A 72,089-nucleotide genomic window follows, 5' to 3' on the forward strand; every position below is an offset into this window, starting at 1 on the left:
ACCTCCATCTAAATTGGGTGTGATGAGAGAGAAATCATATCCTTAAAGAGAACAGAATTCTCAGAGGTAACCAGATCAAACCATAAGACATCTAGGGATTTTTTTCCTAAGTAAAGGGAATAGTCCTTGTACTTTGTTCAAACTCCACAGTTCCTTATCTGGATACAGATGGTACTATCCTTTGCAGACAGCCAAAAATTGCTCCCAATTGTTGTGCTGATGGAATGAGCAAGTCCTTCAAGGTTGAGCATCACTCCCTTGTTGCTGTTAGGGTGTACAGTGTTTTTCTGGTTCTGCTCATCTCACTCAGCATTAGTTCATGCAAATCCCTCCAGGTTTCACTGAAATCCCATCCCTCCTGGTTTCTAATAGAACAATAGTGTTCCATGACATACATATACCACAGTTTGCTAAACCATTCCCCAATTGAAGGACATTTACTGGATTTCCAATTCTTTGCCACCACAAACAGGGCTGCTATAAATATTTTTGTACAAGTAATGTTTTTACCCTTTTTCCTCATCTCTTCAGGGTATAGACCCAGTAGTGGTATTGCTGGGACAAAGGGTATGCACATTTTTGTTGCACTTTGGGCATAGTTCCAAATAGCTTTCCAGAAGGGTTGGATGAGTTCACAACTCCACCAACAGTGTAATAGTGTCCCAGATTTCCCATATCCCTTCCAACAATGATCATTATCCTTCCTGGTCATACTGGCCAATCTGAGAGGTGTGAGGTGGTACCTCAGTGAAGCTTTAATTTGCATTTCTCTAATAATTAATGATTTAGAGCATTTTTTCATATGGCTATGGATTGCTTTTATCTCCTCATCTGTAAATTGCCTTTGCATATCCTTTGACCATTTGTAAATTGGGGAATGGCTTTTTGTTTTAAAAATATGACTTAATTCTCTGTATATTTTACTAATGAGTCCTTTGTCAGAATCATTAGTTGTAAAGATTGTTTCCCAATTTACTACTTTTCTTTTGATCTTGATTACATTGGTTTTATCTGTGCAAAAACTTTTTAATTTAATGTAATAGAAATCATCTAATTGGTATTTAGTGATGTTCTCCAACTATTCCTTAGTCATAAACTGTTCCCCTTTCCATAGATCTGACAGGTAGACTAGTCCTTGATCTTCTAATTTGCTTATAGTATTGTTTTTTTATGTCTATGTCCTGTAACCATTTGGATCTTATCTTGGTAAAGGGTGTGAGGTGTTGGTCTAATCTAAGTTTCTTCCATACTAACTTCCAATTATACCAGCAGTTTTTATCAAAGAGGGAGTTTTTATCCCTGTGGCCTGACTCTTTGGGTTTATCAAACAGCAAATTACTATAATCCTCTCCTGCTTTTACACCTAGTCTATTCCACTGGTCCACCACTCTATTTCTTAGCCAATACCAAACAGTTTTGATGACTGATGTTTTATAATATAATTTTAGATCCAGTAGTGCTAAGCAATCTTCGTTTGCATTTTTTTTAATTAAGCTTCTGGCAATTCTTGACTTTTTTATTTCTCCATATGAATTTACTTACAATTTTTTCTAGCTCATTAAAGCAATTTTTTCGAATTTTGATTGGTAGGGCACTAAACAGGTAGTTTAGTTTTGGTAGAATTGTCATTTTTATTATATTAGCTCTACCTATTCACGAGCAGTTGATATTTGCCCAGTTATTTAAATCTGATTTAATTTGTGTGAGAGGTATTTTATAATTGTTTTCAGAAAGACTCTGAGGCTGTCTTGGCAAATAGACTCCCAGGTATTTTATACTGTCTGAGGTTACTTTGAATGGAATTTCTCTTTCTAGCACTTCCTGCTGTTTCTTGCTAGTCATATATAGGAAAGTTGAGGATTTATGGGGGTTTATTTTATAACCTGCAACTTTGCTAAAATTGCTAATTGTTCCCAGTAGTTTTTTAGATGATTTCTTAGGATTCTCTAGGTAGACCATCATGTCATCTGTGAATAGTGAGAGTTTTGTCTCTTCCTTCCCAATTCTAATTCCTTTAATTTCTTTTTCTTCTCTAATTGCTGATGCTAACATTTCTAATACAATATTGAATAGTAGTGATGATAATGGGAACCCTTGTTTAACCCCTGATCTTATTGGGAATGCCTCTAGCCTCTCCCCATTGAGTATAATGCTTGTTGATGGTTTCAGATAGATACTGCTAATTATTTTAAGGAACAGTCCATTTAATCCTACACTCTCTAGTGTTTTTAATAGGAATGGATGCTGTATTTTGTCAAAAGCTTTTTCAGCATCTATTGATATGATCATATGGTTTCTGATAGGTTTGTTATTGATATAATTGAGTATACTAACAGTTTTCCTAATATTGAACCAACCCTGCATTCCTGGAATAAATCCTACTTGATCATAATATATTATCCTAGTGATGACTTGTTGTAGTCATTTTTCTAAGATTTTATTTAGGATTTTTGCATCTATATTCATCAAGGAAATAGGTCTATAATTTTCTTTCTCTGTTTTAACTCTTCCTGCTTTAGGTAACAGTACCATATTGGTTTCATAGAAAGAGTTAGGCAGAGTTCCATCTTTCCCTATTTTTCCAAAGAGTTTATATAGGATTGGAAGCAATTGTTCCTTAAATGTTTGGTAGAATTCACTTGTGAATGCATCAGGCCCTGGACATTTTTTTTAGGGAGTTCACTAATGGCTTCTTGAATTTCTTTTTCTGAGATAGGGTTGTTCAGGTATTTAATCTCTTCTTCATTTAACCTGGGCAACTTATATTTTTGTAAATATTCATCCATTTCACTTAGATTATCAAATTTATTGGCATACATTTGGGCAAAATAATTTTGAATTATTACTTTAATTTCCTCCTCATTGGTGGTGAGTTCACCTTTTTCATTTATAATACTAACAATTTGGTTTTCTTCTTTCTTTTTTTTAGTCAAATTGACCAGAGGTTTATCAATTTTATTGGTTTTTTTCATAATACCAACTTTTGGTTTTATTTATTAATTCAATAGTTTTTTGCTTTCAATTTTATTAATTTCTCCTTTGATTTTTAAAATTTCTAATTTGGTATTTGATTGGGGATTTTTGATTTGTTCTTTCTCTAATTTTTTTAGTTGCATGTTTAGTTCATTGATTTCCTCTTTCTCCAGTTTATTCATATAAGCATTTAGAGCTATAATATATCCCCTGAGAGTTGCTTTGAATGAATCCCATAGGTTTTGGTATGTTGTTTCATTATTATCATTATCTAGGATAAAATGGTTAATTCTTTCTATAATTTGTTTTTTGGTCCACTCACTTTTTAAGATGAGGTTATTCATTTTCCAATTTGCTCTGGGTCTATATCTCCTTGGCCCAGTATTGCATATGACTTTTATTGCATTGTGATCTGAGAAAGATGTATTCACTATTTCTGCCTTTCTGCAGTTGATCATTGGGTTTTTACATCCTAGTACAAGGTCAATTTTTGTATAAGTTCCATGAACTGCAGAGAAAAAAGTATATTCCTTTCTATCCCCATTCAGTTTCCTCCATAAGTCTACCATATCTAATTTTTCTAACAATCTATTTACCTCCCTAATTTCTTTCTTGTTTGTTTTATGATTTGATTTATCTAGATCTGATAGCAGGAGGTTGAGGCCTCCTACTAGTAGAGTTTTGCTGTCTATGTCTTCCTGTAATTCTTTCAGCTTCTCCTCTAAGAATTTGGGTGCTGTCCCACTGGGTGCATATATATTCAATATTGAAATGACTTTATTGTCTATGGTACCTTTTAGGAGGATAAAGTTTCCTTCCTTATCTCTTTTAACACTATCTATTTTTGCTGCTGCTTTGTCTGAGATAAGGATTGCTACCCCTGCTTTTTTTACTTCAGCTGAAGCAAAATATATTTTGCTCCAAACTTTTAGCTTTACTGTATATGCATCTCTCTGCTTCAAATGAGTTTCTTGTAAGCAGCATATTGTAGGATTCTTGTTTTTAATCCACTCTGCTATTTGCTTATGTTTTAAGGGAGAGTTCATCCCATTCACATTCAAGGTTATGATTACTAATTCTTTATTGCCCTCTGTGCTATCTTCCCTCTGTTTGTATTTTCCCCCTTCCCCCCTTTTATCCATATTCCCCAGTATTTTGTTTTTGAATACCACCCCCTTCAGTGTGTTTTCCCTCCTATATCACACCCTCCCCTTTTTTTCCCCTTTCCCTGTTCCCTTCCCTTCCTTTTGTTATTTCCCCTTATTTCCTCCACTCCCCTTCCCTTTCTCTGTCCCCCCTCCCCTTTTCCCCTTTTGCTTCTTGAAAGTTTAGATGTTTTATAAGTTAACTGAGTATGTGTAGGTTGACTTTAAGCCAAGTCTGAAGAGAAGAAGATTCAGGTGTTTCTCCTCTACTCCCTTCTTCCCCTCTATTACCATAGGTTTTTTGTACCTCTTAGTGTAATGATATTTGTCCCATTCAATCCCCTCCCTCCTCCCGTCTCTTTCCTGTCCCCCTTTTTTAGGGAGGTAGTGTATTTTTTTTGATCATTCTGTCTAAGTCATAGAAAATTCTAAGTGTCTGTCCCTTCTAGTTCAGTATATTCTGTTGAATAGAGTCCAAATTCCTGAGAGTTTTTAGAGTCTTTCTCCCCAGTGGAGTTAAAGCCAGTTACATCCCATTCGATATCAGTCTCATGGATAGGTCATGGATGTCCATCATTTCTGGCTAGGCATATTCTCTCTGTTAGAGTTACATTTCTCAGGATTTATGAGAGTCTCTACCCCCCCCATTCTGGGATATAGCCAGTTTCAACTTGCTGGATTGCATTTTTTTCCTTTTACTGCTCCCCTTTTTTTTTTACCTTTTCATGTGTCTCTTGAACCTCCTGTTTGATATCCAAATTTTCTATTTAGCTCTGTTCTTTTCATCAGAAATTTTTGGAATTCTTCCATTTCGTTAAATGTCCATCTTTTTCCCTGGAAGAGAAGGATCAGCTTTGCAGGAAAGTAGATTCTTGGCTGCATTCCAAGCTCCCATGCTCTTTGAAATATCTCGTTCCAGGCCCTTCGATCCCTTAAAGTTGATGCAGCCAGGTCCTATGTGATCCTTTCTGTGGCTCCTTGATATTTAAATTGTTTCTTTCTGGCTGCTTGCAGGATTTTCTCTTTTATCTGATAGTTCTGGAGTTTGTCCACAACATTCCTTGGTGTTTTCCTTTTAGGATCTTTTTCTGGTGGGGATCGATGCACTCTTTCACTAACTACTTTCCCCTCCGATTCCATGATGTCAGGGCAGTTTTCCATCACTACATCCTGTAATATTAAGTCCAGGCTTTTTTTCTCTTCAATGTTTTCAGGAAGTCCTATAATTTTCAGGTTCCCCCTCCTCGATCTATTCTCGAGGTCAGTGGTTTTGTTGATGAGGTATTTCACATTTGCTTCTATTTTTCTATTTTTTGATTTTGTTTAAGTGACTCTTGCTGTCTTGTGGAGTCATTAGTTTCTGTAGACTCCATTATTTTCAGGGGTGAGGAGTTTTATTCATTAACCTTTTCCAATTGGTCGATTCTACTTTTGAAAGAGCTTTCCATTTGACCAATTGAGGTGTTGAGAGAATTAATTTCTTTTTGCATTTGCTCATTTGAGGATCTGAGAGAATTATTCTCATTTTGTAATCGTCCAATTGATGATCTGAGAGATTTATTCTCCTTTTGTGTTTGTCCAATTGTACTTTCTAAGGTTTTTGTGTTCTTGTTGCAAGGTATTAATTGTCTCCCCCAAATTTTCCAGTTGATTTTTAAACTCCTTCCTTATTTCTTCAAGGAAATCCTTCTGTGCAGGAGACCAGAGTATATTCTCCTCAGATGTTCCAGGTCTCTCTGAGTTGGGGTCTTGCCCTTCCAGGAATTTTTCTATGGATCCACCTTTCCGCTGACCCTTCTTCATTATGCTAAGACCTTGAGTTGGGTGGGGCTGGTTCACCTGGGCTTGGGATCTCTAAAGGCTTTACTGAGTGCAGTTTCTCTGGCTGGCCAGTAGGAGGTGCTGGTTGCCCTCTCTGGGGTGTCTGTGACCTTGGTTGCTAGGCCTTCTCCCTTTGCTTGAGGGAGGGAATTGGAGCTATTGAATTCTTTTGCCTTCAATCAATGGTGGGCTTTACCCTGGCCTGAGGTGATTCCTCAGCTGGGCTGGTTCTTTTGCTCACACACCTGGGCCTGAGGCAGAAATAATTTGCATTTGTTTGGGAGGAGGCCTCAGTGCAATGGAGGCGTGGGCTCGGAGTTTCTCAGACCTGAGGAGCCCCAGGATGGTGTCCCCAGCTGTCCTGCACCAGACCTCTCCCCGCAGCCCCTTCCCCAAGCTCCAGGGGGACAGCACCAACACCAGCACCTCTGCTTCCCCACAGACCCAAGCCCCCTTCATCCAGCCCCACCGCTGATCCAGCAGCTCCGGCTCTCCGGCCCTCAGACTCCTGGTTCCAATTCAGCTGTTGATCTGGCTCATCTTCCCTGGGAGCTCAGACTTACCTGCCGGTACTCAGCCAAGGCTGCTGTGGGAGACAAATACTGAGGTAGATTTTCCTCTCCTGGCTTTTCTTTCTGGGTTTCCTGGTTTGGATTTCTTTTAAGAGGTTTGTTTCATGTGATAGATGGGGAAGAGATCAGGAGACTTTAGAACTGTGACTGTCTTCTCTCCGCCATCTTGGCCGGACCAGTGCATGTGATTTTGATTGCATTATGATCTGAGAAAGATGTATTCACTATTTCTGCCTCTCTGCATTTGATTATTAGCTTTTATGCCTTAGTACATGATCAATTTTTGTGTAAGTGCCATACAGTGAAGAAAAACGAGTATATTCCTTTCTATCCCTATTCAGTTTTCTCAAAAGGTCTATCATGCCTAGGTTTTCTAATAATATACTTACCTCCTTAACTTTATTCTTGTTTATTTTGTGGTTAGATTTATCTAAATCTGAGAGTAGGAGGTTGAGGTCTCCCACCAATAGAGTTTTGCTGCCTACATTTTCCTGTAACTCCTTCAACTTCTCCTCTAAGAATCAGGATGCTATATCACTTGGTGCATACATATTTAATATTGAAATTGCTTCATTGCCTATGGAACCTTTTAGGAGGATATAGTTTCCTTCCTTATGTCTTTTAATGAGATCTATTTTGTAGCTACTTTGTCTGAGATAAGGATTGCTATGCTTGCTTTTTTCACTTCAGGAGAAACAAAATATATTTTGCTCTAACTTTAAACCTTTACTCCATATAAATGAGTTTCTTGTCAGCAGAATATTGTAGGATTCTGGTTTTTAATCCACTCTGCTATTCACTTACATTTTATGGGAGATCTCATCCCATTCACATTCAAAGTTATAATTACTAACTCTTTATTGCCCTTCATGCTATCTTCCCTCTGTGTGTATGTTTCCCCTTTTTCCCTTTATCCATATTCCCCAGTATTTTGCTTCTGGATACCACAACCTTCAGTGTGTTTGCCCTCCTATATCAATGCCCCTCCCCTTTCTTTCCCTTTTTTTCTTACCTTTTTTCTGGCAGTTCCTCTTTTCTTCCCCCTCCCCCTTTCCCCTTTTAGTACTTGAAAGGTAAGATAAGTTTCTTAACTTAACTGAGTATGTGTATGTTAACTTTAAGCCAAATCTGATGAGAGTAATATTCAGGTGGTTCTCACCTCTTCCCTTCTTCCCTGCTATTGCAGTAGGTCTTTTGTACCTCTTTATGTAATGTGATTTACCCTATTCAATCTCCTCCATCCTTCCATCTCTCCTTTTTAAGGAGATATTGTTTTTAAATCATTCAATCAGAGTCATGGTCAGGTCATAGGTGTCCATTATTTCTGGCTAAGTATATTCTCTCTAATAGAGTTACAATTCTCAAGAGTTCTGACAGTCTTTCTCCCAGGAGGGGATACAACCAGTTTCAGCTTATTGGATAGCAGTTTTTTTTTCTTTACCCTTTTTTTTAATGCTTTTCATGTGTTTCTTGAGTCTCCTGTTTGAAGTCCAAATTTTCTATTTAGCTCTGGTCTTTTCATCAGGAAAAGTTGGAAGTCTCTTATTTTGTTAATGTCCATCTTTTACCCTGGATGAGAAGGCTGTTTTGCTTGATAGTGAATTCTTGACTGTGTCCCAAGATTCCCTTGCTCTTCAGAATATCACATTCCAGGTCCTTTGATCCCTTAATGTTGAAACATCTAGGTGCTGTGTAATTCTTACTGTGTTTCCTTGGTATCTAAATTGTTTCTTTCTGGTTGCTTGCAGGATATTCTATTTTTTCTGATAGTTCTGGAATTTGGCCACAATATTACTTGGTGTTTACATTTTGGGATCCTTTTCTGGAGGGTATTAATGTATTCTTTCAATAACTATTTTGCATTCTGGTTCCATAATGTCAGGGCAACTTGCCATCACTAAATCCTGTAATATTATGTCCAGACTTTTTTTTCTCTTCAATATTTTCAGGGAGCCCAATGATTCTTAAGTTGATTCTTCTAGATCTATTCTTGAGGTCAATGGTTTTACTGCTGAGGCATTTTACACTTTCTTCTATTTTTTTTTATTTTTTGGTTTTGTTTAACAGATGCTTGTTGTCTCCTGAAGTCATTAGTTTCTACAGACTCCAATCTTTTTTTTAGAGAGCAGTTTTCTTCATTTACTTTTTTCAACTTGTTTTTAAATTGATCCATTCTGTTTTTGAAAGAGTATTCCATTTGCCGAATTGAAGTTTTGATATAATTATTTTCTTTTTGCATTTGTCCAATTGTATTTTCCAAGGACTTGTTTTCTTGTTACACAGTATTAATTTTCACTTGGGTGTCTTTTCCCACATTTTCCAAATGATTTTTTAAGTACTTCCTATTTTTTTCAATTAAGTCTTTCTTGGCTGGAGACCAAACCTTATTCTTCTCAAACCTTCTAGAACTCCCTGAGTTAGGATCTTTACTTTCCAGGTAGTTTTCTATGGACCTCCCTTTCTGATGGCCTTTCTTCAAATTCATAAGATTTTGTGTTGAGGAGAGGGTGGTTCACTGAGATTTGGTATTGAGATCCTTGCTTTGCTCACTTGACTTAGTAACTCCAAGTGGGCCAGCCATTAGGGAATGCTGCTTACTTTCTCTGGAGTGCCTGTGACCTTGATTTGAAGCCCTCTCCCTAGGCTTGGAAGGAGGTGCTACTGATACTTTTTTCCTTGAACAATGTGGGGTATGCCCTGAGGTGAGAATATAAATCTCCCTATTTAGCTGAGTGAGCTCTATTGCCCATGCCTGAGCTTGGGGGGTAGGGGGAGGAGCTGTTACCGTGTTTGTTATGGGAAGACAAGTCAGCTGAAATGAAAGTATGGAGTCCACAGTCCTCCTGACCAGATGAGCTGAGCATATAGATGTCCAGCTGCTCTCTGTATCTCTCTGTCCCAGAACTTGCCCTCCAGCCCTGCTGGAGCACCTCAGACTGATGCTCCCACAAAGCCTCTGCAGCTAATCTTGATTAGTCTGCCTCTCACCCCATCCCTACTGGTCACTCTTCTCAGCCCCTGGCTCACCCACGATCCCAGAAACAGACCTTGCTGACAGATGCTCTTCTCCTAGCAGTTTTTTCTGAGTTATTTTGATAGAATTTCTGTTAAGAGGTTTGTTTCTTATCATATATGAGGGACGACCTTATTATATATAAAGGAGACCTTAGCACAGTGCCTGACCATCCTGGCCAGAAGCTGATTGATTTTATTTTTTGAAGAGTTACATTCTTTTTCCAGTTTGTTGTTTTTACTTTTAAAGGAATTGATTTCTTTGGTCAAGTTCTCATAATTTTCCTGCATGCTCTCATTTCTTTTTTCCATTTTTTTCTTCCTCTCTTCTTTGGTTTTTAAATTATTTTTTAAACTCTTCTATGAGCTTTTAATTTGATTCCAATCCAAAGACTCTTTGAGATTTCCCATTTAAATAATTTTTCACTGCTTTCTTCTTCTAAAGTGGCATTTTTCTTATCTTTATATATCATCTTTATATAAAGTAGCTTTCTATGGTTAGTGCTTTTTTAGCTTTTATGTTCATTTGGATTGAGCTCTGCTTCTGGAGTATAGGGAGTATAGATCCAAGCATTTTATGCTGGGACTGGAATCTGATCCCTGGTTTATCATTGGCCAAGCTATTGCCTATGTAGCCCAGTTGTCTTTGCAGAGATTTATTTTCTGCTAAATGTCCAGGTTCTGCCTTTGCAGTGGCATGTTTTCTACACAGTTCTGTCTTTTACCCATGTTCCCCGGGTTCACACTTTGCTTGGTTTTGGGACCTTCCCTGCAGATTTGTTATCTACCTACTCAGACCAATGCTGTTGTCAAATAGTCTGGATTAAGATTATTCTGTAGCTAAAAGTCTCCAACTGGCTTTCTAGCTCTCATTCCTAGATGAGCTGTACTTCCTCTTTTCCCCCAAAGAGATAAATCTTCATTGAAGTTCCACCACAATCTCTATAATTGAAAATTTGTTTCACCTTTGCTTTTTTGGTGGAATCTGCAAATTTATTGTCTGTACAGAGACTTCATTTAGCATTTTGTAGGGAAAATTCCTAGATGAAATTTTAACATAGAAAAACAAAATCATATCAATATATTAAAAATAATTCTTTGGCATGAGTTATTGGCTTCAGAAATGAAAACTCTAAAATCTACCCCCTTTTATTTGGCAAATATAATGCATTATCCAAAACAGAGAGTAGCAGAGGAGAGAAACAGAACTGTGGAATATTATCACATAAATTTTCTGCAACAATGTAATTATGTAACTTCAGACAATATAAAATACTTAGTAGTTTACCTGCCAAGGCAGACAGAAACTCTGAAAGCAACTATAAAACACTATACAAATAAAATAAGATTTAAATAACTGGGCAAATATTTACTGCTTATAGATAGTCCAAGCATATAATAAAAAGACAATTCTACCTAAATTAAACTACTTAGTGCCTTACCAATCAAACTTCTAACAAATTACTTTAATGAGCTAGAAAAAACTGCAACTAAATTCCTATGGAGAAACAAAAAGTCAAAAATGAAAACTCAATAATGAAAAAAGTACAAAAGAAGGTGGATTAGCCTTATAAGGTCTAAAATTATATTATAAAACATCTGTCATCAAAACTGTCAGGTACTGGCTAAGAAATAGAGTGGTGGATCAGTGGAATAGACTAGGTACCAAAGAGACAGCAGGAAATGATTGTGGTAATCTGTTGTTTGATAAACCCAAAGTGCCCAGTTTTTTTTGGATAAGAACTCTCTTTGATAAAAAAAAAATTGTTGGGAAAATTAGAAGTTAGTATGGCAGAAACTTCAATTAAACGAACATCTCACACCCTTTACCAAGATAAAATCAAAATCGGTACAGGATTTAGACATAAAAGACAATATTATAAGTAAACTAGGAGAACAAGGAATAGTTTTACTATCAGATCTATGGAAAGGGAAGCAGTTTAAAAGCAAGGAAGGGATGGAGATCATCATTAAAAACAAACTGGATAACTTTGATTATATTAAATTTAAAAACTTTTGCACAGAAAATAACAACTGTAGCCAAGATCAAAAGAAATGCAATAAATTGGGGAAAAAAATTTACAACTAGTGTTTCTGACAAAGAACTCACTTCTAAAATACATATAGGGAATTGAGTTAAATTTATAAAAAAAACAAGCCGTTCTCCAGTTGACAAATTGTTAAAAGATATCCAAAGACAATTTGCAGATGAGGAAATCAAAGCTATCCATAGTGAAATGAAAAATTGCTCTAAATCATTACTGATTAGAGAAATGCAAATTAATGCACTGTGAGGTACCACTTCAAATTTCTCAGCTTGGCCAATATGATCAGATAGGATGATGATCAATATTGGAAGGAATGTGGGAAATCTGAGACACCAATGCATTGTTGGTGGATCTGTAAACTGATCCAACCTTTCTGGAGTGCAATTTGGAATTTTGTCCAAAGGGCAATACAAATGTTCATACCCTTAATACCACTATTGGGTATATACCCTGAAGAGATTATGAAAAACGGTAAAAACACTACTTGTACAAAAATATTTATAGCAGTCCTGTTTGTAGTGGCAAAAAATTGGAAATTAAGTGAATGTCCTTCAATTGGGGAATAGCTGAACAAATTGTGGCATATGTATATTATGAAACACTGTTATTCTATTAGAAACTAGGAGGGATAGGATTTCAGAGAAGCCTGGAAAGACTTGCATGAATTTATGCTGAGCAAGATGAGTAGAAGCACATTGTATACCTTAATAGCAACATGGGAGTGATAAACTTAATGGACTTTCTCATTCCATCAGTGTAATAATCAGAGATAATTTTAAGGTATCTGTGATGGAGAGTACCATTTGTATCCAGAGAAAGAACTGTGGAGTTTAAACAAAGACCAAAGATTATTACCTTCAATTCAAAAAAAAAGTTGCCTTATGTACTATTTTGCTATCTCTAATATTTTATTTTTTCCACAAGAATATGTTTTTTTTTTTCTTCTCAACACATTTAACTTTGATCAATGCATAGCATGGAAACAATGCAAAGATTGTCTTTTGTGGAGGAGGGAGGGGGGAGGGAAAGGAAGGTAGGAGGAAAAGTGTAAAGTTCAAAACAATACCCCAAAAATGAATGCTAGCAACTACTATTGTACACAATGGGAAAACAAGAAAAGTTTATATAATAAAAATGCAATTATAAAACTTTAACAATCCATAAAAATTATTCACTATAGTAAATTTAAATTTTGGTATTAAGGATGTAATGGTTCAACATTAAGGCATCAATTAGTATCTTATTAATGCCAAACAACAGCAAATAATATATATAAATATATGTGGTAAAATTAATTTAAAGTTATTTTCTTAATATGATCAAAAGTATTTAATCAAAACCAAGTGAAATTTCTGTTATATAATATAGAGGAACTGGAAGCCATCCCAAAAAGAAGAAGGGTTAAACAATATTCCTCCATTACTATTGATAAAAATTTTAAATACTGAACAGTTAGAAAAGAAAAAATAATTGGATTAAGCAGAGAGAAAGCAAATCATATACACAGATAGTGCTATGGATTGCTTGGAAAAACAGTGAATAAAATAAAAAAATTAATCAAGAAAGTTAATAGCTTTAGCAATGCAGCAAGATATTCAAGAAAATACTTGGTATTTCTACATATTTCCAGGAAGAAAAGAAGAATTTCCATTAAAGTCTCCTAAAACATTAATAAAATTTCTGAGAATTCACCTATTAAGACATAAAAGACTTCTATAAAAATGCAATATTTATTGAAATCAGGAAAAGCTAAGAATTGTAATTGAATATGGATTAAATATTTATGCTTGGACTGTGCCAATATAATAAAAATCATGATTTATCTATAGATACAGATTTGGTAATATATCAGTCAATTCCTCAAGGAAAATACAGGCAAAATAATAATAAAATTAACATACAGCATATCAATGAAATTAATGGGAAAAGAAAAATCATTGGAAATCAGTTATATAATAAAGGGATAATTATCAAAGCTACCTGTACTAAGGGCAGCTAGGTGACTCAATGGAAAGAGAAGTAAGATTGGACCAAGAAAAATCATCTTCATGAGTTCAAATTGAGCCTAAGAAATTTACTAGCTATTTGATCCCAGACAAGACACTTAACCCTGTTTGACTGTTTCCTCATACTTCAAATGAGCTAGAGAAGGAAATGGCAAAGCATTCCAACATCTTTGACAAGAAAATCCCAAAATGGTGTCAGGGTGAATCAGGCATAATTGAAATGACTCAACACATGATCCTGGTACTGAAACTATGGAAAGATCAAATCAATGGAAGTGACTTTATGAGCAGTTAATACCTTTAGTTATACCATAAACACAGATCCTTTTGGGCATAAACCTTTAATTGATTAATTATTGCAAAAATCACAAAGCAATTTGGAAGAAAATAAGTTTAGACAAGTACTTTATATCATATATCATAATAGACCAGATTTAGAGCTTAGTAAGGACCATTAAAGAGATCCTATATTCCAACTACTCAGATGAGAAAACTGAGGTCCCAAAGAATAACAGTCATGTAGATAGGAATTAGCAGAACTCTAGATGTTAGACCCATAGGGATGCTACTTCTCTTTTAACAGCCTTCCCAGTAAAAAAATTTGGAATAGATAAGTGATTAAAATCAAGTCACACCACAAAACAAAAAGAATTAAAGATAAATAGAAGAGTCTATGTTTCACAGTGGTAAAAAGGAAAAGAATTCATAATCAAGTACAATATAGAAGAGTTTATAAAAGACTAAAACACTATTTTGATTATCTTAAATGAAATAACCTTTTACATGAGCAAGATTAATAAAACCAGGAGAATGAGAAAACATATGACTTTGGAAAAATCATCCAAACAAAGAAATCTGAATAAAAAGTTTACTTCCAAAAACCTATAGAGAATTGTCAAAATTCTAGGAGACTAAGATCCATTCCTCAATAGATATGTGATCAAAATACAGCAGTATATAGTTTTCAAAAAAAAAATAAATGCCATCTTGAAGCACTAAAAAAACTAATAATAGAGAAATGTAAATTTCAACAACTGTGGCAGCATCTCAGACCTTTTAGACTGAGTGAAGTAGACATACTAATTAAGTTTTTAAAGACTATGAATTTGTCCAAATGTCCTAAATAAAGTAATTTGAAATGATTTGGGGAAAAACTACTAAATTTTTCATACCCCTTGATACCACAAGCTTACCACTTTAAAGAACAAGCTTATTAGGAGGAAAGATTCCATATGTTCCAAAATATTCAGAACAGTATTACCTATAGAAGTAAAAGCTAAAAAAAATTTCATTGCCTAAGTTAAGCTACTGGAGAAGTGATGAGCAAATTGTGGCATATGACTTTAACAGAATATAATGCCAAAAAGAATGATAGTGTTGAAGTGTCTAGAAAAATATGGAAAAGCTTCAATTCACTTCTAAAAGAATGAAATAATCAGACTCAGGAGAACAATATACATGACGCCTGAAGAAACTTTAATGAAAATAACCCTAAAGGCAAAAAAGCAAATAATCAAATAGAATGAATACTGCTATCTCTGGAGCAGCAAAACTAAAAGCATATATCTTTCCTTTTCTGAGCAGTCAAAAAAAGTGGAAAGTTATTTCAATTGAAGTCAATCTAATGGGTGTTTTTTTTAAACTGGGTTTTTTTTTTACTGAGAAAGTAATATTAGTGAATTATTACATTAAAACAAAATGCATGTCATTTTCAGAACTTTAGCCATTGAAACATGAATACAAAAATAAGATGAAAATAGGTCACATTTTCCCCAAAATTCCAATAATTGAAAGTCAAGCATAGAAACCAGAGCAGTTACTGGACAAAAGAAATATTTCATTGAGATCCAAATGACTCACTAGACTTATTTACTCATTGGGTTTACAAAATGTAGCTTTTAAAGCAAACCATTTTGGTTATGGAAATAGAAAAAAGTTAACTGTTGGCAATTTTACAGAGAAGTGCAATAATGTTTCATTTTAAATGATTTGACCCATAGGTATGCTACTTCTCTAAATTCACATGGTTATAAAGTAACAATGTTGGACCGAATGAATAAAGTGCTGAGCCTGGAGTCAGGAAAACTCCTCTTGAGATTATATCTGATCTCAGACACCAGTACTGTGACTCTGGACAAGTCCCTTAACCCCATTTTCATCAGTTTCCTCATCTGTAAAATGATTTGATAAAAATAGCATCTTTTCTTTGCCAGAAATCTCTAAATGAGGTTAAGAAGAGTCAACTCTAACTGAAAAATGACTGAACTGAAGTGAAATTGAAAGTCAAGCTTAATGCTCTGCTGCCTATAGCACAAGGATTCAAAATGGATAAACTTATAAGTGGTATTTGGGGACTTATCTTCATAGCCACCTAGTTCTAAAAATGTCTAATGCTTGGAGAGTGAGAGAAAAAAAGACTATGATGTAGATGGTAACAAGATTATAGAGATGACAACTTTCCCTTTCTATTAATGCACATTCCTTTTCATTCTAGTGTTCCTGGACCTGGTTGAGTGTGCTACTAAGACAACTGTGGTTCAAATGTGCATTACAACAAAATCAATTCAAGCTACAAGGTCAGCAAAGTCCCATATTCTCTCACAGACTTTGCTAACTTTATAACTCTAAACTTCCTTCCCACACATAGTGTTTCAATCATTATGTTTATTATTATTATTATTATTATTATTATTATTTTAATTATTATTGTTATTATTATTAGTGAATAGAGTGTTTGGTCTGGAGTCAGGAAGAACTGACACATATTAGTGGTTTGACCATGGACAAGTCACTTGATCTATGCCTGTCAGTTTCTCTGGCCCATTCTCTAGCATTAAACTGAGGGGAGATGTAAAAATTAAACATGCCAAACTCATGATCTATTAGTATGCTTGAGTTTATCATACTGTCTCAAGAGCCAAGGCAAGTCAAAGTTTGCACACACACATACACAGAGATAGAGACAGAGACAGATATATAGACAGAGAAATTGAGAGAGAAAAGTAAAGAGGGAGAGAGAGGGAGAGAGAGAGAGAGAGAGAGAGAGAGAGAGAGAGAGAGAGAGAGAGAGAGAGAGAGAGAGAGAACTCTCTAATTTAATCACAAATACTGGTATCTCTGCTGTAGTTCATTCTTTAAGTAACTGGGATGTACCTAGGTATTAATTCCTTCAGTGACTCTCACAATAGATATTAAACAAGCCCCCTGTCAATAACTGTTATTGTTTGTTTACTCTTATATTAACCCTCAAAGCAAAAGACTGACATAAGCTCTTTACTGTATAAGGAAAAAGTCCCAAGGACAAATATTGTCTACCCTTGAGAAGTGTTCAGAAATTATTATTTTAGGGTGTTCTGTTTTTTGTTGGAAGCATGAATCAGAAAGAAGTAAGTCTTGAAACTGAACATAACAATTTGCACAAGGGATTAGAAAGGCCCAGAAATGTGAACATTAAATATAAAATTATCTCAATATAAAGTGATAGTAACTGAGATTCAACAATGGGACATTAGATCACAATGTGGGAGTTCAATTTCTTAAAATCCTGAAACTTAATGTTTCACCTTAATAGAAGCACTATTTGTCTCATGGCTTCAAAGGGAATTCCATGGAAAAGTAATATCGCCTTTTCCAGTCTTCAATCTGACAATAAAGAGAGTTCATAGTGAACTTGGCCCTATAACCTTATAAAACTTTCTCAGAAATGGAAAGGAAATGATGATAAAAGCTTCTTTTAAAGAGATTTTTTATAAAAAAAAGATGTGTCACATGACTTTTCTTTTATATCTAGGTCAAAAATTATTGGACAACAGGCTATTTTTTATTTAGTTTATCATGGACTTATGTAGTTTGAAATGTGGAGATTATTAAGATTTTCTCTGAAGGCTCAGTACACAAATTGTCATGTTCAAATAAGCTCTCTAATACTTAATTGAATCCCTCCCTAGGAGTCCCATAACTATCCTGCATTGTGGACTACCTGTAGTGAGCTGTATATTAAACTTGAAGACAATTAATAGGGATGATTGCACATCAGCATAAAAGCAACATGAAGTGTATATCTTCAGGTAAACTAGAAAGAGGAGGTTACTGGCATGCTGATTGCTGTAGTGCCAAAGCTCAGTTTATGGATATTGAAAAGAATTTTGCAACAGCTGTTAAAATCCACATCAGACTTATGGAGAATTATAAAGGATTCTAAAATGAATTAATATGTACCTTGTTGGTATAATTAAAAATAAAACTATCATTTTAAAAACTGTTTCATGCAAGAGACAAGTAATAATATAGAGTCAACTTGATGGACAGAATAAAATATTATACTTGAGGCTAGAAAGACTTGGGTAAAAATGTGCCTCAGATGATTAGTTGCTTGTGTGATCATTACAAAACATTCATTTAACTTATTAAAGTCTCAATTTTATTATCTTCAAAATGATGATAAGAATATCACCAACTTTATATAGGGCTAGCATGGAAATATGAGGTAATATACACAAAACATTACAAATTTCAAAGCACTATATAAATATGAAACTACAATAAATGTTATAATATGCTATAGATTCATAATGGATTATCTCTTGCTCCAGTGTGATAAAATAATTCAGACACTTAAAAATTCCCTAGCTATGTGACTTGGGCAAGTCACTTAACCCCATTGCCTTCAATAAATAAAAAAATAAATAAAATAAAAATAAATGGGGTAACATATATCTATCTATATCTATATCTATCTATCTATACATACACACACACACACACACACACACACACATATATATATATATATATATGCTTATGCTATTCCTACTGGAAGAGCAAGAAAGCAATATATGGTACAACAAATGAGAAAAACTATCATACTTTAGAATAAGACATGTTGTCCATTAAAGTAGCCAAACATGAGTTCACATGAAATGTACATAAGACATGGAAGCATTTTTTATATATAAGTACTACTTTATGGGAACAGATATTATTAATTATAGGCAAGGATTTAATACAATTCTAAATGATATTCTGACCTCCAAATCATGTGATAAAGAATTGTCAACCAATCTCTCATTTTTCTGTCTGTCTCTTTTCATCTTTCTCTCAAATATAGCACACGCAGAGAAACACATACAAATCTGTTCTCGCTAAGTCTAAAGTAGCTCAAATAAGATGAAATCTTGGTGCTACTAAAAATAAGAAAAGGACAAATTTAAACTACCTCAGGTCATTAAAAACCTTTATTTAGTATGAATCATGAGAAATTATACCTTATCATGAAATAGGTGAAAAGGAAAACAGAACCAAGGTGTCAACTGACCTTGAAAAGTTATACTTGGCCTAAAATTCCAAACAGTGATGATCTGGCTAGCAGAGCAATTTTACCAAAACAAGGTGAAGATTGGACATGGATTTTCATTAATATATAGACAATTTCATGTAATGAAACTCCCTCTACCAGAGCAAGTCAGCCCTTTCTTTGCAACTTCTATTCCTATAAAGTCACCTAGAGCATAGATATTAAGTGATTTGCCTAAAGACACAGAGTATATGTGTGAAAGGTGGGACAAGAACCCTAGTGTTCCTAGTTCCAATGTCAACTCCCAACCTGCTACACTATTCTTCTCTGTCAAAACAAATTAAAAGAAAAATCTCTGACATCTATTATAATCAGTATGAATATATACAGTATTTTGCAAAAAGTGTATCAGAATCAATTCACAATAGAATATGTGATAGCCCTTATCATGGTAAGAACCATAGGAGAAAAGATGAAACAATCTAGCTATGCTCATAAAGACAGCTGTCACACCATAATGTTAACAGTTACTTGAAATAACTATTAAAGATCTGTGTGAAAATAATGAAAGATTAAATCAGTTGCTAGATGTCAGGTAGAGGAGAAAGCTTAAATGCAGGATTATGCTTTATTGTGCAATTAGAAGTCATGGAATGAATACTAGGCATGAATTCCAGAAAAAATCAAATTAGAAATTATTATATTATTTGTTATAATTCTTATAATTATATATGCAATGTTTTCATATTTAATCATATCTTATGATAGAAAATTGAAGGCAAAGATCAAATGCATTTAATCAATTAATATAAAAAGTTTTAAATACTTCAGAGATGCACAGGAATTGTTAGTAAGGCCCTTTATTAGCTTCATCTCAGATTCAGGCTCATTTCTCCTTTTTTTCATCTGTATTTTTATTTCCCACATAGTACTAAGTTTGTAAACATACTCTTGTTCTGGGACATAAGAGCCTCAGAAGTCATAAGAGACCAGAGTGAGGCCTCAGGGAATGTAAGAGTAGTGTTTTCAAAATATTAGCTTTAGGGTAAACTGGACTTTATCCCTAGACATGTCCACTGGAAGTAGATTTAAGGATGATGCCAGTGGGTAGTAGCTATGATGGAATGATACATCTTTCAATAGAGTGGAAGGGTCCAATACCATTAGGAAGGATCTGGTAAGTAGATACTCCAAAGAAATAAAATAAACAAAATTTCTTACTTTTCTGCTATCACTTCAGCACAGAAAGCAAAGTGACTCAAACAAAGAGAAAAAATAGGCAACAGACTAGACCAACCTTAAAAAAAAACTTCCAAAATGATGGCCATATGATGGCAACATTGTTTGAACTTCTGGGCAGTCAGCTGTCCAGTCATCAATACTTCTTCATAATTGGCCTCTTCTGGCTTTGTAGTACAATAATTTGCATATAATTTGTTGGTGGTGAGTGAGAATCCAAAGAAGTAACGGTCATAGTGTCTGGTCACTGTCACTTCTGGTACAATGCTCATATCAGCAGCATTAGCCTCTAGTTTCTTTAGAAACAAATATTCCAAAATGGAATTAAATTAAAATTCAATTAAAAATTGAAGCCTCCCACCATAACCAGTTCCTTCCTGCAGTGGTTGTTCCAGATCAATTTGTTTCTATATGCCATGGGCCTTCTGTCTCTAGTCATAGGAGTCAGACATGAAGGAAAGCTTTCTCCCAACCTCTCACTGTTAAGGCCTCTGAGTGGATTTTGTCCACTAAGGCCTGCTGAATTGATAGGATCTCAGATCAGCATGACATCCCCAACTTTAGTGGTTCAGGGTTCAAACTATCAGCAGCTCTGTGGACAATTAAGATGTATAGAATCATAAAGAGAAAAATCCTCAAAGGAAATGTCACATTGTCACCCTGTGTGACCTGGTACCATGCCTTGAGGGAAGTTGGGCATCTTACTATAGTTAAGGGCCTGAAATTGGGTCAATCTATTTACCAGCTTCCCCCCTGATTCAGAACTGTATATCTCTATTTTTTGTGACTGGTATTTAGTAAGTGTCAAAAGTCACTCTGCTATTTTATTATAATTTTCATACATGAATCCCTTCCCATGGCTTCTTGATGGTACCTTGATTAACTCTACCTCTATCTATCCCCCTCCCCCTCTGCTTCACTGAGCTCTTAAGATCCTTTATTTAAAACAGAGAAAGTATTATATTCTTACTAACAAAAAATGACAATACCAATAACTCCTTCAAACATAAACCAATTTCATGTTTTTGGATTTCATATTAGACAATCATATCTTTTTTGGTTAAAAAAGCCTCAAATCTTAGGAAATGCATGAAAAAATAGTATATTAATTGAGAAGAAAATGAATGTCAAAATGGCCCATAATATTAAGAGCAACTTATTATCAATTAGTAGTTATTGAATAAAGTGCTAAAAGCACCATAACACATACACACAAACACACACACACATATATATATATATATATGTGTGTGTGTGTGTGTGTATGTATACATACATATATATATATATGTTCCCCTTTTATTGATAACTACAAAGTCTTGGACTGAGTTTTACATTCATATTATTTTCCATAAGCCATAGATATATAAAACAGAATCTCATGTGGTGAGAACTCTAAAGCAGAGGTACCAATCACATGCCTGGCAGGTCACATGTTGCCTATAATACTCCCAAGAGCAGCCAAAACTAGATTAAAATGTACATGGGAAATATTTGGCAAAATAAATAAAATTGCAATAAAACATAGATAATATTAATATGTGGTTTTCCAAGTCAATGTGCATCCTGCAGTATTCAATGGATTAGTAGTCCCTATTTCTATTTGAGTTGGCTCTAAAGTATTTGATGATCACATGGAAAAATCTACTCATTTTAAGGATTATCACCAACACAATAGCATTAAGATTAATTCTTATAAAATGTATTATTTACCTAGACAAGTCTACCTATCCTAAATTCATTATCATTTCTCCTAAATAGAGCTAAATTTTGTCTTTTAAATTTAAAAGAGTTTAGCCAATTTATTACCTCACTTTATGTGGAGTGCTTGAGTCTAAAACATTTAAACAGGTCTTCATCTCAAAATCTTTCTTAATTATATCAAAATATCATTTACAGGAGCGGCTAGGTGGCGAAGTGGATAAAGCACTGGCCCTGGAGTCAGGAGGACCTGGATTCAAATCTGGTCTCAAACACTTAAAAATTACCTAGCTGTGTGGCCTTGGGCAAGCCACTTAACCCCATTTGCCTTGCAAAAACCTAAAAAAAATATATCATTTAGAGTGAATAATGCAAAATCCCTAATGTACACCCAGAAATGGTAAAGACTGAAAAACTTTGAGTTTGAATCCAGATGGCACAGTAACCCAATGGATGAGAGAACTAAAATTACAAATATTTTGATCTTTCCCAGAAAAGTGATACAGGTTGTAAAGATATCAATAAAAAGGCTGTGGTCATGTTTTTTTAAGACTTACTGATGTTCTTAAATCAAAATAATTTAATGCTTTGTACCACCTAGCTGCCACTAGCTAGCATTTATTAAAAACTAAGAAAGATTTAGCATTGTGGATCTAATTATTCATCAAAAGCTTGGTATCTTTCATGGACTGATTGATAAAAAATATCCATTCTACTAACAGAGAAGTAAAAATATCTTAGACAAGGCAACCATTAAATTCATTGGAATTGGGTCATTATTAAAGACCAATAATTGCCCACAATTATCCAGAAATGCCATTAATTCATAAAAAAATTCAGAACAATTATGCATAGTTCTGTCATCCCAAATATGCATAATTTCCAAGTCAAATAGAATGGAAAGTTTGAGAATATACATACCCAGCATAAGACACAAACAACATATGGGAACAGGAAGAGATTCATTTAATCTCTGAGGTTATATCTATTTCTGAAGTTAGTCTAAGGATGTTTTCAGTGAGTTTACAATGAACTTATAATCTATATTTATTTTCAACTATAAAAAGTAGTTATTTTATCTATTTTTGCAATGATTAATAAACATTAACTCTAAGGAAATTATAGCAGGATAGCTACTTGTCCCTGTGCTATTTTTTTTAATCTAAATCCTATCAGGAAAAAATGGTAATTAAAGGATCATAAGAGCAAGATTTAAATCTGAAACAAACCCTTGAGATCATCAAGTTCCAAAACATCATTTTATAGATGAGAAAACTGAGGGCATGAGAGACTAAGTGACTTGTCCAGATTCATAAATCAATAAGTAACTAAAGCAGATTTTTGATACAGGTGATCCTGGTTCCAATTCCAGGACTCTATTCATTGAACAGGAGGATACAATAAGAATCAAAGCTCAATTTGGAAGCATTTTTCAAATACCTACTATTTGCAGGATCCTAGAATCACAAAAAAGCAACTAAGTAATGGAACAGATAGAGTGCTCAGGTTGGAGGAAAAAAGAGTCATCATTTTGAATTCAAATATGACCTCAGACTCTGACTACCTGAGTGACTCTGGGAAAGTCATTTATCCCTGTTTGTCTCAGTTTTCTCATCTGTAAAATGAGCTGAAGTAGGAAATGGCAAACCATTCTAATATCTTTTCCAAGAAAACTCCAAATGGAATCATGAAGAGTAAGATATTACTGAATGAATAACATACATGTGTGCACACATAAACACACAAAACACATACACACACAACTGCATTACTTTTTGTCCTCAAAAGATTTAATTTCCTGTGAAGATAAACAACATGTACACTAAAAAGGAGAATGGGAAACTGTACTTTGAAAAACACTCACTTTGAAGTTATACATAAATAGGCATTAATGAATCAATATACAGTGAGGAGTACAAATTAACTGCTATTATTGTGAAGAAAAGTGAAAAAGAACAAGTGGAAAGGGATGGAGATTTAGGGAAATGGACTGAATAAATGTTATTACACTCAATATGACTATCCAAAAAGTTTGTATTAATATTGAATGCTTCTACTAAAACACACACACACACACACACACACACACACACACATATATACACATGTATGTTGCCTAGCTATAGATAGTTGATTTTTCTTTATTTTTTTATTCTTCATTTTTATTCTTATATTTTTTTCTTTATTATATCATTCTTTATTATCAATAGTCCTAAGCATAGAGCAGCGAGTGCCCTCCAAATATTTTGAGAACATATCTCATCACTTAAACATTTTGAGCACATATTTAACATATTTAGCATATATTATGACATAACCAATTGGAAGACCAATTAGAAAGCTACTACAATAGTCTAAGTGATAAGCAACAAGCAACTGAAATAAATCAATGTTTGGGTAAGAGAAGAAACCTTGTAGTAGAGATGGAGAAGTATAATCTAGAAAATTTGGTAGATGATTGCATATGTAAATGTGGAGTGAAGGAAAATGAGTAGTCAAAGATGACACCATGACTGTGAAAATACAGATGACTAGAAGGATTATGGTACCTTTGAACTGTTGTTGGTGTTCAGTTGTGTTGGATCCATTTGGGGTTTTCTTGGCTAAGACATTGGATTTTGTCATTTCCTTCTCCAACTCATTTAAAAGATGAGGAAACGGAGGCAAATAGGGAAAAGTGACTTGATTAGGATCAAACAGAGTCTGAGTCCAGTTTGGACCTCAGAAAAATGAGTCTTACTGATTTCCAGCTCCATGTATTATGCACTGTTCCACCTTGCTGCCCCACCCCAAGGTGTTCTTGAAATTAAGAGAGAAATTTGAAAGATGGGAGAATTTAAAGAAAAAAGATAATTTATGATATATGCAAATCAGATCATGATTTACTAATGCCTGCTCATCCAGGGTGAATCACTGTGCCCAAATCAAAATTAAAAAGGGCAGGGGCCAAATCAAAGTCACCAGTGCTTACAGAACTTACCCTCTGAGTGGTTATGTTGGGACTGCAAAATTATCTGGAAGGAAGGAGGTGGGGGCTAAATTTTCCCACTGACACCATTTCATATATTATACATGTATGTATGTATATATATATATATATATATATATGTTCACATAAATATATAAATTTAAACATATATTTTTATATGTATACATCATCTATCTACATATATATATATATACTTCTCTAAGAATATAATTAGCCTAATTTTTTATATTCTATTCTATTACTAATAATACTACTCTGTGAGTCTTAGTTTAAGTTACAAATGTTCTGAAAGACATTTTTCTCAGAAGCAAAGATACTGGAAACTTTCTCTGCAAAAAGGAGGTTAAGTGGAGACATATTAGTAAATAGTATATAAGTGTGACTGTAGTGAAAACAAACCTCACAATCAGCTTAAAGAGATGGATGCAAGGTCTTTCTCCCCACCTACTGATCACACAGATCTCTGTCTAGGACCTTAACTTTAAAAATCCTTGGTAACAGAGGCTTGGCTTAGGGGTCAAGGTCACTATGTAGATTAATAAATTTGTTCCTTTCAATCAAAAAATATCTAGGTAATAAACATTTGTGAATCATCCACTACTGCCAGACATTGTACTAAGCTTTAGGGATAGAAATAAGGAAGAACACAAAAATAGCACTTGATCTCAAGGAACTTACAATGGTTTTGCAAATTTTATTTTATTTTTAATTTATGGAATAAAACAAGCATTTCCATAATATAGTACAATAAGTCTGAGTCTTGCATCAGACATTTACTTAATTCTATGATTATTAAATTCAGTCTTAGTTTACTTATTTGTAAAACAAGGATAATAGTACCTACCTTCCAGGGAAAGTTGTGAGGATCAAATAGAATTTATTTATTTTTTAACATCATGTAGGGTAATGGAGTTAGGTGACTTGCCCAGGTTAAAAAGCTATTAAATATCAAGTATCTGAGGCATCATGTGAACTCAGTTCCTCCTGACTAGGGCTGGTGTGCTATCAGAGTAATATTTTGTAAAGTGCTTTGCAAACTTTAAATCATGAAATTAATGCTATGTATTTGCCTGAGACCTTTAGAAGAATTTTAGAAATTTCCCTTCAGTAGGGAGACTACAGTAACAACTCCTTACTTTATTTTTTTAGAAAGATTTTATTTATTTTGAGTTTTAAAATATTTCCCCCTAATCTTGCTTACCTCCCCCTACTCCTCACAGAAGGCAGTCTGTTAGTCTTTACATTGTTTCCATGGAATACATTGATCTAAGTTGAATGTGAAGAGAGAGAAATCATACCCTTAAGGAAGAAAAATAAAGTCCAAGAGACAATAAAATTACATAATAAGATAATGGGTTTTTCCCCAAAAATTAAAGGTAATAGACCTTGGTCTTTGTTCAAACTCCACAATTCTTTCAATGGATACATATGGTATTCTCCATTGCAGATGGCCCAAAATTGTCCCTGATTGTTGCATTGATGGAATGAGCAAGCCCATTACTGTTGATCATCACTCTCATGTTGCTGTTAGGGTGTACAGTGTTTTTCTGGTTCTTCTCATCTCATGCAGCATCAGTTCATGCATATCCTTACAGACTTCCCTGAATTCCTATCCCTCCTGGTTTCTAATAGAGCAATAGTGTTCCATGACATACATACACCACAGTTTAAGCCATTCATCAATTGAAGGACATTTACTTAATTTCAAATTCTTTCCCACCACAAATGGGGCTGCTATGGATATTTTTGTACAAGTGATGTTTTTACCCTTTTTCATAATCTCTTCAGGGTACAGACTCAGTAGTGGTGTTGCTGGACCAAAAGGTATGCACATTTTTGTTTCCCTTTGGATATAATTCCAAATTGTTCTCCAGAAAGACTGGATGAGTTCACAACTCCACCAACAAAGTATTAGTGTCCCAGATTTCCCACATCCCTTCCAACATTGATCATTGTTCTTTCTGGTCATATTGGCCAGTCTGAGAGGTGTGAGGTGGTATCTCAGAGATGCTTTAATTAGCATTTCTCTAATAAGTAATGATTTAGAGCAATTTTTCATATGACTATGGATCACTTTGATTTCCTCATCTATAAATTGCCTTTGCATATCCTTTGACCATTTGTCAAGTGGGGAATGGCTTGAACAACTCCTTACTTTTACTAAGTTAAATTAATCCCTAGTTTAAGGGATGCAGGTTTGGAGGTGTGGAGATTGTTAGAATGAATGATTATAAATCCCCTTGAAATGAAAGTCTATTACAGTTAAAGGCTAATACAAAATAATGGTCTGTTGATTAATTATTATTTATTATATCTAGTAGAAATTCTAAACTGGTGATTCATTTTACACTATATTCTGTCTCCCTTGGAATCTATGACATAGTAGACATGTCAAGCTTGTAGAAAGAATGGTATAAGTTTGTGTTTATTTCTTCAATGCAAACAAGATGGTTATTTATCAAGAGAATGGAATGGTATGCAAAAAGGGTGGGTGCACTGGGAGGGACTGCCTACTCCCTCAAAGTAAGAAGATTTGGGTATCTTAACCTATCCCATAATTAGTTTTTCTATCCCTGGGACTGAAGCTTCCAAATTGCCTCATGAAGACCCCTATAGGGTTATGAAAAACGAATGTAATATAAAGCAACTGAACTGTTAGTGGTGGCAAGTTAGGAAAAAAACATTCAGGATTTGCAAACTGTTGGAGAACAATATGTTTTGGGTTTCTTTTCCCAAGTTTGATTTTAAATCAAGAGTAGGTGGTTGGGCGGAGAACTGTGATAGCTTTGAGAGAACAAGCATTGTTTTACACTTTTTGTTGTAGCTCACACATGAAAATTTGAAACAAAAAAAAAAAACAGAAGGAAGCCTAGCAGTGGCAGCCAAGCAACAAACAGCTTCAGAGATGAGTCATAGCTCACTGATTGCAGAACTGGTTGTCCAGTTCCTTGTACTATATTGGTGTTGTACAGATCCTAACTGTAACTGGGGAGAGGATCAAAAACAAGAAAGGAAGCCCACAAGACCAGAGAGAGAGAGAGATGGAATCCCCTTTGGTTGTTTGGGAAGACTGTTTTTCAGAAAACAGAAGTGCTGGTCATTCTCATTAATTCTGGTTTTCAGAAAATCTTTTTTTTTTCTTTTTTGTGACTGGGTAAGTCATTTAAGTTTTTGGTGTCTCTGTTTAATTGTAAAATGGAGATGATAATAGGGCTTACCTATGTGATGGTGGAGACAGCATCGCTACACATATATTTAATAGTCCAATTTGGTTAGAACATAAATATATGAAATATAAAAGAATGAAATAAGATAAGAAAGGTAATCTGAAGTCAAACCATGGCTGGCCTTAATGTCCAAGGTAAAAGGTTGCATGATCTAGACAGTAGGAAGCAGTAGATTTTTTGCATTTGAGAAGATTAATTTTTGTTTGAAAGTTGCATTAAAAAGAAGAGACTTGGGATAAGGATATCAGTTAGGGGGCAAGTTGAAAGGATCAAGCAAGAGTTGACAAGAATTTTAATCAACTCATAAGGTTTTTAAAGTCTTTAAAATATGTTTATCTTTACAGTAATGATATTATTGTATATTATTTCTTATGCTTCAACTCACTTAAACTTTGCATCAGTTCATTAAAATCTTCCTAGGTTTGTCTGAAAGTATCCCATTCATCTTGGATCTTGATCATTTTATAGCACAGTAGTATCCTACAAAATGCATATACTAAAACTTGTTTAGCCATTCCCTGATGAAAGGGTACTCCCTCATCACCACCATTTATAATTGTAAATTTTTTTCTTTTAAAAGTTTTTCTTTTATTTTTTATGTAAAGATAGTTTTTTCAGCATTCATTTTTGTAAGGTTTTCAAGTTCCACATTTTTCTCCCTTCCTTTCTTACCTCCCCTCTCCCCATGATAGCAAGTAATCTCTGCATATACAATAATGATAAGTTTATTTCCATATTAGTCACATTGTCACACTATTTATTTTCCAATATCCCCAGCAGTTTTGGTCAAATGTTGAGTTCTTATCCCTGAAGCAGAAGTCCTTGGGTTTATCAAACAATAGATTATTATACTCATATACTACTGTTTCTTTTGTACTTAATCAGTTCCACTGATCCACTGCTCTATATCTTAGCCAGTATCAAATAGTTTGATGACTGCTACTTTATAATATATTTCTAGTTCTGGTACAGCTTGGTTACTTTCCTTTGGATTTTTAATTAATTTCCTTGATACTCTTGACCAGATTGTACCAGATGATTTTGGTTTCAATTTTTTCTAGCCCAGTAAGAAAATTTTGGATTGTTTAATTGATATGATTCTGGAAAAGTAATGTAATTATATTAGCTCATCCTATGCATGAGCAATTAAAAGTTCTCTAGTTGCTTAGTTCTGATTTTATTTGTGTGAAAAGTGTTATATAATTGTGTTTATAAAGTTCCTGGGTTTGTCTTGGCAAAAAGACTTCCAAGTATTTCATGCTCTCTATAGTTACTTTAAGTGGAATTTCTCTTCCTATGTCATGTTGTTCAACTTTGTTAGTATTATATAGAAATGCTAATGATTTATATGGGTTAATTTTATATTCAACTGTGCTGCAGTTAATTGCTTCAAGAAGTTTTTTTTCCTAATTGATGTTATAAGATTCTCTAAGTATACCATCATATCATCTAAAAAGAATGAAGTTTTTTTCTCATCTTTATTCTAATTCCTTAAATTCATTTTTCTTCTCTTATTGATAAAGCTAACATTTCCAATACAATATTGAATAATAGTACTGATAATAAGAATCAATGTTTCACCTCTGAACTTATGGGAATGCTTCTAGCTTATCCCTATCACATATAATGCTTGTTGATTATTTTATATAGATATTGCTTATCATTTTAAGGAAAACTTCATTTCTATGCTCTCTAGAGTTTTTAATAGAAATGGGTACTATATTTTTGTCAAAAGCTTTTTCAGTGTCTATTAAGGTAATTATATGATTTTTGTTGTTTTTTTATTGATATGGTTAATTGTGTAACTAGTTTACTAATACAGAATCATTCTTGAATTGCTAATATAAATTCCATATGATTATATTATCCTAGAGATAAATTGCTATAATCTCTTTTTTCAATATTGTATTTATATTTTTTGCATCAATAATCATTGAGGAATTTGGTCTATAATTTCCTTTGTCTATTTTGATTCTTCCTAGTTTAGGTATCAGACCATGTGGGTGCCATGAACGGAATTTGTCAGAAAACCTTCACCTATGTTTTTCAAAGTTTACATAGAAATGGAATTAATTGTTCTTTAAATGTTTTAGAAAGTTCATTTGTAAATCCAGCTGACTTTGGATGTTTTTCGCCCTTAGGGAATTCACTGATGGTTTGTTCAATTTACTTTTCTAAAATGGAGTATATAATCATTTTAATTCCTTTTGGGGGCAATTATATTTTCCTAAATATTCAATCATTTCACTTACATTGTCAGATTTATTGGTATATATTTGGTAAAATAGCTCTGAATTATTGCTTTAATTTCCTCTTCATTGCTGGTAAATTCACCCTATTCATTTAACTTTCTTTTTTCTTTTTTTAATCAAATTAAACAAACATTTATTAACTGATTTTTTCATAGAACCAATTCTTAGTTTTATTTATTAATGCAATAATTTTCTTACCTTTGATTTTATTAATCTCTCCTTTGAATTTCAGACTTTCTAATTTGATATTTAATTGGGCATATTTAATTTATTCTTTTTCTAAAATTTTTAGTAGCATGTTGAATTCATTGATCTTTTTTTCTCTATTTCATTCTTGCAAGCATTTAGAGATATATAATTCCCCCAAATAATTGCTTTGGCTACATTCTGCAAGTTTTGATATGCTGTTTTATTACTGATATTGTCTTGGATAAAATTATTTCTATGATTTGTTGTTTGATTCACTCATTCTTTAAATGGTATATAGAGAGAAGAAGGTATATTCCTTTCTATCCCCATCAGTTTTCTTCAGAGCTCTATCATATGTAGCTTTTCTAAAATTTCATTCACTTTTTAAATTTGCTTCTTATGTATTTTGTGGTTAGATTTATATGACTTTGAGGGAAAGAGATTGAAGTTCCCCATTAATATAATTTTACTGTCTATGTCTTCCTGTTACTCAATGAGCTTCTCCTCTAAGCATTTGGATGCTATACCATTTTATGCATATATGTTTAAAACTGATATTACTTCAATGCCTATGGTATCTTTTAGAAAGTTATGGTTTCCTTTTTAATAAGATCTATTTTGGGGCAGCTAGGTGGCATAGTGGATAAAGCACCAGCCTTGGAGTCAGGAGTACTTGGGTTCAAATCTGGTCTCAGACACTTAATAATTACCTAGCTGTGTGGCCTTGGGCAAGCCACTTAACCCCATTTGCCTTGCAATAAAAACCTTAAAAAAAGATCTATTTTTGTTTTTACTTTGTCTGAGATCTTTTTTTAATTTATCTGAGATGCTTTTTTTTACATTGAGCTTAAACAAAATATATTTTGCGCCAACCTTTTACTTTAAATCTGTATGTTTCAAATGTGTTTCTTAAAAACCACATGTTGAAAACAACACAAAAAAACTGGTTTTTAATCCACTCTATCTGCCTCATTTTATGGGGAAGTTCATCCCATTTACATTCACAGTTAAGATTATGAATTATATCTACATTCTATTTTTCTCCATTTGTACTTTTCTCTTTCCTTTCACCCCTTCCCTCCTCACAAGTATTTTACTTCTGACCACCACTTTCCTCAATCTGCCTTCCCTGCTATCAGTTGTGTCTCCCTTTTCTTTCATCTTTGCCCTGTCTACATCTACCCTCTCTTCTATAGTTTCTATAATCCCCCTTTCCCTATCCTTCCCTTTTTCCCTCCTAATTCTGTGTAGAGTAAGATGAATTCTATGTGAATTCTAACTGAATTAATGTAATTCTTTCTTTGAACAAAACTTGACGAGAATTAAGATTTAAGTAATTATCATCCCCTCACTTCTTTCTCTCTACTATAATAGTGTTTTGTGACTCTTTGCGTGATATAATTTACCCTATTTTGCCTCCAACTTTCCTCTTTTCCCAATACAATTCTTTTTTTCATGTCTTAATTTTTATATCATCATATCAAAATCGACTTATGCCCACACCCTCTGCTATGTATACTTCTTCTAATAGAGATGCAGTTCTCAACAGTTACAGATATCATTATTCTGATGAAGTATGTAAACAGTTTAGTAACATTTTTCCCTTTTCTGGTTACCTTTTTAATGCATTTCTGGAGTCTTTTATTTGAAGATCAAATTTTCTGTTCAACTCTGATCTTTTCATTAGGAAAGTTTGAAAATCCCCTACTGCAAAAAAGAAAAGTTCATACTTCCCCTGAAATAGAATGCTCAATTTTGCTAGGTAATTGATTCTTGTTAGTAATTCAAGCTCTTGTGTACTCCAGGATGTTCTATTCCTTTAATGTTGAAACTACCAAGTCATTATAATATTTTTCCTTAATATTTGAATTGATACTTTCTGGCTGCCTATAGTAGTTTCCCTTTTATCTAATAATTGTGGAATTTAGATACAATATTCATTGGTGTTTTCATCTTAGGAATTCTTTCAGGAGGTAACCAGAAGATTCTTTCAATGAGTATTTTACACTCTGGTTCTAGACATCAGGGCATTTTTCCTGCATAATTTCTTGAAAGATCTTGACAAGGTTCTTTTTGTTAATTGTAGTTTCCCACATAATCTAGTAATTTTTAAATTATCTCTACTGGATCATTTTGCCAGGTCAGTTGCTTTTCCAAGTATGTATTTAACATTTTCTTGATATTTTTTTCATTTTTTTCATTTCTTTTCACTGATTCTTGATGTCTCTTAGAGTCAGCTTCCACCTACCTAAGTCTAATTTTTAAGAATTTATTTTCTTCAGTTAGCTTTTTTATCTCATTTTCTTTTGGCCAATTCTGTTTTTAAAGCAGTTTTTACATTCAGTGGATTTTTTTTTCCATTTGGTCAATTCTACATTTTAAAAAATTGTGGTTTTTTATTTGTTTAATTATATCTTTAAGGGAGTTGTTTTATTCAGTCATTTTTTGTGCTTCCTTTTCCAAAATATTGACTTTCTCTACCTCTTGCTCTCTCTCTTGCCTATCTCTCATTTCTTATCTTAATTTTTCTACCTAATTTTTAAAATCGTTTTTTAAGCTCTTTTAAGGATTTTTGGTATTTAAAAACCAATTTATATTACCCTCTGGAGATTCAGATTCTTTTTCACCATCTTCTTCTAAGATGGTGTGGTGATCTTCCTTATTATCATAGAAGCTTCCTATTTTCAATACTTTTTTCTTTTTCTTACTCATTTTTAGTCTAATTTGTGGTTTTTAAAATTGAACTCTGCTCCTGGGCCACAGAGGACACTTCTTTTTTAGTTTTTTGCAAGGCAATGGTATTAAACAACTTGACCAGGCCCTCCTGCCTCCAGGGCTATCCACTGTGCCATCTAGCTGCCCATTATAGATGGCACCTTAGTGATTTTTTTAAGAGTTAAGGATTTTAAGCAAGGCTTCTGTGGCTTGTAATTTATCTTCTGTGCTGGGACGGGAGTCTTCACAAATGAACTGCCAGACTGTTGACCTTCTGAACTTGAACCCAGAGACCTAGGTTTCTGATCTTCACTGAATCTAAGAGCCTCCTGGTGGCTTCCCCCCACATTGCCTTCTCTGGGCCAAGCTCCCTCTCTACCCAAGTGAAACAGACAATTCCTGAAGTCCATCATAGATCATTTAAGCTAGAAAAGTCTCAGTTATGCCAATTGAGAAACTATTTAGAACTTGATTTAATGTTGTTTCTGAGGGAAGCTGGAAAGAGCTCAGGAAAGTTCCTGGCTATTTCTGATATCTTGACTCTGCCTTCCAAAATATATTCTTTTTAGTTTCATTGTGCCTCCCCCAGTTCTGAGAGAGCCAGTCTTCTTTTATGACTTCTTTTTTTTAAAGTTTTTTTGGTTGTTTTTTGCAAGGCATTGAGGTTAAGTGGCTTGCCCAAAGCCACACAGCTAGGTAATTATTAAGTGTCTGAGGTAAGATTTGAACTCAGGTACTCCTGACTCCAGGGCTCTATCCATTGTACCACCTAGCCACCCCTATGACTTCTTAAAGTATTATATCTAGGCTCTTTTTCTTTGGTCATGATTTTCAATTGCCCAGTGATTTTAAATTATTTTTCCTGAATCTATTTTCCAGGTCAATTACTTTTACTCTGAAATAACTTATATTGTCTTCTATTGTTTCATTCTTTTGAATTTCTTTTCTTTTTCTTTTTTTTAGGTTTTTTCAAGGCAATGGAGTTAAGTGGTTTTCCCAAAGCCAAACAACTGGGCAATTATTAAGTGTCTGAGGTCGGATTTATACTCAGGTATTCCTGACTTCAGGGTGGGTGTTCTATCCACTGTGCCACCTAGTTGCCCCTGAATTTCTTTGAATGTTTCTTGTTGTCTTGTGGAGGAATCATGTCTATTTGGTTAATTTTAATTTTCAGAGAATTTTCTGTCTCAGTAAAGTTTTATATTTTTTATTCCAAGATATTTATTCTCTTTCCTTCCTTTCTTTTCTTGCTTTTCTCTAGTTCTTTTATTGGATTTTTTAACCCCTTTAAAAACTCTTGCTCCCTCTCTTCCAGACAGTCTAGCTGAATTTGTGCCCTGACTGTGCTTTGTAAAAGGATTTATATAGATATTTCAGAGTCATTTTCTCTTCCTGGGTGATTCACCATATGGTGAGTATGCCCAATTTAGTATGCATGGCTGCTGAATATTTTTATACCATAATAATTTGTGAAATGGGGATGGAAAGGGGATGGAATTAGCTGGTAGAGTACACATGCACACACACACACACACACACACACACACACACACGGAATGATAACTATTTGAAAGCAGAGCATTCTTCGTAACACATTTTTCAATGTGAATTAATATCTAATAGTGACCTAATAGACTGTCTTTATTAACTTATTTGACATTTTAATTAAATCTCATAAGTAGAAATATCTGAATTAATATACATCTTTGTCTAGGAATCATACATTATTGCAATTTTCTTTAACTATGGTCTATTGTCTAGTAAAATAGAATGATAATTTCCTTTATAAAGAATGATTTGCATTTTGTAAAAAATTATAAGATGTTCTCTATATCAATCTATACATATACTGTTATTAAAATTAAAATAGATTTAATTATATGATATCATGATCCAATTATTTTGTATCACTAGGTTATTACTTGATATATACATATAAAACAGCACTGATTTTATAGAATGATTAGAAAAAATTACAAGGACTCTAGTTGCATAATTATAGACAAAAACTATACTTAGGATTTCCTTGATATAGGGAGCCCCCACATTTGGAAACTACTTTTATGAGAGAAGTCAGTATCATTTTTGCAAGTTGAAATCTTGGGGAGTCATTATAGCACAGAAATGTTAAGTGCTATAGGGTTGCATAGTTACTATTTAAACTATTTAAATACTCAATATTTTCAGCTACATAGAGAAGGAGAGGGTAAGGAAGGAACAAAATTCTTTACTTAGAAGAAAAATTACATCCATTCTTGCTTTTTAAATATATCCTTGCCAAGAAAATTATTGTGAAAATGTTAGTATCAATTAAATGTTATTTCTATACATAAAACCATTTAAAATTACTATACTTTAATATTTGCCTTACAGATTCATGATTAGATTACTATGAAAACTTTCTTGAACCAAAAGAGATTGTATCACTTTTGTTTCTTAGTAGTACTAATGAGATTCTATGGCTTTATAATCAAGTTTCTTTAAATGACTCATGACTATCTTTCACATTTGACATGCTGGTTCTTTAATTACACATATATAACCTTTTTTCAGGATACTTGACATTTTGTTAGGACTTGCCAGATGTTTTTCTTCCTGATGTGATCCTTCCAACACTCATAGTTCTCTATATTTTAAATTTATTGAAAGAAAATACTCATAAATTCTCTACATCCAGTTCATTTATTCATCAATATCTCTCTTCAGTCTCTTGAAGTCTACAACTTAAATTTACCACATGCCTCTCCTATCTCCACTACTCACCTAAACATGGTCTCTCATTGCTGGGCCTAAGGGGTGGTATGGGAGCTCGGGGCCTCTTGGCCCCAGGGCCAGGGATCTGTCTGCTGCACCACTCGGCTACCCTACAGCAGAGTCAGAGTGAAAGGAGAGAGAAAATATAGTACATGGTAGTGGAGAAATAGGAAAGGAGGGAGTTGTGATCAGCAATGGCAACAGTGGAAAAATATGGAAGTAACTTTTGTGATGGATTTATCATAAAGAATGTGATCCACCTGTGACAGAGTTTTGGTGTTGGAATGCAAGACTGAAACACATTTTTTTTATTATTTTTTTTGGGGGGTGCAGGGCAAATGGGGCTGGGTAGCCTGCCTGGGGCTGCATATCAGGGTGATCATTGGGTGTCTGAGGGCAACAATAGCATATCAATTATTAACTCCAATGAACTTTATATTTTTAATTATCATGCCACTTCCTCCTCTGGCTTAAGAAATAACATGTTCTTATGTCCCATTTAACTATTTCTTCTCTCACTTGTATCATGACGTTTTTCTATTCTCTGAAGGTACTTTATGTTTGGTCCTCTTATCTCCCATCATCCTCTCTTTCCCTCAGGAAATTCAATTCACTCCTTATAGCTTCAGCTATTACATATATACAGATCATGCCCAAATCTATTTTTGTAGCCTTAAGGCTCTTCTAAGGTTATTCTCATTTACCATCCACATAATTCCATCTCTCATGCTTATAACTCATACTCAACAATGCAAAAAATAAAATTTTGATATTAATATAAGCTTAATCTTCCTTCAACTCCATCATTTCTATCAGTAGTATCACCATTCACCCAATATTCTATATTAGAAATTTTGCTTTCCCTTCCTTTGCTTTCCCTTCCCTTTGTTTTCCCTTGTCATATTCTATAAATCTATTATGAGGAATTCTGATCATTCAAGATTTGTCAGACCAAACTAGAATAGGATTACCCAAAAGGTAGACCAGTAAAGGAACCAGGACTATACAGTAGTTATGAAAGACAGACAGACAATTCCACAAAACTTTAACCTAAATCTGTGATTTTTCTGGAAAGGACTACAATTTATCTGTAAATCACACTGTAGTATCTTGGTATTAGATTTTTTCTTGTTAGTTAAAATACATTTCATTTGACCTGACAAATCTGTATTTCATCTAGGACATCTCTGGATGAGCACAGTTTTGGGTTTCTTTCAAAACGTGGCTTGGGGTAGTCAAAGGAAATGCAAAGAAAATTTACAGCTGATGAAATCAAAGCAATCCAGTCATATGAAAAATAACTTTAAAACATTGCTTATTAGAGAAATGCAAATTAAAGCATCTCTGAGATACCACCTCACACCTCTCAGATTGGCCAATATGAGGAGATAGGACAATGATCAATGTTGGAAGGGATGTGGGAAATCTGGGACACTAATACATTGTTGGTGGAGCTGTGAACTCATCCAACCTTTCTGGAGAGCAATTTGTAATTATGTCCCAAAGGAAACAAAAATGTGCATACCCTTTGATACAGCAAAACCATTACTGGTTCTGTACCCTGAAGAGATTGTGGAAAAGGGTAAAAACATCACTTTACTAAAATATTCATAGCAGCCCTGTTGGGGTGGCAAAGAACTTGAAATTAAATGAATGTCCTTCAATTGGGGAATGGCTTAACAAACTGTGATATATGTATATGATAGAACACCATTGTTCTATTAGAAACCAGGAGAGATGGGAATTCAGGGAAGCCTGGAGAGATTTGTATGAATTGATATTGAACGAAATGAGCAGAATCAGAAAAACAAACATTGTACACACTTACAGCAACATGGGTGTGATGATCAACCATGATGGACTTGCTCATTCCTTCAGTGCAACAATCAGAGACAATTTTGGGCTATCTGCAATTGGAGAATACCCTCTTTATCCAGAGAAAGAACTGTTGAGTTTTAACAAAGGCCAAAGACTATTACCTTCAATTTAGAAAAAAAATCATTATCTTATTATGTAATTTTGCTGTCTCTTATACTTTACTTTTCTTCCTTAAGGATATGATTTCTCTCTCATCACATTCAACTGAGATCAATGTATACCATAGAAACAATGTAAAGACAAACAGACTGCCTTCTGTGGGGGTAGGGGGAGGGAAGCAAGAATGGGGGAAAATGAAACAACTCAAAATAAATAAAATCTTTCTAAAAAAAGAAGTGGTTTTGAGGAAGGAGTTTTTATTTTCAATTTCTGCTGTAATAGTTTGAAGTAATATTTTATTGTGATTTTTTGAAATATGACAATCAAGTTTTTAGTTTGGTGATAGTTTTCAGTCAATTCAATGATTCTTAAATTGTCTTTCTTCATAATTCTGTTCAGATTGGTTGTTAGGTACTTACCAAGTATGATCTAGATGAATATTGATCTCAGAAGACTGAGAAGGAGTCGTCCAGTAGGTAGAATGAGAAACAAGAGAGAACGGTTCCCTGAAAATCAAGAAAGAAGAAAATCAAGAAGAGGGTTATCAAGAGTGTCAAATGCTACAGAACGATTGATGGGAATAAGGATGCAGAAAAGGCTATAATTTTTCAATATAATTTGTCTTGAATTTGTCAAGATCATTGACAAATTGCATGAGAGCAATTTTTTTAAATGAAGTAAAAGTAAGAGGAGACAGTGTGGTTTATTTATTGTGAATGGTCACAAATGGTAGAAAAGATACAAGACAATAATTAGGGGAGGTGGAAGGAGAAAGGGGAATATTTGTTGGCAGTAGGAAAGGAGATAGAGATTGAGTGGGAATGACAAAGGGAATAATTCATTAGAGGAAAGAGGATGAAAGGAGATCACTTGTGCACAAAGAAGGGTGAGCAATGATATCATTTTAAAAAAACAGTAAATAAAGCTACTCTTCAAATGAAATTGGTAAAGAAGAAAGTGGAAAAAAGAATATGAATGAGATGAGATAAGGAAGAGGGGAGAATTGGATGCCCATAGAAAATGTTCTCAATCTTGTCTATAAAATTCTTTCTAGGGATAAATATAATTCCTTCAAAAAAATTAATGGATACATCTTTATTTTCCCTTGTTGTCCCCTATGCCTGTAATTCTCTCCTTTCTTACCTTTCTTGACTTCTTCATTATATCAGAAACATTTCTCAGTCCTAATCTTATTACTTTCTCTCTCAAATTATCCCAAATTTATCCTGTATATATCATGTTTGTACCTAGTTGTTTGCCTGTTGGTTCCCCTATATGGCTGTGAGATCCTTGAGAACAGGGATTGATTCCTTTCTTTTTATCCCTAGTGCTTAGCATAGTACCAGTCACATAGTAGGTATTTAATAATGCTTGTTGACTTGATTGATTATAAGCACAGCTGTTTGAAATTCTGAGACAATTATATATTTACCACCACACAAGAGGTTATCAACAATTCATAATGGATGAATCACAGTAGAATACTTGGATTCCTTCTTCTAGAAAGAAATATATATATAAATATATAAATTCACACATGCACTATGTATATGCATATAGGTATTATGTTTATGTATTTGTATATGTCTGTATCTATATATGTTTATATGGATGCATATATTTGTATATAAGCATGTGCATTTTGTACATGTATGTTTGTATTTATATACATATGTATGTATATATACATAATATTTATATTTTGCACATTGTGAAGCCCTGCTTTATAATTTCCCAAGACTCAAACAGAAGGTCAGAAATAGGTATTTTTAGTTTCAAAGACATCAGGAAGTCCTGAAAATAGTCATCTCCCACTGAAATATATTGGAAATAATCTCATTCTTGAAGATCTGCTTCCTTTTAAATCACTAACATAATATGGAAGTAAAAATGAAGAATTTTAAAATATTCTGAAACTAACACTATGACCGATGGGCAATGTTGGCACTAAACCATGGGTGCATTCTGTGCAGAAAAAAAATGTTTATTTTCAAAAAGTTTCCATTTGAAGATAGTATGTTACTAGAATAATGGTAGATGAATAACATTATTTGAATGTGTCAACTTCTTAGCAAATGCTTGCATTTGTAGGGGTTTTTTTAGGTTTTGTTTTTCAAGGCAATGGGGTTAAGTGCCTTGCCCGAGGCCACAAGGCTAGGCAATTATTGTCTGAGACCGGATTTGAACCCAGGTACTCCTGACTCCAGGGCCGGTGCTTCATCTACTGCACCACCTAGCCTCCCACCATTTGTAGTCTTTTTAAAGGCATGAAGGGTTTTTTTTTACTTAACTTCTTTACAAATGTTTCATTTCTCCCTCTGTTCCCAGAAAAAAAAAAGTTTTCATAATATCTTCTTAGATTGTCTTAACAAGAGATTTTTTTTTTAAATGAAAGAACTTAATTACTCAGAAAATGTAATAAGTAGGTAGGGCCTCCTCTGATCATTTCCATGCCATCCACTTTTTCCTCCCATCTTTTCTAAAAATGTTTTTACCTTGTTTTAATATCCACCACAGTTACTACCCACTGAGACTTCTATTATAACAAAGAAAAATAGTAAATCAAAAGAGTTGTTACATCTTTGAGCAAATACCATCACTCCCACAGTCCCTCTTCCCTACAATGAAAGGAGATAAATGTATTTTCTCATTTCTTTTCTGAGACTGATTAGTACTGAAAATACACAGTGTTTGGCTTCATTTCAGTTTTTTTTTCCTTCGTTTACATCACTATGTATATACTGTGTACTGCTTCCCATCACTATTTATGTCACTCAGCATCAGTTCATACAAGTCTTGCCATGATTCTCTAAATGTCTCATATTCATCACTTCCTATGGCACAATAATATTCCTTTACTTTCATATACCATAATTTATTCAGCTATTCCTTTCACAAAACCCTCTTTTCTGTCATTTATTTTCAATTTACCACTAAAGAGACTAGAAAACTGAAATTGGTGTGTAATTACAGAGAGGGACACAAGTCTTATATTAATGCATCTTTGTCACATGGAGGTGACCCAGAATTCTCAAAGGCTATATGAACTCAATAGATACTTTAATAGTTCCTAGAAAGGCTTTGACTATGGACAAGCTGACCAATTGTTTCTATCTCATTAAAGGTTCAGCCTAATCCAGTTGAGCAATATCACTAGCATCTCAGTCAATTGAAATTTTGTATTTTAAAAATGCATTTGTCCTTTAATGTAGAAAGATTACCTATACAAATGAAATAAAAATGTAAAGAGACCTGAGAGGTCCCCTAATTTTACAGATGAAGAATTTAAAGGCCAAAGAAGTTGTGTCTTGCCCCAGATGAGAGAAAAGGTAAGTAGAATTTCATATTGTGGCAGGAAAATAATGGGTCAATGTTAGGTCTAAATGAAAATCAAATAGGATAGTCAAAATTAGCCTTTAAAATCCATTAAAACACTCATAAAGATAAGTATTAGTAAGCATTTACAGCAGTCTGATTCAAAGTACACATGAATCTGTGATAATATGGAAATAAATGGACATAAAGCTTATTTTTCTTCACAGATGCCTAAGCTTTGGACTGGAGTGAAGTAGGAAATGCTTCTACTGAATTAGAATAAAACAAAACAAACAAAAACAATAAAAAAGTTTAGTTGCCCTAGGCATATATGCTCTTGAAAGTGCTTCAAATATAAGTCTGATTATATTAGATAGAGATCACACTACTATATAACTGTTCCTTCCTTCTCTTTTCCACGAAGTAAGAGAAAATAAAAAGAAACCTTAAAATATCCCAACAGGTGCTTTTTAGTTAACTATAAATGCTACAGAGGCCAACTAAGGCTATCCCTTTCAATAGCTGTGTTAGACTAAGCAGAAGTCAAGACCATCTGGGGGAACAAAAAGGAAATTCTAAAATCATGCTCAATGCATTGAGATGCTAACATTATGAAGACACACAGGAAGTGAGACTGACGAAGGGAACAGTAGATTCCCATCTCTCATCTCATGCTAGTTCTAAGACATATGGAGACTATTCAAATTATTTTTCTTTCCATTCTCTTTTTTTGTCCAGTGAGTCTAGTTGAATTTTCATGAGATAAATGTGCCTACAATATGATGGCATCGTAAGTATGAAGCTGAGGAGATTTCTGTGTTATATTACCAGCAATATGACAGATTTAAATCTTTGCCCAAATCATTTCAACCTTCCAACTTTTCCTCCTCCAAAGAAGTATTCACCAGATGCAGAATAATCAAACAGGAGAAGAAAAAGGGAATTCCTGACAGATAAAAACATTTATGAATTAACACAGAGAACTCAAATTCTGAGTTACCTAATTCCCTTCCTCCATCAACATACATGTTTTAGCATTAGAATATTAAGAATATTCAGATTCATGTAGGACCAGACGTATTGACTGCTGTGAATGCCCTCATACTGTAAAGATATAATAAGCACTGATTCTGCCTAGCCACATAAAAGTCTTTGAGAATGATGGAAAGGGGAATGAAATTTATCTAAAATCACTGATATCCCACCTGAGACTACTGTGAGTAGGGACTCAGGTCAGCAGTCCTTTGGTTATGTGTGAAAAGGTGTGAAAAGGCTAAGGTAACCTTGGACCTTAGCTAAGGAGGCCTATCAATTTAGTAATGTAGAGGAGCTCAAATAAGAAAATAAAGAAAAATGAATCTCTATCACCCTTTCATTTTTTGGAGATTATTCATTCATAATCAAATCATATTCCTGCCTTCTGTCTTTGTAAATTCCTTTTAATTGGCCTAATAATGATAACTCCCTGCCCAGATTACTACCTTGTCATTATGGAGAGGCTTGCACAGTTCACTGAAATGATAACCTAGGTCATGTAAGAGTACCAAGATGGGCAAATAGTGATTCATTGAGAAAAGAGATGGCAAACCATTCAAATATCTTTACCAAGAAAAGTCACACAGACAATACTAAAATGATTTTTTAAAAAGAGATGACATCAGAAGATGAATCCCTTGGGTCAAAAGATGTCCAATATGCTATGGGAGAACTTTCAGTATCAAACTACAAGTAGCTCCAGTACTAATGAAGATGCAGGTCAAAGCCAAAAGGAAACTCAATTATAGATGCATTTGATGACAAAAGGGAAATCCAGGGCTGTAAAGACTGATATTGCAAAGGAGCTTAGAATATAAGGTTTGTGAGCCAATACAAGCTAAATATAACCAAATAGGAGATGGAAAGATTAAATATAGACATCTTGAATGTCAGTGAACTTAAATGGATGGGAATAGGCCAATTTATTTCAGGTGATCATTACACATACTACATTGCCCTATGGTCAAAGTAAACATGAAAAAACAATACTGAAGGATAAGCTCAAAAAATGAAAGAATGATATCCATTTGAAATCAAACCAAATTCTTCAATATCAAAGTAAGAAAACTCTATATGCCAACCACTGATCCTGAAGAGGTTGGTTGAATAATTCTGTGAAGTTCCATATCATCTACCATAAATAACACCAAAAAGGATATTACATTCATCATAGGGGATTGGAATATTAAAGTATTAAATCAAATGTGGAAATAATAAATAAGTTTGGTTTGGAATAAAAAACTTGAATATTTTTATTTTATTCATTCAATTATAAGTAAAGATCATTTTGAACATTCTTTTTGTAAGCCTTTGAATTCCATGTTTTACTACATCCTTTCCTTCTCACTTCCCTTTGTGATATACATTATATATGCACAACATCTTAATTTAATCATGTTGTAAAAGAAGAATCAGAATTAAAGGGAAAGAATACCCACCCTTGAGGGGGGAAAATCATAAAGCAAGTTTTAAGAATGAAAATAGTATGTTTTGACCTACATTCAGACTCCACAGTTCCCCCACTACCACCATGAGGATGGCCTTTGCTATAACAAGTTTTTTAGAATTGTCCTTGATCACTGAACTGCTGAGAGGAGCTAAATCCTTCCATAGTTGATCATCACACAATGTTGCTGTTAAAGTATAGTGTTCTTGTTCTCACTTCACTCAATTCCAGTTCATGCAAGTCTTTCCAGACTTTTCTAAAGTCCACCTACTCACAATTTCTTACAGAACAATAGTACTCTTGGAGTGAAAAATTAAGCAGGGTAGAAACTAATAGAATTTTTATAAGATTACTCGCTGATCATAGCAAACACTCTTTTTCAACAACCCAAAAGACATTCTACATTAGCATCACCAGATGTTTAATATAGAAATTAGAGTGATTATATACTTTTCAGTCAAAGGTGACTGTGGTTCAGATCATTAATTCCTTATTTCAAAATTCAGACAATTTGAAGAAAGGAAGGAAAACTATCAGACTATATAGGTATAAGCTAAGTAGAATTTCTTTTTAATATGAATTGGAGGTGATAAATAGATTTAAGATATTACATCTAGTAGAATACCTGAAGAACTGTGAACAATGGTTTGCAATAATCAACAGGAGACAGCAACAAAAAATTACAAAGTAAAAGAAAAACAGAAAAAAATGGATACCTGATGAGGCTTTATAAACAACTGAGAAAAGAAGAATAGCAAAAGATAGGAGAAAAGATAGACCCAACTCACTGCATAATTCTGGAGAATATAAAGGAGATAGAAAATATTTTCTTAAATGAATATTGCATAAAAATCGAAGAAAACTATGGAATGGAAAGACAAGAGATTCCTTCAAGAAAATGGACTTGATTAAAGACAAAAATAGTAGGAACTGAAGAGAAGTAAGAGAAATTAAAAAGAGGTGGCAAGAATACGGGAAAACACTACAAAAAATCTTAATATCACCAATAACCATGTTGATGTGATTACTAGTCCTCTAAATATTTTGAGAATGAAGCCAAGTAGATCTTGGGAAATATTGCTAATGATAAGGTTAGTGAAATGATGAAATTTCAGCTGAGTGATTTAAAATCCCAAAAGATGATAGTGTCAAAATGCTCCACTAAATACACCAGTAAATTTTGAAAACTCAATATTAGACACAAGCCAGTCCTAAAAACAAGAAATGCCAAGAAATGTTCAAACATAAAATAATAATACTCATTCCATATGCCAGCTAGGTTACACTTACACTCCTTCAAATTTGGCTTCAATAATATGTGCAACAAGAATTATCAGGACAGCAGATTGGTTTTTGAAGAGGCAGAGGAACTAGAGACCAAATTGCTAACATTCACTGGATTGTGCAGAAGGCAATGGAGTTCCAGGGGAAAAAAAATCTACTATGCTTCATTGACTGCACTAAAACTCTTTATTTTGTGGATCACAACAAAATGTGACAAGTCTTCAAAGAGATAGGAGTACCAGATAATCGTACTTGTCTCCTGATAATACCACTGGGGGGTGGGCAGAAAATGACAAGGAATTAAGAAGCTGCTTGATTAAGAAGAGGAGAGTGGAAAAAGCTGGTGTGAAACTAAACATAAAATAACTAAGATCCTGACAACTTGATAATTTCCTGGCAAACAGAGGGAAGAGAAATTAAACCAGTGTTAGATTTTATATTCTTGAGTCAAAGATCACTGCAGACAGTGACTTCAGCCATGAAATTAAAAGTAACTAGCTCCATGTAAGAAAAGCTATGGAAAATTTGAACAGTATAATAAAAAGCAGAGACATCACCTTGCTGACAAAAGTCTATATGCCCAAAACAATGTTTTTGGGTTGTTTTGTGAGAGCTAGACTATAAGGAAAGCTGAGCACTGCAGAACTCTTTCTGTGTGGTGCTGAAGAATGTCCTGTGAACAGCAAGGAGGTCAGACTATTCATTGAAAGATCGAATACTTGGGACATCTAAGTGGCACAGTGGATAGAGCACCGGCCCTGAAGTCAAGAGTACCTGAGTTCAAATCCAACCTCAGACACTTAATAATTACCTAGCAGTGTGGCTTTGGGCAAGCCACTTAACCCCACTTGCCTTGCAAAAACCTAAAAATAATCAACCACTGAACACAAAACAAAATCTTTAGCCACATAATGAGAAGTTGAAATTCAATGGGGGGAAAAAACATGGATGTTGGGAAAGATTGAAAGCAAAAGTAAAAAGGGATGGCAGAAGATGATATCATGGAACAATGAATATTAATTTGGATAGACTTTGAGTGACAGTGAATAATTTGAAAGGACTGGTGTGCTCCATAGTACCACAAAGACTTGGACATAAATGAACAGCTGAACAACAGCAGCAAAAGGTATAGTAAAGCTCTTGGGTATCACATGTTTTATCTTCCTATATGAAAATGCAAACAATTTTATTTTATTGAGACCCTTATGATCACTTTTTAATGTTTATGCTTTTATGCTTCACTTGAGTCTTCTGTTTGAATTTTAGATTTTCTATTCAGCTCTTATGATTTCATCAAGAATGCCTATCAGTCTTCTATTTCACTAAATATAATTTTTCCCCTGAAAGATTACACTCAATTTTTCTGGATAGCTCAGGTTATAATACTGGCTCCTTTGCCTTCTATATCATATCCCAAATCCTTTGCTTCTTTACCACTAAATATTGTATGATCACATCTATGGCCAAATTGGAAAAAGAAGAACAAAATTTTACTGAAAAAAAAGCAACCACCCAAAAATGAGAATTGGGTAAGTGGAACCCAGAACAACATATGGAAAATAGAGTGGCCAATTAGTGCCAGCTCCATGATGAAAACTCCTGAAGCTACTTATGCCACTGTAGTTTCTGTTGTCACTCCCTGTGTAAGTTCCAGGAAGACCCCCATCCACTGTTACAGATTCAACCTACTCTTAAATTTTCTTAGGCTAGAAAAACACATCACCATGACATTTTGTTGGCTGTGTCCCTCCTAAATTTGACTTGTGTTATTTTAAACTTGTTTGGAGGTCATTGTTAAGAGAGTGGGTTGCTATCCCTAATCATCATCTTAGTTCAAAATGGCAACAATATTAAAAGAATATATGTACTTTTTTCAAGCCAGTGACTAGGGTTGAATATAGACTATGAAGAGAAAAAAATGACAAATCAAAATCCAAAAAACTAATGTAGGAAAAAGCTGTTCAGAACTTCCGAAAACAAACAATAAAACTTAATTGAGTGAATATACAGATAAGAGCCTAATAAAAATAAAAATACTTCAGTCTTCAAAATCAATAGTGGTCAAATTGACTATTTCAATGACAAATAAGAAATTTTGTAGACATATATAAGAATGACCTTCAGATATGAAGAAAATAAAATCTGAATAACACAATATTATTCCATACTCACAGTAGACTGCAGAAGGTAATGAATATATCCCAGAAATCATAGTCACTCAAAAAATGACCAAAAAATTGTACTACCCACTTATCTGAGCAGATTCATTAGTGAAAAAAGATGAACATTCAACAGTAGGGAGTCATTTGAAGCATCTTTGGCAAAAAAGGAGAGGGAAGTGAAAGAAAATCACCAAAGTTACCAAATTCACTATGCCTCTTAGCTATCTTTGACTGTTCTGGAATTGGAAGAGAAAGTGCAAAGATTGTAAAATTGAAAAAGCCCTTTTTTCCTACTCTTTAGATCAGATCCCTCCCATTTCTCACTATGGCCCTGAAGTCATCATACTCCAGATTTAAAATTTTGCCATCAATGCATGAACTGCAACATAATTACAGAGAAGATATTCTTCATCCTGTATTGCTTTACTCATTCAGGCATATCAATAAAAAGTCTTGTCTTTGAATAGCTTTGAGCTTGGTAAGTCTCCATCAGATGGTCTAGTTGGACTTGATATTTCTTTTATGATAGTGTTTTGCCTAGATTGCTGTTGTATAATGAAAACAATTCTATTTCTTTATTCTGGTACTTAGAGAAGAATTTTAGTTCCTTTTCTTCTAAATACTTCTGAGTCTGAACACAAATAATTGATATTTTATCAACTGAATTTTATTTTGTCTTGCTTTGCAATTTGTCCATGAAGAGATGTTCCAAATGGATTTAGAAATTCAAATGTAATATTGGGGCTCTTCAAAAGTAGCTTAATTTTACCTAGGGACAACCACACTTAATGACTGAAGAAAACCAAGTAGCCAGAACAGATGTAGACAAATATACCCTTGGCTAAAGCACACACATGTGCAATTGATAATGTAACAAGATGCCCCCTAGGAGGGCCAATGATAATGACTGGAAATGCTATAAACTACAATTGGTTTTCCTACAAAGAAATGGAGACAAAATGTTTTGCCTTCAAGTAGAGCTTCTGCACTAGTTTTGTAACATACAGATAAATTCATGTAGTTAAGAAAAATATAAATTCAATTCCTTTTCTACTTTCAGTATTTATTTCCCAGTCTTTTCTTTTCATCATAAATAAATTCATTTTTTCCTCCAAATTCTTTTTGTAACAACCCCCTCACACTCCTACAGGGAAAGAAAACTGAATTCCAGTCATCAATTATTAACCAGTAACTAATATTCCTGGCCATTGTTTGCTCTCTTGTGATAACTGGTTAACTACCTAAATGATAGGGAGCTATTATATTTACTCTGGATGATCAAATAGTCTTTTTCAGAATAGGATTTTGAATTCTGAGACAACAGACCACACAAGACGACATTTAATTGGATAGAAAAAAGGGAAGCAGCTGAGTTGGTGATTGACTTGTCCCTCTTTACCTGTTGCTTGCATATCTTCTCTTGTTTCAAGGTCATTGGCAAACCTGACCTAGCAAACCTTCTCCGAAGTTTTGAGGAGGATGTTTTCTCCTGATCTCACAAAATATTGAAAGCAAAATCCCAAAGTATTCTCATTTACAGACTGGTTTATCTCAAAGAATGTCAAAACAAATATACATACACACAGAGAGGAAAAAAACAATGAATAGGCAGCTCCTGAAAAACCAAAACATTAATGTATCTTTGATATAAATGCATATAAAGTAGTTTATTCATAAGTTAATTATTCAGTAGGGTTGAGAAACAAAGATAATTCTAAAGTCTAGTCCCTTGAGAGACTTATAATATAATTTATGAAATGATATTCCTCATATATCATTTATAGTTAAAAAAATCAATGAGTTACAAAACAATGATCAAGAAAGAGATATGTAGGTAGAAAATGGCCTAGTATTTGAGGTCAAATGGAGAATTTTGAAACTAGGAAGAAATTCATCTCTTTCCTTTAGACTACAATTTCTACAAATAGGAAACTCAGAAATTCTAGAGTTAAAATATTTAGAATATTTAATTAATTTGCATTTTTATAAGCGGTACTTCCATCAATTGTGATTCAGGCTGTCTATGCCTGGAATTGCATTTTTTTCTGTCTCTAGCTTATGAACAAGGTAAGTCACATGGTAATTATGCCCCAAACACACTCACACAGCCTTTAAAATTGAAAAAAAAATGAACTTGAAATTCATTAGATGTGGAACACTAAAGATATTTTACAAATGAACAAAAAGAAAAATCATTCCTTAGGGAGTTAAGTTCAATACAAAATTAATAAATGGAAACCATGTGCCAAGCACATAAGTTCTGGGAACAGAAAGACAAAGATTAAAATATATACTGCCATCAAATAGTTTATATTCTGTAAAAAATGTCAGTATCTGTAAACCATATTAATTGTCATAGGAGTTAAAGAAAATACAAATTTAAAAATGGTTATAGAGAGGGAAAGATGAAGGCAAGGCAAAATGAGTTGGTACCAGTTACTAACTTGTATTTTAAGCAGAGTTTGTACTCAAGGAGACATAAGCAGAAATATAGGATCTAAAACTAGAGGCAGCATTGACCAAAGTGAGATATCATATACTATGAATTAATCTCTCTCTCTCTCTCTCTCTCTCTCTCTCTCTCTCTCTCTCTCCACTGTATTTGCATCTCCCTTTGTCTCCCTGTTCTTTCTCTGTCTTTGTCTCTCTGTGTCTCCTTTTTCCTAGTCTCTGATTCTCTCTGATATCTTCATCTCTATTTGCACACTGCAACTAGATTAATGGACTGATTTTAATGGTACTTGCAACCCCAGGACTTCCAAGCTCAAGAGATCCCTGTCAACAGCAGGAATTAAAGGAGTATGCCATCATGCCTAACTTTAAATATGAACCTGTTAAATTATTTTGTTTGGGGGAAATTATAGTTCATTTTGATTTCTCCTTCATTAACAATGCATTTTGCTTTGGTGTAGCAAACACTTTCTAAACAACACCAAACACCCAAACACCTAAACAACACCCAAATGTTCACAAATATATGTTCACAAAAATAAATAAACTATTTGATGAAATGACTGATAGGAGATTGAACTTTTCCTTTTGTGATTTACTTTTTTTAAAGATAAAAAAGTGCTTTTTTAACTCCAATAATTCGACACCATCACTGACTTGAGATTTGTTGGTTTTTTGATGGTGTTGCCTTCATTAACATAGTAGTCATGGTATTCTCAACATTTGGTAATAAATATATGATGTTGTTGGGAATAATGGGATCAAGCTTGCATTAGAAGAAATGGTAAAGTACTCTAAGAATAATGCATGTCGTGCCAGGAAACATTTCATAGTCACTGCACAGAAGCTCTTTTTGTCAAGCTTTATGTTTCGTGTTTAATCATTGGATTATCTGGTTATAAATTTAGAACTCTAAAGGATTTTAGGGTTCCTCTAGTTCAACCTTTGCTTTGTAGAGTTAAGAAAACTGGGACCCACAAAAGTAAAGTGAAATAATTATAGTCCCATAGGTAAAAAAGTAGTAGAGTTAGGATTTGAAATCAAATCCTCTCATTCCAAATGCTCTTTTCATTACATAATGCTGCCCCTTGATCTGACTAGGACTTAAGCTGAACTGGACTTCTTTCAAACATAGTATTATCCTTTGGAGATTCTCTCTCTTTTCTAATTTCTTTTCTTCTTAGCTAAGTAATACATAGATCATTGTATCTAAAATCAGGAGGCCCTAAGTTTCAGTCATGCCTCAGCCACATCTTAACTGTGTGACTCAGGGCAAAAATTTAAACCATGTCTGCCTCAGTTTCTGCAGCAGGAAAAAATGCTTATTCCCTTCTCTTTCAACTTTCTATAACAGCACAATTTAATTTGGAATCTGTGAAATTTTTGAGATTTTGTTTAGCATAATCATTTCAATAGAGTTGGTTTTGTTTGTAAACTTATGCTCCTCCCTATGTATTTAAAAACAATACTCTGGGAAAATATTCATTCATAATTATCACTGGTCTGCCTACGTGGTCTATGACAGAGGAAAAAGATAAAGAAATTCCCATTGTACCATATTAATGCTGAGTGAAATTGAAGTCTTTATTGTGCTCTTGTAGATAATACCATTCTAATAGCAGAAATTGAAGAACTGAGAAGCCTCTTTATTTCATTGAAAGAGGAAAGTATAAAAGTTGACTTATAGGTGAACATTTTAAAAAAATAAGATCTTGGCAACTGGTCCTATTACTCCATGGCAAAGAGAGGAAGAAGAAATGGAAGCAATGTCAGATGTTATATACTTGGACTTAAAGATCACAGTAGCCATGACATTAAAAGAAGATGGATCCTTGGAAGAAAAGTTATAGTGAATGTGGAAACATACTAAAAACAGAAGATTTCACCTTGCTGAAAAAGATCAGTATAATCAAAGCTATGGTTTTTCCAGTAGCAATGTAAGGGTATGAGAGTTGCTCAAGAAGAAAGTTAAATGCTGCAGAATAGGAAAAGATTTTTAAAAATCCCTTGGACAATAAGGTGATCAAATCAGTCAGTACTTAAAGAGATTAATTCAGACTATTCACTGAAAGTTCAAATATTGAAAATGAAGTTTAAAAACTTTGGTCACATAATGAGAAGGTGGGATTCATTGGAAAAGACCCTAACCTTGACAAGATTGAAGAAAAAAGGAAAAAGTGATGGCAGAGGATGACATGGTATCATGGAAACAATGAAAATGAGCTTGAACATACTTAGAGAGATAGTGGAGGATAGAAACAACTGGTATGCCATATGGTACATAAGATCATGAAGAATTAGACAAGACTCAATGACTGAACAATAAATCTTGCTTCATGTGACCCCTCTCCACTTAATTTCTACTGGCTTTAATTATGGATAAAGATAGATTTTTGTGATGTGCTTTTATTTTTGAAATTTCATTCATTCAACACTCTTGCTTTCTACCTCCTTTTATTTGGACAATGTGGGTTTCAAGATCTCTACTGAGTATGCTGGTTAGCTATTGATATTATCTTCCAATAATTTTTTTTCCACAAGGGATTGATAGTTTTTCTCAAGATATGTGTACCAGACTTCCAGGGCAGAGCCAAGATGGTGGCATAAAGCTAGGAAAATTCCAGAGCTTTTCCAGAAACAACTTTGAATGAAGCCTCTAAACATATCCTAAAATGATTCTAAAACAGTGAAACAATTTTTCAGTGAAATATCTTGAAGGAACATCAGGAAATGATCTGTCACATGAATAAAAGGAGAGTATAGTTCAATGTAGGTGGGAGAGTTGAGAAGAGAGCTAGAGGTTTTAGCTACAGCTCAGTTAAGGACTCAGGACATCTCTTCCAACAGTGAGGGTCCCAATCCCAACTCCAAGAGCAAAGTTTCAAGCCTTGGAAAGCTGATGTGACATTGAGCTACCTAGCACAGGGAGCAAACCAGGAACTCCTGAAGCTAAGCAGAGAGCCAAGGACCAGATCCCTGGCCCCCAGCAAAAGTAAACTTAGGACTACATAACCTATACCACAGGAAAAGAGTCAACTGTAAAAATGACAAAAACAAGACACGAAAGGACCAAATCATTAATAATCATCATTATTCAGATAGGGACACCAATCCAGAAGAGGAAAGCAGTGAGAAAATTCCTACATGTGAAGCTTCTAAGGGATTGATGAATTGGTCTCAATTTAAAAAAAACTCTTAGAGAAACTCAAAAAGATTTTTAAAAAACAAAAAAGAGAGTAAGAAGAAAAATGGAGAAAAAAAATTAGAGTCATGCAGGAAAATTATGAAAAATGAACTGAAGAAAATAATTTCAAAGGTAAAATTGACTAGGTGTAAAATAAAATTATATCAATTAGAAAAAAAGTTAACTGAAGAAAATAAAGCCTTAAAAACAAGAATTGGACAAGTGGAAATGAATGAATGTGAGACATCAAATAAAGTCAAAAGGTTAAAAATATAGAAAAGAATATGCTGCCTCTTAGGAAAAATAACAGACATGGAAAATAGATCCAGGAGAGATTATTTACAAATTATTGGGCTACTTGAGAGCCATTTGGAAAAACATCCTTGACAATATTATGCAGGAAATTATCATGGAAAAATGTCCTAATATTCTAGAACAAGAAGATGAAATAATCCTTCCAGAAAGAGATGTCAAAATAAAAATTCCAAGGAATATTGTAGTCAATTTTCAGAATTCTCATGTAAAGGAGAAAATATTTCAAGCACCCATAAGAAAATGCCACACAACCATAATCAGAATTATGCAGGACTTATTAGGTTCAACATTGAAGGATCAAAGGACATGGAAGATGGTATTCCAGAGGTCAAAGGAGATTGAATTACAATGAAGAATCAACTATCCTGCAAAATACAGCAGGGGAAAAGACTATTTTCAATGAAGTAGAGGACTTTCAAGCTTACCTGATAAAAAAAAGCAGAACTGAACAGAAAATCTGATCTTCAAATATAATGTCTCAAGAGATATGTAAAAAGGTAAAGTTTTCACAAGGATAATACATTATGATAAAGTAGGATTTATTCCAGGAATGCAGGGTTGGTTCAATATTAGGAAAACTGTTAGTATACTCAATTATATCAACAACAAACCTATCAGAAATTATATGATCATATCAATATATGCTGAAAAAGATTTTGACAAAATTTAGCATCCATTCCTAGTAAAAACACTAGAGAGTATAGGAATAAATGGACTGTTCCTTAAAATAATTAGCAGTATCTATCTGAAACCACCAACAAGCATTATATTCAATGGGGAGAGGCTACAGGCATTCCCAATAAGATCAGGGGTCAAAGAAGGGTGCCCATTACCACTACTACTATTCAGTATTATATTAGAAATGTTAGCATCAGGGGAGGCTAAGTGGCGTAGTGGATAAAGCACTGGCCCTGGAGTCAGGAGTACCTGGGTTCAAATCTGGTCTCAGACACTTAATAATGACCTAGCTGTGTGGCCTTGGGCAAGCCACTTAACCCCGTTTGCCTTGCAAAAACCCCCCCAAAAAAGAAATGTTAGTATCAGAAATTAGAGAAGAAAAAGAAATTGAAGGAATTAGAACTGGGGAGGAAGAGACAAAACTCCCACTCTTTGCAGATGACATGATGGTCTACCTAGAGAATCCCAAGAAATAAACCAAAAAACTACTGGAAACAATTAGCAATTTTAGCAAAGTTGCAGGTTATAAAATAAACTCATAAATCCTCAACTTTTCTATATATGTCTAGGAAGATACAGCAGGAAGAGCTAGAAAGAGAAATTCCATTCAAAGTAACCTCAGACAATATGAAATATTTGGGAGTCTATTTGTCAAGACAGACTCAGAATCTTTTTGAAAACAATTATAAAACACTTCTCACACAAATTAAACCAGATTTAAATAACTGGGCAAATATCAACTGCTCATGGATAGGTAGAGCTAATATAAAAATGACAATTCTACCAAAACTAAACTATCTGTTTAGTGCCCTACCAATCAAAATTCCAAAAAAATTACTTTAATGAGTTAGAAAAAATTGTAACTAAAATCATATGGAGAAATAAAAAGTCAAGAATTGCCAAGAGCTTAATGAAAAAAAGTGCAAAAGAAGGTGGCTTAGCCCTACCTGATCTAAAATTACATTATAAAGCATCAGTCATCAAAACTGTTTTGTATTGGCTAAGAAATAGAGTGGTGGACCAGTGGAATAGACTAGGTGTAAAAGCAGGAGAGGATTATAGTAATTTGCTGTTTGATAAACCCAAAGAGTCCAGCCATTGGGATAAAAACTCCCTCTTTGATAAAAACTGCTGTGATAATTGGAAGTTAGTATGGAAGAAACTTAGATTAGACCAACACCTCACACCCTTTACCAAGATAAGATCCAAATGGTTACAGGACTTAGACATAAAAAACAATACTATAAGCAAATCAGAAGATCAAGGACTAGTCTACCTGTCAGATCTATGGAAAGGGTAGCAGCTTATGACTAAGGAGGAGTTGGAGAACATCACCAAAAACCAATTAGAGGATTTTGATTAAATTAAATTAAAAAGCTTTTGCACAGATAAAACCAATGTAAACAAGATCAAAAGAAATGTAGTAAACTGGGAAACAATCTTTACAACTAATGATTCTGACAAAGGACTCATTTCTAAAATATACAGAGAACTGAGTCATATTTTTAAAACAAAAAGCCATTCCCCAATTGACAAATGGTCAAAGGATATGCAAAGGAAATTTACAGCTGAGAAGATCAAAGTAAACCATAGCCATATGAAAAATTGCTCTAAATCATTACTTATCAGAGAAATGCAAATTAAAGCATCTCTGAGATACCACCTCACACCTCTCAGATTGGCCAATATGACCAGGAAGTATAATGATCATTGTTGGAAGGGTTTTGGGAAATCTGGGACACTATTACACTGTTGGTGGAGCTGTGAACTCATCCAACCCTTCTGGAGAGCTATTTGGAACTACACCCAAAGGGCAACAAAAATGTGCATACCCTTTGACCCAGCAATACCACTACTGGGTAGTGGGTAAAAACATTACTTGTACAAAAATATTTATAGCAGCCCTGTTTGTGGTGGCAAAGTATTGGAAATTAAATAAATGTCCTTCAATTGGGGAATGGCTTAGCAAACTGTGGTATATGTATGTTATGGAACACTATTGTTCTATTAGAAACCAGGAGGGATGGGATTTCAGGGAAGCCTGGAGGGATTTTCATGAACTGATGAGCAGAACCAGAAAAACACTGTATACCCTAACAGCAACATGGGAGTGATGATCAACCTTGAAGGACTCGCTCATTCCATCAGTGCAACAATCGGGGACAATTTTGGGCTGTCTGCAATGGAGAGTGCCATCTGTATCCAGATAAGAAGCTGTGGAGTTTGAACAAAGTTCAAGGACTTTTCCCTTTAATTTAGAATAAAACAGATATCTTATTGTCTGATCTTGTTACCTCATAGAATTCTTGTCTCTTCTTTGAGGATATGATTTCTCTTTCATCACACCCAATTTGGATCAAGGTACAACATGGAAACAAAGTAAAGACTGACAGATTGCTTTCCATGGTGGGGGGTGGGGGAGGGAAGTAAGATTGGGGGGGGATTGTAAAACTCAAATAATATTTTTAATATAAATAAGTTTAAAAATGTAAATCGAAGGAGGGGAATGTTTATTAACTACAGCACTGTATTTCTCTTAGGATAATTGAAAGGAACATATGTATGGGTATAAATGGGTATAAATCAACTGATGTGATCAAACTTTTAGCTCTTGAGGACTGTAATCTACTGGGTCAGTGGAAGGGAGAGTACTTGAAAAGTGAGTGTAGGTATAAATAGACTGGGATGTGATCAAACCCTTCACTCCTGAAGGTTGTATTTATAATGCGACAGTTGGAGGGAGTGTTCTTCAAAACAGTGTATGAGTTCAAATTAATTATTATGTAAGGATGCTTAAGGCTCTTGAGAATTGTACTTCTATCAAGACACCTGAAAGGAGTATACTTTAACAAGAGTATGTCTACCAGACAGGTAAATAACAAGAAATGAAAAAAAGGATAATGATTCTCAGGTAGACAAATCATTTGTAAATTATTTCTCCTGGATCTATTTTCCAGGTCAGTTATTTTTCCTAAGAGGCAGTATATTTTCTTCTATTTTTTAACTTTTTTGACTTTATTTGGTATCTCACAGTCATTCATTTTCATTGGTCCAATTTTAGTTTTTAAAGCTTTATTTTCTTCAGTTAACTTTATTTCTAGTGGATAAAAAAATAAGGCATTAGAGGACAAATAATGGCACATGATGAGGCACAAAGAACCTATTAAAGTAAAGGGAAAGAAGGGAAGGTGTAAGCATTGACAAAATCTTATGCTCAACAGATCCAGCTCAAAGGAGGAAAAACATATATTCCCAAAGAGTTAAGTAAAAAAGAAAATGTTGGTGAGGAGGGAGAAGGGAGAGAAGAGAAAGAAAAGTACAAAACTGGGCAAGATAGGATGGAAGGTAATAGAGAATTAGTAATCTTACCTTGAATGTGAATGGGATAAACTCTCCCATAAAACAGAAGTGGATTAAAAAACAGAATCTTACAATATGTTCCTTATAAGAAGGATATTTGAAGCAGAGAGGCACACACACAGGGCAAACATAAAATGCTGGAACCAAATATATTCAGCTTCTGCTGAAGTTAAAAAAAGGAGGGGTAGCAATTCTGATCTCAGAGTGAAAGTAAAAATAGCTATGATTAAAAAGGGGTAAGGAAGGAAAATTATGTATTTGTAATACTCCTTATAATGACCATCAATGGGGGAAATGTTGAATATGTTCTGACATATGAATATAATGTGGTACCATTATTCTGAAAGAAATCAAAAGTATCCAAACTTCAGAGAAGGGGGACAAGAACTGAAGCTGAGTGAAGTGAGCAGAACCAGGAGAACATTGTACACATTAGCAGCAACATTGTTAGCTGATGAACTATGATGAAAGAAACTTCTCAGAATTTCAGTGATCAAGGACAGTCCTCAGAGATTTTTTAAGGAAAATGCCATCTACATCCAGAGAAAAATACTATAGATTCTGAATGTAGAACAAAGCATATTAAGTTTTTTAAACTTTTCTTTCTTTCTCAAGGTCCCCCCCAAACTCTTCTTTCACAACATGATTAACATAGAAATATGTTAAAAATTATTGTGCATGAGCAATCTATATCAAATAGCTTGCTGCCATGTGAAGATAGGAGGAAAGGTAGAAAAATATGGATCTCAAAAGCTTGCAAAAGGATGAATGTGGAAAACTATCTTTGTACCTAATTGGAAAACAAATTTTAAAAAATAAATTATAAGAAAGAGGTGTAGGGGCAGCTGGATAGATCACCAAACATGGAGTCAGGAGGACTTGATTTCAAATGTGACCTCAAACACATAATAATTATCTAGTTGCATGACCTTAGGCAAGTCACTTAATCCCATTGTCTTGAAAAAAACAAACAAAAGACATGTGTACCTCAAATTATTAGGAACTTGTCCCTAAGGATATTCATAAATAGCACTTCCTGGTCCTAAACATGGCAAATGGTAGCAGCATAAACTATTCTGTAGAATGAAGTGTTTTTATATTCCTTGTTGAAAACTGTGGAAGATTGTGTTTGTTCATGATGGTTATGGCAGATAGCAGCTGTTTCAAATTAATCTTTTTTTGGTTGGTATTTTAGTTAGATTAGTGCCATCAGTCTTTAAAAGGGAGTTTTATTATTCCATTCTAAATATGTTCATCTCAGAAACAGGTAACTGAAAGGGGGAAAAAAAGACCTTTTCAGTATTTTTTTCTGATAAAATCTGCTATTCAAGCTAGATTTGAATTGATCAAATTTATAAAAACTAAGGATCATATTCCAATATTCAGTTTAATAAATGATATAAATTGTTTTGGTCAAAGAAATAAATTCAAGATATCAAAATATTGAATGTTCTAAATCATTAAGTATTAGGGAAATTCAAGTTTGATATTACATCTCACATCTATCACACTGACAAAAAATAAAGGAGAAAATGACAAATATTTCAGGGGTTGTGAGAAAAGAGGTTCATTAATGTAGTGTTGGTAGAATTGTGGATTGGTTCTGCCATTGTGGAAATAATAAGGAACTATGCCCAGAAAATTATCCAATTGTGCATACCCTTTGATCGAATTATATCTCTCTTAATCTATACCTCAAAGTAATCAAATGTAAAAGATGTCTATAAAAATATTTAATGTAACACCTTTTTCTTTTAGCAATAAAATGGAAACTGAAAAACTGGCCTTATTACGGGAAGACAAAACAATTTGTGATAAATGAAGGTAATGGAATACCTATATACCATAAGAAATTCTGAAAAGGACCATTTCAGAGGAAACTTGGAGGACTTCATTGATCCAATGGGAGATAAAAATTAATAGTAGTAGAACAATGTATACAATGATAACAAAATTTTAGAGACAACTTTGAAAGACTTCAGAACTTTAAGTACTGTAACAATTATGTATTGATAAACCATGAATATATAAAACACACAACTTGACTCCTGACAGAGAAAGCATGAACTTTAAAAATATTTAATCTCATAATTGTATGCTATATTTAATTTAAAAAGTAAGCATATGCATATTAATATATATGCTGTACATAATGGCCATTTTCTCACAGGAGTTCAAAATGTTTCTTTACTTATAATGATGCTATATTGAACTATTAGCTAAGAGCCCATATGAGTTTTAGCTGGCACTAAAAAGACCATAAATGGGATGAAAAAAATCATGCAGTATTATGTTGGTGCTAATAATTGAATCAAAGTCATAATCTAAAAGTAAAGACAACCTATCACCCCACCAGTAAGTATGATGAATTAGAAAATGAGATGATATTTTTGCAACTGAATTTCACAGTGAGTGATTCAAGTAGAAGATGAATCAGTGCCAACAGATCAATTACATTATCTCTTCATTTTTCTTTTGTTTGCAACCCAAGTAACACCACTTGGAAATTTGAAGAAATCCAATGTTAATTGCTTTGATATGATTTCAGAGTGACCATCCATAAACAGCTCCATTTTGACATGCATAATATGCATTTGCTAAAGTAAAAATTTTCATGGGTAAATAAGAAAAATGGAAAAGCATGCATTTTGAGATGTAATGAAGAGTATGCACTGAGTTAAATACAGTTGTCATAGTATAGAGAAAATAAAATTGGAATAATTCTATATATCTTTAACAGTTACATTATTAGTATGTCTTTGTTAATAATACATATTCTTAATAAATGCTTTTTTAATGATCCTAATTTCTACTAATGGCCTAATACTATCTGTATTTGTATTATACAAATATAAATGTAAGACAGTCATTCCCTCAAAGAGTTTACATTCTACTGCTTTTGACTTGAAGTTAATTCAAAAAAATCTGTATACAAGTTGGCTTCAACACTTGTCAACTATGTGATCATAAGGAGATCAATTTTCTAAATTTTAGTTTCTTCACTTGAAAAATATGAATAACACCTGTTGTAACTATGGTCCTTACTGACTACTTAAAGTATACTCAGGTACCAAAAGAATTCTAAAATCCTATATCATATTAATGCTTTCCAGGATCCAAATTTCCTTTTTGGGGGTGGCAAGAAGTTTGCAAGGCTATGGAATTAAGTGACTTACCCAAGGTCACATAGCTAGGTAATTATCAAGTGTATGAGGCCAAATTTGAACTTATGTCCTCCTGACTACAGACCTAGTGCTCTATCCACTGTACCACCTAGCTGCCCCATTGAACCCAAGATTCTTGGAACTTAATGTGATTTTTAATCTAATGCCCTTATTTTCATGAGGAAAAGGAGACCCAGATAGATATGGTGACTTGCTCAAGGTCATATAGGTAATGACAGAGCTAGTTCTAGAACCCAAGTCTCATGGCAGCCATACTCTTTTCAGTATACCATACTTCCCCAAAATGGATTCAAATTCTAAATTGAAATAGACAAGAGAAACACAGAGGAAAATATAACCACTCAGAGAGGGGAAATATCAGGAAAGAAGGATCAGAAATATAAGAGATTAGGTGAGTCTGGTAACATTTAGAGTATTCAAACTTTCCAAGGAAATTGAACACCTTGTGATTTTCATAAAAATTATTATAAATGACACATTGAAATCCTTTAAAGTTGGTGCTTTCTCCTCTATCTGTTTCTGCTATCTTATTGATAAGCTATGGTTTGTGGGCTGTATCATTTAAATGTATAGATTAAACATTCCATAGAATCTCAGTTGGGTCAACTGCAATACTTAAGGATGATGATATTTTTCTTAAACTGAGACTTTTATTTTTTTAAATATGGGGGTTAGTTGGTAATATCCAGTGTTTTGGGGGTACCTAAAATGAGGAACCATTAAATTATGGTACAAAAAAGTGAAAGAATAAAAGATAAGACACTAGAATAAATTTTTGCTCTTGGTATACATGTTGAACTTGCAAACTGGTCATGAATATAAAGTAGGACACAAATGAACCCCATTTTGTATCCAGTAAAATGTATTATTTGAATTGGTGTAAATATTTTTAAAGTTGCTTGACACTGCTAGAGTTCCTCTTTGTACAGATTTCAGTTCACACAAACTTAACATATTCTTGTTTTCATTGAATTGTTGTTCATTCTTGTTATTAAATTGTTTCAATTATGTCCAACTCTTCTTGACTCTATTTGATAAAGATTCTACATTTGTTTGCCATTTGCTTCTCCAGTTTATTTTATAAAGGAGAAACTGAAACAAACTGAAGCAAAAAGAGTTAAGTGACTTTTCTAGGGTCTCACAGCTACTACATATTGGGCCAGATTCTAGAAGACAAGAAAATGAACCAGCAGGAGTAAAACCTTATGGCAAGTCATCTTAATCCTCAGTCTTCATGGAGAGAAACTAATGAGATTGTAGGATCATAGACCTTAGAGGATACATAATTCAGACTTCAAATTTTGCAGATGAAGAAATGGATGCTGAGAGAAGTGATGTGACTTGACCAAAGTCATCCAGGTGTTAATTGGTGTCTAGAGGAATAAAGACAATACTAGAAGAGCCACAAAACCTGTGCTCATCCTATCAAAAGAATATGTACTTCCAGTTCTTTTACAAAGTAAACCAAAACATAAGTGGAACTGAACTAGAAAGACTATTTACCTCAACAAAGTTAATCTATGTCATCTAATTGTTTTCATGCTGATTAAAGTTATAATTTAAGAGCTACAAACTGATTTGAATTAAGTGGGGAAATGATGTGAATGATGATTGGTTCTGTCATATGTTTAAACAAACCTCAGCTAGGAACCTCATGACACAATTCTTCAGCCAGTAGACTTGGAAATTACATGAATATAAAAGAGAATAGGCTATATCTCACTAGGTTGTACATTGGGACTCTTCTAAAAAGTTAGCTATAAAGTGCTTTCCTGTGGTTTTTAAGAAATGAAAAGGATAAGATGCATTTTCTCCCTTATTTTCCTTCTATTTGATTTTGTTCTAGCAGCAAAGCACTTGAAGTAAAACATCTATTAATCTTGGAACAACCACTGAATTTAATTACCATGTCTAATGTTAGCTCATACAAAGTGTTGTGGGGATAGTTTTCCTCTGTAAGAAGTACAGTACAATATGTTCCTCTTCTTCAAATCAGTTTCATTTAATTCCAGAATACTGACAGAGAAAAGCAAGCCTGTTGGCCAACCTTAACTTACCAAACTAATCTCACCAACCAATCTCTAACACCTAAGCATTTACTAAAACTTCTCACAAACTACATTACACTGGTTTTCACCTCAGTAAACTGCTAAGTAGGATAGATATAAGTATTGTTTCAGTTTGGCTATATACACAAGAAATACAAGCAGAGCATAAAAATTGTTATTTTTAAGTGATTATGATGAATTATATTGGTATAGAAAACATATTGTGCCGATTTACCCAGAGTCTTTATCCTGAGTTTACATATGCTCTGCAAAGATCACATATGACACACTCAAAAAGTGGCACGACATGAATCCCTCACATTTCTTTGTATAGCTATTCACCCTTTCCTTAATTTTGGAAGCATTTAACATCTTCCCATGTGGAAAGTCTATGAATGTATCTATTCTTGTGACCATGTCAGCATTTCCAAAATAATGCAGTGAAAGGACCATTTCCCCATTCTACTGTCCATGTACAGGTTCATGAAATGAAATATATGAACTAAAAAGTAAAGAGGAAAATTCTTAGATATACATATGACAAATGACTATTGATTCATGGAACCCCTCTCTACTTCAGCCTTCAAAGTTGCCAAACTGACAATTAGTCCATCAGGAGAAAGGTTAGGATTTTTGGACTGACACATTCTGTTACCAAATATCACATGCTTATGCTTGCCCAACATTGGTGGTGTGCTGTGATCCCTTGCTGAGAAGAAGTAGCTCAAAAGTGGAAGGTCTGAGAAAAAAGACTATATGGATGATTAGTCCATTTAGAGACAAGTTAGAACTTATTGGGTTGTCTCATTCTATAGCCAAATAATACATGCTTACAATTGCCCAGTGTTGATGAAATGCCATGATGCCTGGCTGATATGGGAGGAATCAAAACCAACTCAAGTCCAAGACTCTCACAGCATCCAGACCATCTCCAATAGTTCTAATAGACCAAGGACATAACTGTGCAACTCATGACAACAAGCAAGTAATTGATATGATACCAAAGAATTAGTAGTAGTAAAATGACTTTTGATTACATTTAAGTGACTATCCTTCATTGGTAGGTGTGAATACATATATATATATATATATATATATATATATATATAATATATATTATATATATACATATATATGTATGTATGTATATATATATATATATATATATATATATATCCATTTTCATTAAAGAAGTATAAGAGGGACATCTCATACTTCAGTCTCAAATAAGAAGATGCTCTAGGCCTTGATGTCTTTACTGATTGAAGATCCCTCTTTGAATGAGTTACAAAACTAACCATTCTATCAAAAGTATAAGCTTAAGTCAATGGACAAAATAAGACAACAAAACTTAGAGCAAATCTTAGACAAACACTGAAGATGACAAGGACAACTACTGCATCCTAGGTCAGCACCATCCATCTTGACTTTTGCTTTGCAACTGGACTTCAGTGACTCAGGAAGAAAGATTGAGGCCAATAAATTTGCACAACTCTGCCTCACTTAAATCCAATTCACATGCAATTCAAGACATCAATTGTGATATCATTAGTACTCTTCAAAAACAAAGGAAGAACAACAACAATATTAGAGGAGAAAATTTCATAAGCATCATTCAAGCAACAGCTTTTGAGGAGTTAACTTCAGAAGTTTTTGAGACAGAACATTAAGTATGTAGTAAAGTTAGAGGAAACAGGTAGAGAGGAATGAGAAAAGAGTAGATGTCAAATTCTCCTTCCCTCAATATCAATGAGGTTGTCAGAGACTGAACAAGTTACAAACATCCAGTTAAGAGATTATCAGAAACATTGTAGACAGTTCTATTCCTGACATCAGGTCAACTCAATAATTTTATTATCACACAAAAAGTTAGTTAAAAGAAACACAAGATTCTAGACCAAAACTATAAACACATTTTCTTCTTCATCATCATTAACTATACATCCATTTTTCTTATTTCCATTTTATTTGACAAACATGACTAGTCATTAAGTTGTCAGTTACAATAAAACATCCCACTTTCTACTTCCACTTTTTCTCTGAGGTATCTGTTTGAATAAGGAAACAAAGTCTAAACTTTTTTTCTGATAATAACCAGTTATTATAATTATTATAAATAATGATTCCATTGTGTACATGAATTATAATGCTTTAATTTTATTATGATAAGAAATAAAAAATTACAGCAATAATCATAGTAATAGCTTTACTCAAGTTCCTATATATGAAACTAAGTCTAATATATTTTAACATATTTCAGCTGTTTTGTTAGACTAAATACATGTTGATATAATTCAGTATAAACTCAACAACAAATATTACACAAATATAATAAAGAAAGATTTCATGATAATTATAGAACAAGTATGTCAACTAAAATAATAAGTATTTAATGTTATAGCAATTAAGATTTGTAAATTGCTTTACAAATATTCTTATGCTTGACAATTTTACTTTAAAAATATTATTACAGATATTTTATCCTCACATCACCCTAAGAAATAGGTGCTATTATTGTCCTCATTTTATAGATAGGGAATCTGAGAATGAGAGAGGGTAAGTTACTTGTTCAGCATCACAGAAGTGAGTCTTGAGGTTAGATTTGAATTCATCTCCCTGACTCCTGTTCTAGTTCTATATCCACTGTACTACCTACATAAACATACAATTTTTAAATTAAATTTATCCCTTTGGTTGCTGTGAACAAGACCACCAAGCATACAATTATTAATATAGTAGAAGAAAAGGGAACCTAGGTGGCATAGTGAATAGAGCACAGACCCTGGAATTCAGAAGACTTGACTCCAGCTATATGAGTCTAGGAAAGTCACTTAACCTCATTGTCTATGAATGAATGAATGAATTAATAAATAAGTTAGTAAATAAAAGATTATACAAAGGAAAACTTAAGACTGACTTGAGCCTGACTGATGATTCAGATTCATCATTCAAACAAAATAAGATACTTGTAGACCATTTAACAAAAGGAGAGTTATTAGACCATAGCATGCTCAGCAAGGATACAAAGATGATTCAGTTAAATGTATGTTTTCCTGTAGTGGACATGCTAGCATATGGCACAAGCATAGGGGAGAGAATTTCTGCTTTCTTTTGGGTTGCCATTTGTTCTTAGACCATCAGGATGCTGCATCAATGGTTTGAATCTCTTAGGTTAATTAAATTTTAAGAATAATTTCAATACTTGTCATCTGGTATAACTTACTCGATATAGTAAATAGCTTACAAGACAAATATTTCTTTTATTACATCCCATCCTTTGGTGATAAGATCCCCATGGTTTTCTAGAGCATCTTTGACCACTTAAATGACTTTAGAGATATTATTCTCTGGGGGGAGAGGAGAGGTGGGGATGAGAGAGGAAGCTAGGTGACCCTAGTGGATTGGGTGTTGGGACCTGCAGTCAGAAAAAACCTAAGTTCAAATTCAGCCTCAGATTCTGTACAAATTACTTAGCTTCTTTTTGCCTCAATTTCCTCATCTACAAAATAAGGACAATATCAACCTTCCATGATTGTTGTGAGAGTCAAATGAGATAATGAAATGCTTAACATAATACTTGATACAAGTAAGTGCTACAAAGATGTTAGTTATTCATATACCCTAACTTATTCTGCCATTCCCAACTGATGGGCATTCCTACAATTTTCAGTTTTTTTGCCACCACAAAGAGAGCTATAGTGGTACTGCTGAATCAAAGGGTATAGGCACAGTAAAAAAAGGGGGGGATATTACATAATAACTTTATTATTTAAAAGGAATAAAAAGTTGTACATAATATTTGCAGTTTCAAATACAATCATCTTTTTTAAATATTCTACTATGTTATAAAAATGATTTTTATTTCACAAATTAAGAAAACAATGAATGGAAGGAATTCATAGAAACATGGAAAGGACTGTACAACATGCTATAAAGCAAAGAAAGTAGAATGAAAAAATATACACAAATAAACCTATATAATATATACATATATAATAATGTAAATGAAACCAGCAGTTAAAGACCTCTGAATTTAGATTGAATTCAATGATCAATATTAGTTACAGAGGACAGATGATGGAACACACCTCTCCTTTTTTTTCAACATATCAAATCTTTATAAATAAATATCCAGTGAAGAGAAAAAAATAAATTATTTTTTGATTACCCTAATCTTGGATATTTTTAAATCTGTCTTAAGCAGCCCTGGAAGAACAAAAGAAAAACTAAAACAGAAAAAAGCAACCCCTGCGAAAAAACATCAGAAAAGAAAATAAGCAATGTAATAGCCTGCAGTGCCTATATCCTTTGATTCAGTGATATCACTATAGCTCTCTTTGTGGTGGAGTGACAGAATATGGAGGATAATAGTCAAAAAATCTTGATCTTTGCCTCCTCCTCTGGAAGGATTGAATCTCAAACCTAAACCATATGATGAGCACTGACAAACCTTTTTAGTTCTCAGTGGGTCATTTGGTGTAAAAGAGTGATGATAAGTATGAACCGCACCAGAAAATCAGTCCTCTAGCACAGATGAAGACTACTGGTGTCTGAATTACTTTCAAGAATCACCACCAAGAGGCCCACTAACTGAATGCTTATCTTCCCTGGGAACTTTATGAGATTGAAGACAGAAACTCAAATATTTTTCTCTGTAGAAGTCTTAGCTGAGTTATTTCCTCCCTTCTTTTGAAGAAGCCAGAAAGAGTTTCATATAGCTCCTATTAGCAGAAATTAAGTCACATTCTACCAGTCTCATCCTTTGGTTTACCAAAAGCTTCTTAGAAAAGAGTTGTCCATTCCAAAAGACTTATGATAGAAAATACCATCCTCATCTAGAGAAAACTCTGAAATCCAAATGTGGATTGAAGCATATTATTTTCACATTATTTTTTGTGGGGTTTTGTGATTTTTTCCCTTTTATTCTGTTTCTTCTTTCACAAAAGGACTGATGAATATGAAATTATATTTATCATTATTGCACATATCATGTTATCTCAAATAGCTTACTATCTTGGAGAGGTGAGGAGAAGAAGGAGAGAAAAATTTGAAACAATCATAAAAATGAATGCTGAAAATTATTTTATACTTAATTGCAAAAAATAAAATACTATTCATAAAATAGCTGCCCAATAACCCTATGGCAATGTATTAGCAAGAATGTATAGCATTCTCTTCATATCTAGATTATAATAAACTCCTATTTCACTATCAATTCTGCTTTTCCTAGGATCTTCCACTTGCCACTGTGGTGTCAATTGCTACTAAGACCCAACTGGCTTTCCCCTTTGCTGAAGTCCTGTTCTTTCCTTATAGCAAAACCTGGCAATGCCTTCTTCAATGCTAAATATTGCCCCACCCCCCATTCTGGGGTCTGAGCACTGTCCCATATGTAGAAACCCAAGACATGAGAGCTAGTACTGCCATCAACATGCCAATTGTTGGGACCTGAACATTACCCTTTGACACTTGGTCCCACTAATATCCCCAATATTAGGTTCAACCAGAATTCTCTTCCACCAGAAAGTAGTATGGATTCCTGAAGCCTGGACTTAGTATTGCTTCTGCTAAGGACAGCTATTAATGGCACCTAAATACTGCCTTCTTCCTTAAAGTTAACTGATGTAGCAGGATCCACTGCTCCTTTTTCCTGGATACTATGCCCTTAAGTCCCATTCTGTAGAGACTTCTTACAAATTGTACTGGATGTCCCAGAGAGGAAAGAATTATAGTTCACAAGAGAAAATGTCTCCTCTTAAGATTTTAAAATTGAAAATCCTTTCTTTCCTTCCACCCTGTCTTTAGAAAGTCAACTAGAGAGAATTTGAAAGGTTATTTTTCCTACATCCTTAATTTTGAAGATTTCTAGGCTCTTTGAATAGGCCAATCTTTGCTCTTTTAAGAGAGCAACTAAGTAATTTTGACTATTATACATACATAAATTATCTACAAAATTAATTATGAAGGAAGATGCTACACATGTGTATGTAATAGTATCTATCTCTAGGGCAGAGGAGAGGGGAAATGAAGAAAAAATTTACATGATAACTTTATTATATTAATAATGTTATCCTTCATTTTTGAAGGATATCACAATATCAGGGAAGTGATACCATAACAGAACATGAATTGCATTGAGTGAGAGGATGCTGTGCTGAGTCACCAGTCTCATTTTCTGAATCCAATGGCTAGATATGAATCAGGACAACTGGAGATGACCCTAGATGTGAGACAAATAGGGTTAAGTGACTTGTGCAAGGTCACACAGCTAGTAAGTGGCAAGTATCTGAGGTTGGATTCAAACTCCCAGCCTCTTGATTCCAAGGTCAATGCTTTATCCATTGTGCCACCTAGATTTAAAAGGAATAACAAGTTGCACATAATAGGCCTGCAATTGCATGTGTCATCTTTTCCCTATTCTACTGAGTTAAATACTTATTTTATTTCTTAAGTTCAGAATAAAAATTTTTTTAAGTGTATACTGGAGTGCCTTGTACCAGAGACCCCCAAAGATCCATATGATACAGTTCTGAAAGGTCATTTACAGTCCTAAGCAATCCCTTCATCCTCAAAGATAATCCCTCAAATGAAGTCATTAGGGAGAGATCATTCTGGTGTCTCCTACTATTCCCAGATACAAAAATCTATGTAAATTCAACAAATAGTTTATAACATTTTTATTTTTCATGGCATGCTTATTAAATATATATGTGAAATACTCACATGTCTCTAGCTGCTTAATTCTGAAGTTACTCACTAATCTCCTCAGCATGACCCAGGCTAGTTTGGTGTTTCAGGGTCAGAATTTCAACAAAATAAGGTATATACATTAACATCCAAAAGAGGCTGAGTTAGTCATAGAATGGAAAAGATATTCAGTAAGAATAAAACTTTGATTCAATTGTACCACTTTTTTGTTTTTGATTGCTATGTTGGTATGCTGACTACACCTAAGAAAGAATAACTCCCAACTCTCTCTCTAGATTGACTTTTGTATTTAGCTCACCAGGAGATTATATCAATGGTCAAGTTTTATCCCTCTAAGCCAATTAAGTCTACAGAAGAGAATCAAGTAGAACTTTGCCAAGGGTAATCTATTGGTATCAGGTAAAGTCTTCCTGGAGATAGGATCCAAGAGAACACTAGGTTTAAGAAGCTTACCTCTTGCAACGATGATGCCAGTTCATTTCAGACATGCCTTCTACTATGTATGTTTCCCACCTTCAGTACTCAGGAATATAATGATAAAGCTATTTAGTGTAGATTAACCTCTTGCCTTTGAATGGGAAAGGGTTAAATTTTCTGGTCATAGAAAGGTAAAAACCACACAGGACAGTTGATTTTCAAAGGGCACAAATAGTACTATTAGAAGGATGCTTCCTCCTCATCCATTGAGTAGCTTTTCTATATGGAGCCAGAAGCATGGTGGCAATAACTGCTAAATTCTTCTATCCAAATAGTACTATTAGAAATAACTGCCTCCATTCTTCAATAAGAAGATCCTTCTTTTCCACACTCACCAGAACATAATGCTATGGTCCCAAGTTTGGATTGGTGGTTGAATTCACCTTCCCATAATTGTTTTTATAAGAGTATCAACCAGATTGTTCAATGTGAAGATCTCATAGGATGTCGTGAATGGATGATGACACACTCTACAAAAAAAACACTGACCACCACTGAGGTCTGGTTGAACATGCTTTTTTTCTCAGCCTTAGTGAAGTTGGCACAATAATAGTTTTCATGAACCAAGACCTCAAAGGCAGGGAAGGAACCATTGGGTTGGCAGAGATCTCACATCTTTCCATCATAAGTGTTTCATGAACTGCCATAAATGTCATGTTCTGCCACTGTCTATGCCCATAACACTGTGTCCTACACTAATGCTGAATGTTAGTACCAGTAAATATATCAAATGTCAACAATTTATTCCGGACTATGTCTAGAATTATCTAAGTTTTCCCTAATTATTCTATTCCTCAAAATTCCACTGAACAGATGTATTAAGATTTATCTCCTACTTTGTGCTCCTCATGTGGGCCTAATAATTATCTATGACTCTGGCTGTTGTGACCTCATCTAGTTGTAAAATGTTTCTCGTTCCTATCTCTGTTTGGGAGAAAGTAGTTTCACACTTCCTGGGATCTGATATTCAGTGTCCAAAAATTGGTACAAGAGAGCTACAAAGTTTCCTATTTCACTCTAACAATAACAACTAGAATTGCCATTAGAGCCCATACAGGTCTCAGCTTTTACCACTGACCCAAGGAAATTGGAATGTCATCAAAGACCCACTGGAAAGTAGCTTAATGTTATAACCTAGCTGCTAATATCCAGTGGTTTCCCCTTATACTTGTGTTGGCAGTTTTAGGGGATGCTTTAGTCTTAGGAGAGGCTGAATTACTCTGGTTCTGAATATCATAATATTCTTTTACTGACATTCACAGAAATTGGTAATAGAGTATTCTCTTATCAGATCCAAAGCCTTTACCTAGAGAGAAAATTACCAGGATAGAAGGGCTTTCTTCCACCATTTCCAGAATGCCTATTTGAATAGAAAGTTTTAGCTACCAGAACAAGTACAGTGGTTATCCCAGTCTTCTGCTCAACTCTACTGGTTGCTCTGCCCAAGCATATAAAGTGGTATATTAAGGAAAATTCATAGCTCATAGGTCATAAAAGGTCCATAATAAGGAACAAGGGACTTAGGAGAATGTCATGGACCCAATTTACTAAAACTATCCTTTTTCACTTACCTTATCAATCCTTTAAATTGCTATTTTTCAAAGACAATTCTCCAGTTTCTGAACACACAAATAAAATTAAATTTCATTTTCCTTATGTTAGTGATCCAACTTTGCAAAAACCATAAAAAAAGTCAGGGAATGCTTATCTTGTGATATCTTCCTCTGTTAACCTCCTTAGGCATACACTACTAATTGAATGGGTTCAAGGGCTTCCTCCTCACCTACTGAGTAGTGTTTCTATATGGAGCCAGAAGCATGGTGGCAATAGCTGCTAAATTCTCATATCCAATCAACCCATTCTCTTCCTCTAAATTTCCCTCCCCCAACTTCCACAAAGAAATCAAATACAAATTGGTCATTCTGATTCATCCTGCTGACTAATGTCCACTCTTCTGAGCTAGGTTTAACTTAGACAAGTTCAGTAGTCAAAATTTGGTATTGGAATATATTAAAATACTCATGGACCATATAACACCTAATAAAAATAAGTTAACAATAAAAAGGAAGATTAATAAGATCACAAAATTTCTCTCTTTCTGGATACCAGTCATGGTGGCAATATACAAGAACTGTAGAGCAACAAGAATTGCATTAAACTTGAGAAGGCAATGTTTACCTAAACTAGACCTTTTACCATCCAGATGTCCAGGAAGTCATATTCCATCAAATTAATCAAATTTCAAGGATTATTTTTCCCCTTGAAAGGAAACTAGTCTAACCTATATTACACAGACATATCCAGCAACACTTTGTACTTCATATACAATTTATTCTACTTTTTATTATTTTTAATATTAATATTTGTAAATTTATTATTAATATTTGCAAAAGTATAATATAAGATCCTTGAGGGAAGAATCAACACTATAATTAGCAAACACCACAATACTCTATGCATATCAGGCATTTAATAGATAATTATTGAATTAACTGATATATGTGTCATGCCCATTGGTTTGAAAGCT

The 72,089-nt window shown here is 33.9% G+C and overlaps 1 pseudogene; it reads right to left on the reverse strand.

The window, feature by feature from the left end:
* Nucleotides 1–20,168: 20,168 nt before the first annotated feature.
* Nucleotides 20,169–24,398, reverse strand: LOC141505256 (purine nucleoside phosphorylase pseudogene; annotated as a pseudogene).
* Between the last annotated feature and the right edge of the window lie 47,691 nt (nucleotides 24,399–72,089).

This window comes from Macrotis lagotis, chromosome 1 (genome assembly GCF_037893015.1).
Source record: "Macrotis lagotis isolate mMagLag1 chromosome 1, bilby.v1.9.chrom.fasta, whole genome shotgun sequence".
NCBI lineage: Eukaryota > Metazoa > Chordata > Mammalia > Peramelemorphia > Peramelidae > Macrotis > Macrotis lagotis.